The following is a 72,089-nucleotide window of genomic DNA, read 5'->3' on the forward strand; positions in this document are numbered from 1 at the left end:
CAGGCACCAAAAACTAGGGGTCATCTCAGGTGCTCCGGAAGGGTAAGCAGATCTTGCTCAACATTTGGCACCCATCGTGTTGCTTATGGGATAACAAATCCAGTAATTAGTCTTAATTCGGTAGACGTAAGGAACATATCCGATATCATTTGTGAAACGGTTATTCCATTACGTTCAACCAAGTCGTGATGGCGTTCGTAAAATTTACGAAGGAATGATTTCCACTTGCCCATTTGGAACTTTTGGTTTAATAGCTTCCTTGTGAACAGCAACCATCTATCAAGGAAATCATGATAGAAAATGCAAGCACGGGAATATCGTACTAATTGGGGATATATACCCCGTATGCAGGTGCTGCTTGAATGTTGCTACCTAGAAATCGAAAGTTCATGGAAAGCTGAAATCATCTCTTTTGTCGTAGAGTTTTGTTTTCAACCGACCCTCATTGTCAATTTCTAGATTTAAGTCAAGATATGAAGCTAACCTCACAAGTGACTACTTACTATAGATAAAAGTATTTCCACCTCCTTGTCTCAAAAATGCCTTCATTTCAGCCACAGATTTACTTTGTTGATCAATAACCGCCATTTTGAAATGAATCTGCATACAAAACATGTAACGAAGTACAAAATGGCATACAGTCGGTAATAGCATATTACTAAACATGAAAGCAATCATAGAACCAGTATCCTCTAGTCTTCTCAAGCTTTCTTCATATTTTTATATTCTAGCGTCAATCACTGAGGTGTCTTTTATAGACGAAACGGGCGTCTGGCGTAAATATAAAATTCCAATCCTGGTATCTATAATGGGTTTTTTCCACCACTTTTAGTATCACCATGAATACACATGAGGGTTGACAGACTTTCCCAGCTGGTATTCTTGGTAATCATAATGTTAAATTTTCTTCACGGTACTGGCGTTGTATATCATAGTTTATATTGTTCTTATAATTGTCTTTGTATGTTTATTTATGAATATTTGGCTCCTATTTCCTGTGTTAATACCTGTTGACGTGGCTCGATACTTATACATACAACCGTGCTATGGTTAACATACATACACGTATCAAAGAAGCACAAAAATGGCATACAGACTAAGCATATTAGTAAAAATTAATGACGGGATGTATAAGTACACAGCCACGTCATATGTGTAAAGTACACAGCCACGTCATATGTGTAACGAAGAACTAAACAGGCAAGCAATAATGCCATACCGTAGATTGCTTGATCTTATCTTGAATATGAATTAATTTGGATTTGACTCATAGTTTAAGTATCCACTAGTCTTCTCTTTCTGCCTTCACATTTTTTATACGAGCGTCACTGATGAGTCTACAGTAGACGAAACGGGCGTCTGGCGTAAATATTAAATTTTAATCTTGGTATCTGTTGCGAGTTTATTTTCACCACTTTAATTATCATCAAAAATACACCTGATGGTTGACAGACTTTCTTAGCTGATGGTCTTGGTAATCATAATCTTAATTTATTTTAACGGTACTGACGTTGTGTTTCACATTATTCTTATAATTGTCTAGTATATTAAAATTATTATGTACTCCTGTTTTTTTTTAGGTAATATATCCATTGACGCGATTTGGTACGTATTTTCCAACCGTGATGTGGGTAACATTCTAACACGTAACAAAGAAGCACTAAATGGCATACATACTAAGCACATAAATAAATATTAAAGACAAGAATATACAAATTTACCATAGTATAATAACAAAATGCCGGGATGTATGTAACGAAGAACTAAACTGGCAAACAGTAATGCAAAACCAGGGGTTGACAATAACTTTTGTAGGTTCTAGCCCTAGACTTTCAAATAGCCCGGTGAGTGGGCCAACGGTCCTCGAGTGAGCAGGCCATCGGCACGCGAACCTCAAAAGGGGGGGGGGGGGTAGGGGGCATGCACCCCTCAGAATTGCTATGAAATTTAGATGCAAAATCCCGCTTTCTGAGGCGCTTTAAGAAGATGTTTTCAGTCTGAAAAATAAGCATACTTTTTGATATCTTCATAACAAAAATATTTAAGACCAATTTCAGGAATTTGTTTATCAACAGTGCAGTATAACCTTGATTGCTCACCTGCTATAAATATGTGCTGCAGCTCAAAATAAGTTATTATATATGCATAATAATACATAATGTCAGTGGGAGCACTATGACATATAAGTATTAAATAGGAAAGTGAATGGAAATAAACTCATCATAGATACCAGGACTAAATTAAGTATAAACCAGACGCGCGTTTCGTCTACAAAAGATTCATCAAAAAGTGGGGAATGCGTCAAAGAAAAAACACACCCCTACCAGCGAGTAAAATTATGTTTCAGGACGACCAAACAGTCTTTTGTATATAGTGAGAAACCACATAACACCATGGTTATGTAAAAATTTCTTTCATCAATTTATCTTACAGGTGTACAGATGATTCAAATAAATATGCTGAAGATACCCAAGTTGACCTGGCAGCTGTGTGAAGTCTTAAAAAAAACCAACTTTTGCTTCTGTGGACGATAAATCTGTTGAATCATTAGATATAAACAGAAATTTATGGAACGCTGTTGATGATGGTGTCCTGCTCCTCCCTTCGACATCAGCTATAGGTAATTGTTGTTACAATTTGGACAATTTTTGTCATTCATGTAGGTCTCCCCTTTGGATTTATCCAATAGGGCTCTTCACGGTTAGTTCGGCCATTTTGGATAGGGGCAGATTTTTTTAAAAAGAAGTGGAAATAGATTGAAAGTATGGGAAATCCTATGCATGTTTCCAAGCAACTGCTCTGTGGTATTGATGTTTTCTCGTATTTATCACACCATTTTTACCTCAATTATGAAAATCTGCCCCTATCCAATATGGCCGAACTAACCGTGGAGAGCCTTATTGACAAAGGGGAACATAGTCTGTATATTGTCTTCCTGACTTTGCAATATAGTGTGCATTTTTAAATAACATTTTCAACTTAGATATTGCTGCCCTGTTCAAAAGCATTAGAGATTTAGCACCCTCTGATGCTTCCTTTGGCCCACTCTGGAAAGTTTTTTTTTATATGGCCATCAGCTTTGTCATGTAACAAAAGGGTGTCCAAACGAACATTTGTACACCCCTTCACAAATGGGCAACCCTTCTGAACATCAAATTCAGAACAAATTTTACAAAACATCTTAATTTGACTGTCATCGTAATTCAGCCAAGGAAACTTGGCTAACCGACTGTGCTGAAAAAAAACCTCTTTTCTTTTTGTAGTTTCTTATTCCGAAACGGTAGTCGAAAAAGATCGACTTTTATAATCGAAATTACCCTGCATACTGTAAATAAGTTCTTATGAATTAATTTGAATTTGACTCATAGTATCAATATCCATTATTCTTCTCAATTTACCTTCACATTTTTTATTCTAGCGTTAGTCACTGATGCGTCTTTTATAGACGAAACGTGCGTCTGGCGTTAATATAAAATTTCAATCCTGGTATCTATTATGAGTTTATTTCCTTCACTTATATTATCACCTTGAAAAACTGCTGATATTCTTGGTAATCATCATCTTAAATTTTCTTCACGGTACTGGCATTGTATATCATATTTCATAGTTTTCTTATAACTGTCTTTGCTTTTAACTTTTTTTATTGTTTGTGGTAATATCCATTTGACGTGGCTCGGTACTTATATATCCCATCATTGTGTTGTGCTATGATTAAGTTTGGTATAATTATCTTTTGTATTAAATGTTGTGCTTTCTCTACATACCTTTTCGTGTTTCATTGTTGATTAAACACAATGGCGTCTGCTGTACTCTTCTTTTTGACATTTTCACCTATTTAATTTAAACAGATTTATTTATAGTGGATTGGGAAACAAGTTTTGCAACTTATATTAATCCCTTTCCACTTTTTACCTGTTATGTCGTTGATTGGTATACACTTCATTGTTAAGGATCCATTAGACTGTTATGCGCCTGTCATACAAGTGCGAGGTTTACTTAGTTATAAACCAGGTTTGATCCACTAGTTTATACACAAGAAAACGGCTATACACAGTCGGGAATATGTTATTTGTTATCCATTCGTTTGATCTTTTTATTTTGTCCTTTGATTAGGGACTTTTAGTCTCGAATTTTCATAGGATGTCAGTAGGTGTGTTATTGTCCTTATTAAATCCTTAATTTTCCAATGCCTGATCAGCTTCTACAACGGCCTCATCCACTGGTATAGCATTCTACAAGATTTAATATCAGAAAATCCCAAAATCCCTATCCCGATAAATTTGTTCCCCAACTTTAAAGTTTCAATGCTTACGATTTAAACGTCTTGAGTAGGATTGATGTTCAAAGTCTTTTAGCGTATTAAAGCAATCCGAATATGTATTATCAATATTACCGTGACGTCAAGCTGCATATAAACATACTTGTTTACATATATCTTCAGTAGCCAGTTAGAAAATTTGCCAAATTCCAGTTCAAGTAATACAAGAATTTGGCCCGATTAGAAACTGGATGCACACGTTTGGGGGTAAACAGGGGTGTAAGGTTTTGTATATATACAACTTTTATAAAAAAAAAATCAAACGATATTTTCAAGTTGAAATTGAATGAATAAGTATTAGTACTTTAACAGAAAGAAATAATTTTCTACATGTACCTATCAAATTTGATCTTTTAGTTTGAATGAATGTTTTCTCGTGATCCCATTTATGCTGTGTATATATGGAAAAGTTTATTACTTTTCCTTGTCATCTTTGTATTGCCGTCCTATCTTTGTATTAACATTTCTCCCCATCCCTTTTTCACAGGCCGATACATTAATTCCCTAATAAAAAACATATTTTTTAAATTTGTTTAAGTCAGTGAGGCTTTCGCTGTCCTTAAGCACAATGTTTGTTTTTTTTCTGAAGGAAAGGCAAATAATGTTCGTCTTTGTGGAACTACAAAAGGGTTCTAATTGATATAATTTAAGAATTTTCTGTCATGAGGACTTTAAAAAAATCGTCTGCTATAGGAAGTTTATATATGTAATTAAATCAAAATGATCGTTTAATTAACGGTATAATTGAAGATCTGATCCGAGCTCAAAGCTTATCTCTAACTTACTGTTACATGTACTCTTATTGGTTTAATTGATTGTTGGTTGCTTAACCAGTGGCAAATACTTAATGCATATTAAGGGCTAGAACAAGTTCACAATAAATATAATAGGTAGGTCTTGTCATAATAGAGGTCATTTGGGATGATGGTCGGAGAAAAAAAAGTGACCTTAGTCACCTTTTGGGTTTGCTTGTACTCTGAACTGGATCTACTCTGTTTCTAGGTGCGATTCGGATTCAAGTAAAATGAAAATTGCATTTATGTCCAAGGTACAGTTTTTTGTCAAACCCGTTACATTTCAACAAAAATAATCCCGATTTCTTGAAGCGAAAAACGTAACTTTCCCGTATCCCAATATTTTTCTATCCCGAATACCCGATCTTTAAACAAGACAATCCAAATTTCCCGTTGCTAAAATCGGCCGATCCCGGCGTCCCGAAAATGGTATAGCCCCTCTCCCCCTCAGTACTTTCTTGTTGTTTAAATCTGCGTCATGACACTGATGAAATAATTAAGTGGGCAACATCTTCACTTTAACCTACTACCACTGTTGACCTATAACTTCAACCTTCCTATTGTATTTATTGTGAATAGGATGTCGTCTATATCTAGAACATGAATGATATTTATCAATCGTCATTAGAAAAACATTCATATTTGATACTTAAATTTATAAATCATAAAAAATCAGGCTATTGTTTCACAAAAAAATCGTAGAAATGTTACTAAGCGAGTTTATGAGTTTTCCAATACTAATAAGTGATTTATAATAGAATTTTTTTTTTAGTATTCAGGAATCAACTTTTAGAGATCCTTATTAAAATCTCTGCCACTAAAGAGTTTTGACTAATCACTTGCTTATTTATATGAAGAAATCAATTTTCAATATTAAATAATGATGATCTTGTACCAAATAAAACCTTTGTTAGAATATGATTTCGTATTATTCAAATGTACTATTATATAACTATTTATGTATTTCTCTGTCCTGAGTGGTTTTGGAAGTTGTATCAATGTGTACTGTATTTCTGTCTTTTTTGTAATTTTTGCGGTATGAATAGCCATAAAACCAGGTTTAACCCACTGTTTTTTCTTAAATGTCCTGAACTTAGTCAATAATATGACAGTTATCTAACAGCTTGTTTTTATGTTTGTTGCATTTTGGTGCAACAGTTTTAAAACAATCAATCTAAGGTAACGAGAGCCATGGTGTAGTGGTTAGTGCATCGGACTACTAACACAAATGTTCCTGGTTCGATTCCCATTCGGGATGAAAATTTCAGGAGCTCAATTTTCGGCTCTCCAATGACACCATTTGCGAATATGGTCTTAAGGAAGCGATGATAGTCCGTCCATTATATCGTGCCGAATTCTGTCAAAAAAGCTCACATAAGTTCGGCCTTAAAAGTAAAAGTAATAATACTATAACACATTATTAAGATGATAAGCACAAAATACTTAATCTGAAAGGAATTATTTTACATTTATCTTATTTTCAAACATTAAAAAATACAATAATTGAGTAACTGTCAGAAAATACTGACCCTAACAATTATTTTAATATATAATGCATTGACAAACTGCATCCACAGTGACTCAGTGATACCAGTATAAACAACTAGATCTACAGTTAAAAATAATGACGACTATCCCTTCGTTTAAATTGGTTTGTTTATAAAAACCGGTATATATTATGACATTGAATTAACATAAAGTATATAATATTAATATTTGTAGGCATCAAATTATTATTTTAATGATAATGCGAACAAATATTTATCAGCTCATCAGAAGACATAAGTAAATAAGGTAATTCAAAACCACCTTAAATCTTTTCATGTTAAAAAAGCGGGACGAAAGATACCAAAGGGACAGTCAAACTCATAAATCTAAAACAAACTGACAACGCCATGGCTAAAAATGAAAAAGACAAATAGAAAAACAATAGTATACATGACACAACATAGAAAACTAAAGAATAAACAACACGAACCCCACCAAAAACTAGGGGTGATCTCGGGTGCTCCGGAAGGGTTAGCAGATTCTGCTCCACATGTGGCACCCGTCGTGTTGCTTATGTGATTACAAATCCGGTAAATAGTATAATTCGGTAGGTCACATTCATGAAAGGGATTCAACCTTTCTAATCCTTTTAGATTTACCCTCCCCCTTTTGATAGGGCCTTAAGTTGTCATGGTTGACAACTGTACAATTTCCAGTGCTATCCAGCGGATTTTTTTCTGCAAAGAAATAAATAGAGTTGGTGCCTTTTTGTTGTTGTTGAGTACATAATTTTAAAGCAATATCATTTGTATTCAATGTACATTTTTGTGCAAATTAAAACATTCATAGCCTGTAGAGAGTCAATTAAATTAAGGGCCGGCTCCAAGTCTTCATCCTCAATTGTTTGTGGGTTTTTATTACGGGTCATAACACAGAGGCGGTAGAAAAATAAGCAATCTGACTAGGTTGATGGCATTCCTCTAGTTGACACATTGTGTACCCATTTTCATTCCGACACACACACACGCATGTTCCTATATACATCATCAGCATTTGATTTTCTGCCACTTTGTTCACCTGCGTTAATATACTCGATGGTATGTTTTGACATTTTCTATCAATCTCTGATTTTTCTTCATTTTTATTACCCAAGCCATATCTGATGAAGGTGTACCCGAAGTCAATTTAGAATCTCTCGAAAATGTGGCATGTACGGCAATATTTAAGCAAGACTACTTCCACTTTATTCTGATCTTGCCATAATTTGATTATTTATTTTACTTGATCTGGTAGTTTCCCAGAAAAATATGGGACTCGAGACCAGGGGTTGAAGTCATAAAACTTCATTTTGGCATTTTGATTGGTTGCTTTTTGAGTATGAGTAAAAAAAACTGACTCGAAAGTTTAATGACTTCAAGGCCAGAGCAAGTCTGGAACACTCTTGAACATGAGAATACATCAAAAGATTTTTGCATAGGTTCATTGATGTTGCTTTCTACATGAACATTCTTTATAAAAATGCTTCCTGCTTCCTTTTTTGGAACAACAAAACTTTGGCATACCGGCAATATCCTCTTTGAAATATACTTAAAGGCCACTTAGATATTGCTTCTTGAAGCCAACGTACAGAAGCCTTCCGCACTTTGTATTGTACATTTTTTTCTGTTTAATAGCCAGGTCATCACACCGTTTTATCGTTCCACCTATGCCATCACACACACTTTTTTCCGCTACCCTCCTCAAAGTAATTCCATGTTCAATCAACTCTGAAATGATCTTTGAGCTTTTTATAAGAGAAGATATGTTTATTTTGGTACTGAGATGTTGGGCTATCTGTGAAAAGTGAATGCTTTTAAGCCTGTAAAATTTAAAATTCTTCATACATCATACCATGTGCTTTCTTCACTAAAAAACACTACATTGTACATCTTGATTGAGTGTTACTTATATTGATTGGTCAATACTTTTTAAGGGGTCGACCTTAGAAATAGATGCTGTAACTGCTTAATATTATAATCGATGTATTTGCTTAAATATGAAGACATTGATAAATAAACGAGGACATGTATTTATTCAATGCTGTCACAAATAACAATAGAAAACAAAAACGTAAAAAAAAAAGTTAGTGAAAACAAGTTCAATATAAACATCAATATTTTTGTAAATTTTCGAAAGTGTGCTGAACGGAATATATCAAAATTAAAGCCATATATAGCAGGTGAATAAATCTTTAATTATATCAACCACAGCTTCTTCACTCACAGAGTAAATAAGCAAGGACGAGGACAAGTATCTTTTCAGACTATTGTCATTCTTTATTAGTTAAATACTGAAAAGTAATTGCAGTATCTATAATGAGTTTATTTACAACCACTGGGTCGATGCCACTGCTGGTGGAGATATATTTCCCCGAGGATATCACAAGCCCGGTGTGTTGACATGCATTAATTGTCATTGATATGGTAATATTTATAAATTTACTGTTTACAAATTTTTGAATTTTATTTAGATACTTAGGTTTTTCTACCTCAGGCATAGATTACCTTAGCTGTATTTGGCAAAACTTCTAGGAATTTTGGTCCTCAATGCTCTTCAACTTCGTACTTTATTTGGCCTTTTTTTTTTTTTTTTTTTTTTTTTAACATTTTTGGATTTGAGCGTCACTGATGAGTCTGTTGTAGACGAAACGCGCGTCTGGCGTATAAACTAAATTTGGTCCTGGTATCTATGAGGAGTTTATTTACAACCACTGGGTCGATGCCACTGCTGGTGGAGATTTATTTCCCCGAGGGTATCACAAGCCCAGTAGTCAGCACATTTTCATTGATATGGTAATATTTATAAATTTACTGTTTCCAAATTTTTTGAAATACTTTAGAATTTTGGTTCTCAACTTCTTACTTTATTTGGCTTTTATTTAAAAGTGGGAACAGCATGGCTGTAATAGGGTTGTTCCTGATGATGTCCACTATTTCCATTATTTTCACTTGGCCATGCTCCGAACAATCATACATATATGTGCGAACACATGGGTATAGTGTTACAGAAATGTTTGCCCAATGGGCACCCTGTATTTCATTTTGTGAAAAGCATGAAATTTTCTCTACAGGGTCAATAACCAAGATTTATTATTCATGTTATATAAATGTTTCATTGTGAGTTTTTTTCGAAGACTCAGAAAACTGTTCATATTGCAACAAAGATGTGTTTTCTTCATTCCACTGTCTCCATAGTCCTAGTCATATGTTTATCTTCTATAGTCGCCGTCACGTAACATTGGTACCATAAAAGGGGGACGAAAGATACCAGAGGGACAGTTAAACTCACAAATCCACAATAAACTTACATCGCCCTTATTTTGGTTGAAAAATTTTAAACAAACAGCCGCATTCATTCAATATAACGTTTTTCAATTAGCGGAATCAAATATCATTCCAAAAATCAAATGCTGTCCTACCTTTTATTGTGTTTGCACTGTATAATCCTGATCTTCACGTAATCCAAGATTATTTTGTATGGTTGAATCCGACATTGTTATTACCGTAAGTGATGCTGTGAAGTTCCACGTGCTGTCTATTTTCTTGGGTCTCCCGGAGCTTTTCATCATCTTAATTGTTTAAATTGAAAGGAAAGAAAAGGACTGTAATTTGTGTTCCGACATGAAAATCGGCAGACGACGAAGAAGAAAAAATCGAGTGTTCACGTTGCGCGAAGTGACTGCAAAAGTTTGTGTTCGTAGACAAGAATATCAACTTTTGCAGTATGACTTTTTTATAATTGTTTTGTAAATTATGATAAAGAAAAATAGTATTGGCACTTTTATTTCATATATTAGTTCAATATATTTTTACACAACAACACATCATTTAATAAAAAAAAAAAGAATTAATTAATAATTGTTTATTTTAAGTACCATGGTGCAAAAATGGTATACCAAATAATGTGTCATTAACCACGGGTTGCAAGCTAACATTACTTATCATTTATATTAATAGAATTATGACGACTGGATCTCATCAGCTGTCTTGCAATTACATATTTTGGAAAATTCATCTGCGCGATCATAAGATTTCGAGGGAGATTAGCCGTAAGACATTGTAATGCATGATACTGGTTTCTGATTGGTTTATTGACATGTTCTTCAAACTCATAAAGTTGTGGTTTACAAGACTAAGTGTGTTTTTTTTTATTATTTAAAACTGGCTCTACCACTGGATTTTGAAACAAAGTTCATTCTTTGTCCATCGTCGGTATTTACTCAATACCATTCATCATATTGTAAAGGGCCATTGTCAACAGGAAATAACAAGTTTACGTCAAAGTGGTCATTAACATCTTTCACAAAAGCATTCGGACTTTCAAAATTAATTATACCGATTTTATGTAGACCGCATACTTTTATAGCCATGTTTTAGTGCTTAATGCATTAGCATAAGTTACGATTAGCATATGAAACTAATAAGATATTGGTTGGACGATATATACAAAATCTTGAATAAAAAAGTTTGATAATAAATTTTTTTGACATAAACATTTTATGTGATCTGATAAAATTCTCTTGTTTCTGCTGAACGCTTCCAGTTCTATAATCTGCTTGTGTTGGCATTACGAAATTGTAAACTTTAGATACAACTTCCTATTTGAGCAATGTGGCTTGCATTGACAGTCATGCATGTGTTACATGTATTATATAACGTTAACAAGCACAAATTGCCACCATAATAGGGCCAAAGGCATAAGAAATAAATTAAAGCAGTAAGAAGTATTTTTACATTGGGTTATGTTTAAAGAATATTCACAATCAATGTTCAGAAAAATTGAAAGAATAAGATTAATTTAATAGATGTGTATCTATTTTAGTACTATATTTCAGCTTTTTTCTCTTAATGTCAAGGACTATTATTACGGTATTCTCCTTTTTTCTCAAATTATAACCTATGTGTGCTGATATGGATGGTGGTATACCACTCTTTCTTCTAGCCAAAGTCAGACAATTTTTTAAAATAGTTCAAATGATGTTCACTAATGATATACTTCTCTGTTTACCACTACGCTATTAAATAATAATGACGTTTGAGGTTGAACGTATATATCAGATACACTCACTATAGATACTAGTATTCACAAAACTATCGTAACGTTACAACTTTGCGATATCGTAAGTTGTAACTTGTAGTCATGAAAGAAACTTGCGATTCGAGATGTTGTAAATAAAGGCAACAGTAGTATACCGCTGTTCAAAACTCATAGACTTACGACTGCTTGAGGCCTGTCATAAGTTGCAAAGTTACTATTGCAAATATGGCGGCAGCGCTAATATTGAGAAAAAAACGATAGATTCTTGTGTAAATTCACATTGCGATAAGACGTGTCACGGTACTTGTTCATCCCAAATTCATGTATTTGGTTTTGATGTTATATTTGTTATTCTCGTGGGATTTTGTCTGATGCTTGGTCTGTTTGTGTTACATTTTAGTGTTGTGTCGTTGTTCTCCTCTTGTATTTAATGCGTTTCCCGCAGTTTTAGTTTGTTACATCGATTTAGTTTTTTATCCATGGATTTGTGAGTTTTGAACAGCGGTATACTACTGTTGCCTTTATTTAGAATATGTCCACTTTCTTTTTATTTCTTCTTTTGATCTTTTAACTTGTGACCCCGCGTTTACCTCCTCAACAATCCATGTCCGTGTTGTTCAAACTGGAAAATAGCAATTTTTGTCTTTGGTGTATACCGTCCGTTAATGCCTTCAGTTCATCCTTCATAAAATTTGGCCTTCTTGGCGTTGACATGTTGGGTTTTGACGGTTCGACCAGGTCAACTAGCATATATATAGTCAAAGCGGTTCACGAATGTATTTTTTTCCGGAAAATAATTTCTGTAGTAATCTGTATAATCTGTATACACAATATTGTAACATGTAAATCTAACCATTTATTATTATTATTAATTTACTGAACAATCTCCCTGTTTATTCAGTAAAACTAACGCTTCAGGGATGCCCTGTCAAATGCTGTAGACATGGTATTAATTATAACAGCAATAGTGCAATAAATCAGATTTTAGATAAAAAAAAAAATAAAAAAAAAAATGACGTCATACATTATTTTCTTTTGACGTCGACATTTTTTTTATAGATGTCGGTGGGTCACTCCAATTCAACCCTCCTAAGTGTTGCAAGTTGATTGGGGCTTGTTTTAGACTACACAAGGCATGTAGTGATGGTCTGCCAGTGCCTGAGGATGAGGATATCATAACATTATAAATGATGACCAAACAAATACTGAGGCAATTGCTATAAGGAGAAGATTAATACAGCGATTTTGAGTCAATATAAATTTTGGATAACACTGATTATACAGGGATAAATTTTTCAAAATACCAAAAAAAAAAAAAAAAAAATTCAGAAAATTTAATGACTGGAGACAATCACTGGAGATCTATCCCGTACTGCTTTTCTCTGTGCTGTGACGCTCTTATGGCTTCTAGGGCCACAGTAGACCTCTGCATTTCCATCATCTGCTCCATAATCTTTAGTTTTTGGGCTCTATACTCCTCTACTTTTTGGATTTTACTTGCTTTAAGTATGAAATACCTCTCAGAGGAAGCATTTTCTTTACTGATGGCAGCTGTTAAAAAAACCAAATATATAGTTAAAGCATTAATAGTGAAAAGAAAAATACTTAAAGTTTAAACATTTTTGTTACATTTTATAATTTTTTGTTTTGTAAACTGTCATTTCTGCCAACAAAGTTGTATTGATTAACACTAAAATTATACCGATTTTTAAATGCTATATTCAAAGTTTTGTTTTGGGTGCCATGTGTGAGATCATATAATTACCAGCAACAGATCAAATTTGAGTTGCATGTTGATAAAGTTAAATTAGTGATATTCATGGCCCTTAATATATTAAGATTGCAAAAAATGTTTATTTTTGACAGCCAATAGGGGATACTGTATTGCACAAGAAATACTCTCAGAATTATTGATGATTTTATTTATTTTTATGGCAAAAGCACAATATGATTACCTCTTTTCTTCACATTTGATGCAAAAGATAAATTAGCACTAATACTACTGGTTTCTGACTGTGAACCAACATCTGTAAATATAAAAAATTAAGACACAATTAACCATCATATAAGTATAAGATTATTATTTTAAAATATGAAACAGTTTGCTGATTTCACTCCTTTTTTGGTGGAATTTTGTTGCATTTATCTTATAAATTAAATTTACTATTTTTTTATAACATGGTTCTGGTAGTTGTTGTCTCTTAAATACATATATCAACTTTGATAAGTGAGCAACTAAAAATATTCAATGATTGGATCTTCATTTGGGACATACTTACATAATATATCAAAAAGAAGATGTGGTATAATAGCCAATGAGACAACTATCCACAAAAGACCAAAATGACACACATATTAACAACTATAGGTCACCGTACGGTCTTCAACTATGAGCAAAGCCCATACCGCATAGTCAGCTATAAAAAGCTCTGATAAGACAATGTAAAACAATTCAAACGAGAAAACTAACGGCCTTATTTATCCAAAAAAAATAAACGAAAAACAAATATGTAACACATAAACAAACGACAACCACTGAATTACAGGCTCCTGACTTGGGATAGGCACATACATAAATAATGTGGCGGTGTTAAAGTTATTGGAAAACTGGTCATTATCGTGATATATGGACTGCCCACAGGACAGTGGTATAGACTAAGACACCGATATAGTCTAATAACTATAATAGACTGTGCAATATTTTGGAATAGCTTAAAGATTTGATACAGAAAAAAACAGGGCCAATACAGAAAAAAGTGTGAAAAATGCTGTATTGTCCAATCAAATGCTATAAAAAATGAGAATTGTGGTGGTCTTTATATATAAATGACCCTAAACAAAAATACCTTCATTAAAATCATCTGTTGGGGTTCTATCTACTAGCATTTCATCCACTGACTGTATCAGGTATCCTGTTGAGCTACACATAGAAAAAAGCATTCTCTGAAATTGAGTCTGAATATGAATAAAGAACATTTAAAACAATAAAAAATTTGTATAATAGATTCATTTACCCTTAGAATATATATTCCCCAATATTTTATAGTGACTTGGAATTAAATGTTCCAGAAATTTCTTAGTCTCAAGGTGCATCTTTTTGCTTGGTCAAGGACCGTACATGTATTAGTCTTATAACCTAAATGAAATAGAAGGGGTTAAACTATTTAGATTTGTAGACCTATAAAGAAGAAGATGTGGTATGATTGACACAAGGAGACTGTCTATTAACAGTTTACAGGATGGAAAGTTGAAGCTATTACTACTTCTATATCAAGTAACCATAATTTAAATAGTGGCTGTCATGAATAGAATGGAAATAAATCTAGTCCTTGATCTTTAACTGGTCAGGTTATATGGCGTTGTCAGTTTATTTTCGATTGATGAGTTTGACTATCCCTTTGTTTTTTTTTTCCTCCATCTTTTTTAACTATGTAACAAATATGATATCAAATTAATGTCTTTGGCCAGCATGACAGTGGAAAATGTGGAAAACTGAAAAATAGCGGTACAAAAGTGTAAAAATATGTTATTTTTTCACGCTTGACATCTGCAATCTTAGGACATAATACATTAGTCATGTTAATATAATATTAGTCTAATTATCAAAGCAAATTTCATATATTCATATAGTGGGCTATATGTGGAGAGTTGTCTGATTGGCAATCATACCACAGCTTGTTTTTTTATTTATCTTTAGGAAGTTTAAATCTATTCACAGGTTAAAAAAAAGTTGCACTTTCGAAAAAATGAACAGACAAGTTGATTTCCTTACACTGCAGTATTATAACTAGATACATTGTGTACCTATCATATCGCCTATAAAAAAAACCTTCAAAATATATAACTATGTTAAACATACTGAAATATCTTTAAGTTACACTGGGTGCATTTCTTCAACCTAAATCTGTAACATGTTATAGTATAATGTTTTGAAATCAGAAACATAATTTAAGGTAATATAAAAACAAAATGTTTTTTAAAAACAAAACAGCTTTTACCTCTAATCTTTAACTGTAGCCCCCTACCCTAGTCCTTACACAACCTCGTACTCTTACCCTTAACCAACCTTTAAACCTAACCTTCCCTGTTATCCTATCCATACCTCTAACCTGAACCCTGCATAGAAAAAACAACATTTATTACATTTTATGTAATTTTCCTAGAACAGGTTTTGAACAAACAAAGCTCTCAAAATTGGGACACCAATCTATCAACAAATTAAACAAATTTGGATTGATATCATTGATGGCATCTTTTCCAGAATGTGTTAGGTTATCAGTTATTTGTGAATAAACTTAGTTGCTGTTTTTTGTTTGTTATTACTGGTATATCACTAGGTCCAACTTTCTGTTTAAATATTTGGGCATCTCTTTCGTTGGAGGCCACATAGTATTTAAGTGTTTGACCATCAATAAACTGGTGGTACCTTGCTGGTATTAATGTTGCTATTGGACCATCAACTCTCTCTAAATAGCCATTATCATCTGAAATGACCCATAAAAAAATTGATAAATTATACAGGGACTTTTTGTTTCATTTAATTTTGAAATATTTTCATGATTAATATATTATTGCACAGCTACAAATCAAAGTGTGACAGAAAGAAAGACAGAAGTACAGACAAGAGTAATGTAGATAAAATTGAACAAAGATTTTCTTAACGTGTTAAGTAAAAATTGATCACCCCCACTTGGTTAGTACCTATATCCGCTGCACCGATAATACACAGTGAAATAATATAAGATACATTGTTAACTAGAAAGTTTCTTTTAAGATATGACAATGTATGAGATGCGCTGGTCATTGTTCATAGTGATGGTGTTAATTCTAATGACGTATGTTTCGCATGTTTCGGTATCATGTTTTTGATTCACTTAAAAGAAACGGTGGAACATAAAAATGGTTTTGGAAACATGTTTCTTATTCCCGTAAAAGAAATGCGCCCCAGGATTACATGCAGACATAAAGAGTTGTGTAAAGGCTGGTTTATCAGTGTTTTCCCATTGATGACATTCACCTATCACAAATTAACGTATTAATGATTGTTGTTTTTTTAGTTAATCCCCTCGGTTTACATGTCCAATGACCTCTAACATGTGTTCAATTCTATAGTAATAACAAACCATTTGATTTTGGTTGTCCTCCAACTGCACCACTACCACAACTTATTTCAACAGATGTGTCTGAGGTGTCAAAACCACCCTCAATTCCTTCAACCATTGTTTTTGTGAAGGTTGCTATAATCTAATTCAATAATTAAATTTCAAAATTTATAGTTAGATGATTCTTATACAATTTGCATACATAGATATATTTATTAGGGAGTAAGCAATATGATTGGTAAAAAAAATCACTGTCATGTAACATTCATCATCAAAACATACAAAATAAACAGTTGCACTGATAAACCAGTATTGGACAATCATATACATGATATAGAAATTGTTTTTTATAAGTAAAATTTGCAAAAGAAAGCATAAAATATTGCCTTCAAATTGAATTGTTAAATTCCATTAACTCTGAAACAACAAATAAATCAAAAGTGAGCTTCTTACATCATACCCACAATAATGTAAAGTTTCAAGGAAATAAATTTAGGCATACTATAAGTAACTTGCAAATTGTGAAAGTGTTTTTGAGGTATTATCCAAAAAAATGATGACGGACTGACAGAAAGACGACGGACTGACAGAAAGACAATGGTAAACCATAATTAGCTTAGTCTCATGGGCAATTATACCTAATCTTCTTATATATGTGTGTACTCACATTTTTTCCCCATGATATTAAGGTATCCTCTGGTGGTGGTCCTCGTCCTGTTTTGTTGACTACCTGGGGTCTAAAAGCCTCCTTCTTCTTTGCCAGGCTTTGTATGTCATATAAGCATATCACTATAGTCGACAGGTTAACATTAGAGAGAATCCAGTGTGTCATTTATAATTCTAATAAATTGGCACAATTTTCGAAGTTAAGATTTCTGTTTTTGGTTGAAAATAGCATTACAGTTCGTTAGGTATTTCTTGTCAATAAGTAGTGTTCTATCTGTCAAGAGACTGCTGCATTCCATTATATAATGGTATTCGTCACCTATAGCAACTCTGCACAACGGACACTTTCTCTGTTCTCGGGGAACGTTTTGCCATCTACCATTTTCAATCGGCAGTTTATGGTTCATTGTTCTAAACCGCGACATTGTTATTACATCTTTATCATCAAGCACGTTAAGGTAGTGTTCGAAATTGTGTGATGTCTTGTATAGGTGATAACTCAGGGTTTTAGGCGAATCCTTTACCTATCCTGACCATGTTTTTGTAAATTGATCTTCTAGTCTTTGTTTAATTATCGATTTAATGTTAGGTGATGTGTTTTGGAATGACCATAAGCAAGAGAATCCACAATTGTCTAGAATACTTTTCATCTTGTCTATCGATCGCGATCGAAATGTTGTTTCTTGTGCCAACTTGAAAAGGTATCTAAACATTACAGCAGCGAGCCTACTTTCTTTACCGGTAATCAACTTTGTCCAATAAGATACAATTCTAGTTTTTATATCTATTTCTAGGGGATACCGACCCAGTTGTCCATAATAAAGAAAACATATGACTAAGACTTATGCTGGGAACAACAAAGGAAAAATCTTTCCGTCGGAAAAAAATGAAGTAAAACAAGTTAAAAAAACCGAACATAAATGACAGGAAACCTGTCAACCACCGTCTTACATGCAGTTGACAATTAAACAACAACTATCTATACAATATATAGTGCATAATGGAATTTACAGACGTGCGCATTGCTGCATCACTCGTTTTTGATGGCTGCTTAGAGAGTTTTCACAAAAATGCGTCGGACTAAAACATGCTCCCAAAACAACATGTATACGGGACTTATATAATCTGTTATAGTAAAGTAAAAAGTTTAAAATTGTATACAATATTGTAAACTTAAAGAAAAGTTTTCAAGTTTTATTTTAATACATATAAATATAAGTCCCAGCGTACTTTGAATTGCATAAATATAATCAACAATAACGCAATGTAACCGTATAGACACCTTAAATTATTATACTTCACGTTAAAATGCAATACTTTGATTGGCTAATATGAGGGTGTTAATTTACTCTATCACATTACATGAAGTAATTAGATACGATGCTTACGTTTTGGCTCTGATTTTATTATTTGACTATCAAAATATTTTTTTTTAAACATCTTGCCTTTTTTTATATATATAATATCCTTAACGTTGTTATGTACGTGACGTCATAGAAAATGCTTTTAAAATATAATTAATCTGTAAAAGACTGAAAGTATAGGACATTAAGTATAATAAATTAAATAACACATAGCTGAGAGGGTACCCCTCGAAAAAGCAATGTCAACCTTGGCTTCGCCGCGGCTATATATATGTGTTATTTATATATTCGTAATTAATCGGTTCCTTACCCATTCTGGAAATTAGTTTCCAATGTAACAATAATTTTGGTATCGTAGTTACATTTCCATGTACAATAACCATAGCCAGTGCCTTTTACAAAAGGCTACAATGAAATGGTTTGAACTGCGTTGGCGTATTAAATTATAATCCTGGTACCTTTGATAACTATATTCATATCTGCTAGATACTAAATCATGTAAAAATGCAAAGCCAAACATGTAATATAGGATGTATGTCTTATAGAAAGCTGACAATTTGAATCAAAATTTATTTATGCTCTTTTACCTGAGTACTGACTATAAAGTCCCACCTAGCAACAATTTTTCATTGTGGATTGAATTAGATACTAACTTTCCGTCGATATTTCATTAATACTAGGTCTTTCCATTTTTCTGTGGAAAGACATATTGATTGTGTTCTGAATATTATTATTATCGGTTTTTTTCTTTTCTTCCGCCCCTTTATTTTTCTTACAGGGTGCCTTAGAAGAAACTTCCCCAAATATATTAATAAAATTATGTCTGTCCAATTTGCAGACAATAGTAGACGATATTTTTTCTAATAAAGTTTTCATTCGAATAGCCTAAATAGTAACAATACTTCAATACCCGAACATTTCCGAAGTTTTCCCGAATCTGAATCACCACTATCACATACATCGTCATCACCATCACTGATCATCACCTTCATCAACAAACACGTATAATATTGTGACCATTGCATATAATGTTGTGACTACTGCATATAATGTTCCGACAACTGCATATAATGCTATCACGACTGCATATAATGTTGAGACCACTGCACATAGGTTGTGTCCATTGCATTAAATGTTGTGACCACTGCATATATTGTTATGACCACTGCATATAATGTTGTGACCACTGCATATAGTGGTGTGATCACTGTATATAATAATGATCATCAACATAAGGCAGTCATGGTGTTCCATATTACTTCTAATTTGTTAGTTTGGCTGTTCACCTAAATGGTTGGCCGCTAAATATTAAGCAAGTGAAGTCCGGCAAAAGTTTAGAACAAATAGTTATAAAATTAGAGTAAACTATCCAACATAGAATAAATTTTGCCCGTTACGACTAGTAAAATTGCAATTCGCTATTGTGTAAACCAAATACTAGTAGTTCTTAATAGATTATTTTTTGTCCATCTGATGAGTTAAGCCTTTTCCAACTGATTTTTATAGTTCGATCTTATGTTGTACTGTTAAACCACTGTCCCAGGTTAGGACGAGGGTTGGGATCCCGCTAAGATGTTTAACTCCGCCACATTATTCATGTATGAGCCTGTCCAAGTCAGGAGCCTGTAATTCAGTGGTTGTCGTTTGTTTATGTGTTACATATTTGTTTTTCGTTTATTTTTTTAACATAAATAAGGCCGTTAGTTTTCCCATTTGAATTGTTTACATTGTCTTATCGGGGCCTTTTATAGCTGACTATGCGGTATGGGCTTATCTCATTGTTAAAGGCCGTACGGTGACCTATAGTTGTTAATGTCTGCGTCATTTTGGTCTTTTGTGGATAGTTTTCTCATTGGCTATCATACCACATCTTCTTTTTTATATTAGCCCTTGTTAGAGATCTTTTACTGTAAGAATAATAATAATTATGTTTAATATAGATTTAGGTAGGTTAAGATTTTTTTAAGATGGAAAACCTTACACCTTATGTAATGTCCGATTTGATAAAAGAAATAAGGCATCTTTTCAAATATTTTTTTTCAATTTAAAATGATTCAATTCGTTTTGTTCTTACTGAAGAAGGGTCATAAGCAAAGTGTTCCTATTTATAAATTAAGTATCAGCTTTTCATGATATATTAACTATTTTATTAAGTTTTTCTCCGCATTGATCCCGTCTGCCTCTGGTTTTCTATTCTTCATAGATTAAAAATGTTCATTTTGTTCTGTTTCGTATGATTTCGTTTTGTTTTCGATTCAAGGTTTTTACATATTTCGTTTGGTTCTATTGTGTTTGGTTTTGTTTTTGTTTAGTTTCGTTTATGGTCTCTCCGTTTTATTGCGTTCCACACTTTACATGCAGGTACCTCAAACGCGATAGTGAAACAAATTTTCCCTTTTCTATTCTAAAAATGGAAAAAAAATTGAAGCTTCAAAAAGAGATATAATCAAAACTGCTCGTCAAGTCTAGTTTCAAAGTTTGGTTAAATATCTAAACCTGTTGATTTTGAAACGAATGTTAGAATTTAAGTTTTTGATGAAATTTTCGAAAAAATCATAAAGTTACTAGAATACTTGATATCTTTCAATACTTTGATAAAACAAGTGAAACTGCGAGCTACTGCTCACTGATGATAACCCCGCCGCAAGTGGATAATATTAATAGTGTAAAATTATGCAAGTGTTCGGTAAACAGGAAGTTGTCGAGTGATGAATGTGAAAACGCATCACACGGTATAGCTGACTTATATAAATCCTGAAACCAAATTTCAGAAATCCTTGTATTGTAGTTCCTGGGAAAAATGTGACGAAAATTTTCAACTTGGCTATCATGTGTAAAATCATACAAGTGTTCGGTAAACAGGAAGTTGTCGAGTGATGAATCTGAAAATGCATCACACGGTATAACTGACTTATATAAATCCTGAAACCAAATTTCAGAAATCCTTGTATTGTAGTTCCTGAGAAAAATGTGACGAAAGTTTCATGGGACGGACTGACTGACGGACGGACTGACGGACGGACGGACAGACAGAGGTAAAACAGTATACCCCCCCCCCCTTTTTCAAAGCGGGGGTATAAAAAATCCCGGTCCAAAAACTTAAATTTGAAAACATTTTTAATTTTGAGTTTAACACGGATTGCTCTAGTGCATTTAATATGACATCATATATTGAAAGTGTTTGAATTAAGATTAAAATTGGATTTCAGATCGGGCACTTGCTGAACAAAATTCTCCTCTGTTACGTAAAATGATTGTTCTGTAGATTTACGACATTAGCAACTGCGAGAAACTTGCAACAGTACTACGACAACGTTGGGGAATTCAAATTACGACATATCGTATGCATGTCGTATATTTACGATAAATAATTACGATACGACATGTTGTATCTTATCTTTAGTGAATACAGGGCCAGGAATACATTTTGTATATACACCAGACGCGCGTTTTGTCTATAAAAGACTCATCAGTTACGCTCGAACCCTAAAACGTATTTGTACTAATCGACACGCTGGACCAGAATTTTTATGTCCAACTTTGACTATGACGTAGGGTTAAAACCGAAGACCCTTCAACAAAGACAAATTTAGTAAGTACAACATTTATACGTCGTATCAAAAATATTTCCGACTTTGTAAGGTTTCAGAGGGGATGCGGATCAATGCATTCGGTCTTTTTTTTTTTAAAGTATAGATGATTGTATTAGTCTTGATATCAGTTGGAATTGTTGAGTCTAAAACTAACACGTACAGTTAATAAAACCTGTACCTGTATATACTAACGTATATCCACAACAACTACAAATTATATAAACTTGATAAACATGTTTCTCCATTTGAGCTATGTTTTATCTTTTCAATTTTAGCATATAATTAGGACGTGTTATGACTTCCAATAAGGCGACTAACAACTACAGTTCAAATGAAATGGATGTATTATAGTTATATTTTTGACCATTCTTTGTCGTCAGTTTGATTTGATATTTGTTTACCGGATTCATAGTAACCTTTTAAAAATACAACTTTTGTAACTACTTTGTACACTACCGATGTATATGATTGCTGCCATTTTGTGTATTTAACCAAGTTTTTGATTTCGACCATTTTGTTTTAGTTTTGAATGATGAGTTAAGCCAGAAAGCTCTCATACTTGGTTGCATTGTTACAAATGTAGCCATTGTGTTTATGTGACCATAATGTGCCGTTCATTTTGACTGACGGAGTTTTTGTTGTTGGCAGTTGTATTCCAAGTATAAAGCAAAAGAAGAAAGACACTTCAGTACGTAGTAGCAATCTTGTATAAGTCATATTTATTTGTGGATAATTTTTTTGATAACTGTATATCAAGAATCGGCAAAATAGAAATGATAACTCATTTTATAAATAGCACAGAATAACATTTACACCAATATAAAACAACACAATTCTGTATTAAGAATGTATATGAAACTGTTTACAATATAACTTCTAAAACGAGATATTTAAAAAAATATATATATACGAGGTATATGCATATGCTGCTTCATACACAGTTTGTGAGTTCTTGACAAAGCCATTTGCTAATTACATCTTGATAATTTCTCATCCATGCTATATTTCCTCTTATGCTTTCCAATGCTTGTTCTCGTGCTCTTTCTCCCGCACCAGCATCCGGATAAAGTTTGAAAAATGCCTCAACCTAAAACACAAGACCGTATCAGGTTTACATGAAAATGGACTGATGCAGTTGTATGTCCTATATAAGCAAAACATTTGAAGTTGCAAATATATAGACAATTAAAATCAAAACATGTTGACTGACAATTGCTGATTTACTCATTTATTTCGAGAGATCAAGTGTATATCCCTTTTAAAGGTTAAGAGAACAAACGGTAAAGTTATATAAAAGCCATTTTAATAAAAGTGGATATATTAGAAGAAGTTTGATAAAGAAGTCAAGTGAATACTGGTAAATAAATTAGATGGTGTCGGATGGTGTGACACTTAGTTTGTTGTTTCAAAATAATGTATATTCGATTCGTTATCCCTTTCAATGTTGCATGCAACGGTATGAAACAATGATCAAAATTTATCATTTTATTAAATAAAAGCAACAGAAGTATACCGAAAGTCATTATTCGATTGAGAGAAAAAACAAATCAGGGTTACAAACTAAAACTTGAGATAAGTACATCAACTATAAGATTAAAAACAACAGAAACACTGAAGTGCAACAAAAACCAAAAACGACAATTTAACACACACACACGCACACAGAGAAATGAACTTTAAGATAATAATCATTTTCCTGACTTCGTATAGTTAATAGTTAAAACGCTACACTCGCAGTGCAACATATTTCGCTGGTTCAATCAAATATTTGGAACCTTTATCAACTACTGGTGTCGTTATTTATTAATTACGTTGATTTAAAAAAAAAGTTGTTTCTAGCTTAAAGTTTAAATATAAATTTACCTCTTTCAGATGAAACTCTGTATTAAAATATATAATAATTGATGGTATCAACCTTCCTAGAGACCTTGAGAACACTGTAAATCTGAAATAAATAATGGCAGTTCAAAATGACAACAGTCAATTGAGATAGATACTTTTTTTTGAAAAAAGTTGTGGTATCATATACATAAGAGTTGACAAGAAAGGGTTTAAAATAAATAAATAAAAACAAAATGAATCATGACTTTTAGTTCAGTAAAATGTGGTAAAATTTTAATAAAAACTCAAATACTCGTTAGAACATTTTTTATGTAAAATTTCTTAGAAATCATTAATGAAACGCTAAGTCTTGATTTTTTTTTTATTTTGAAGCAAGTTTACAGTATGCATTCAACTAGAATAATCCAAGTCACATTTAGTGTATCCATCTAAGTAAATCCCTACTGATTAATAAATGAGTACAACGAAGTATCAAGTTACCCTTCCGGAGCACCTGAGATCACCCCTAGTTTTTGGTGGGGTTCGTGTTGTTTATTCTTTAGTTTTCTATGTTGTGTCATGTGTACTATTGCTTTTCTGTTTGTTTTTTTTCATTTTTAGCCATGGCGTTGTCAGTTTGTTTTAGATTTACGAGTTTGACTGTCCCTTTGGCATCTTTGGTCCCTCTCTTTTTTTAATCTTATTAGAAAGAAGTAAAAATCACAAAAAACTTAACTTCGAGGAAAATCCCTAGTCAAATGGCAAAATCAAAAATTCAAACGAATACACTACAACTGTCATATTCTTGATTATTCATGCGATCCCTGGTTTCAAAATCATTTGTTAAACTAAACAGCCTTAAACCATGTAAATGAATCTCTGCAAATGTTTGTTTTGTTAAAATGAAGCATTATTCATGTTCATACCGTTACTAGAGCTTAAATATGCATATCCATGCTTTACTATATCTATTTACTCGAGTTTCTTAAATATGTTCGGTCTTAAATAATAACATAATTATGATATGCCTGGTGACTTGTTGGCTATCCACAGATATTTTGAGTAAAAAGACAAAACTAACGGTCACATTGTATTCGATTACAGCATATCTTCCTCGATGTATCTTCATGAATCAACGTATATATGTTATATTAAATGCCGTTGTAGTTTAGTTTTAATGGGTTTATCATATTCCTGTAATATAAATGCGAAAATGAGACTTAATCGCATATTTCAGTGTTTTAAAATCACTATTGTTTGTTTCTTCTGTAAATGAAAACTTTTGAATTACCTTTGTACCAAATATTCCCAGTTTGATCTCACCCAGTCCCAAGCTAAACTTCTTCCAATGGGATTACGTGATATATAGGTTATAACATTAAAAAAATCTTGCGCTTTTACTTTCGTTTCATCTTTAGCATATTCCAGATATCTATAATAATGACAAAATAATCGATTATATATTCAGGTTTTCATGGAGGTATTTAAATGCATTACACATAAGATTTATCCTATTATAAATTTGATGCAACATAAAAGTAAGTCATAGTTGTATTTGATGCTGAGTTGTAACTTGTAATCGATTATTGTAAAAAAAAAATACACATTTAATTTTTAATACGTTTGTTATATTAGTCCTACCAAGGAGGTTATGTGTTCATCATATAACCTCCTTGGTCCTATTTTATAAACACATGAATGTTGTAGTCAAATTGCAATTGGAAATCGAAAATCAACCACTGTTTTCGTTTGGAGTCGTGTTTCTAAATCTTTATTTCTTCTATGTAGTGCTTTATATATGGTGTTTTATGTTCATGAACTATTTGCTACTAGACGGCAAGCATCCAACAGTAATTAATTGAATCATATATTTTTTTACTCTTCTTTCTGTATCTACTTTTTACTGAAATGTATTCTGTTTTGAAATACAGAATAAAAGGATATCAAACTGATATCAAAAATTGTAATCGACAAATCTATGTAGGCATATGTTCAATGTGTCATTGCTCCGATTAAATTTATCATTTTGTTATTTTGCAAGTTCCTATAACAGTTTAATAAATTTGAGAAAGGAAATGGTGAACTTTCATCCTATTAAAATACAGGGTTTTTTTTCCGTCTCCGTGATCGTTTAGTTGTCTGCTGGATACGATTGTAAAATTGATGACGGAAGAAAATAAATAAAAACAAAAACTGTCAAAATTTTGGACAGTACTAGACCTCATTTAACCATCTAATCCCTCAGGGTATATATCAGACGCTCAATCAAGGACAAAAATAACCCAAAGAAAAACATAATTTCCAACAAACCCTTTCTAAAAAAATATTAATTATTATATATAAGTAGCTTGTGAAATTCCATTTCACGTACATTGGATTGAGACTTGGTTTACAAATGTGAATACATGAACTTCTAATTTATAAATGAAGGCAACAGTAGTATACTGCTGTTAGAAAATCATAAATCGATCGAGAAAAAAAACCGAACTAAAACTGAGGGAAACACATCAAATATAAGTGAAGAACTACGACACAACAGAAACGAACAAAAAAATAACAATTGCCATTTTCCAGACTTGGTACAGGACATTTTAAGAAGAAAAAAAATGGTGGTGTGAACCTGGTTTTGTGGCTAGTCAAACCTACCGTTTATATGGCAATGTTAAATATAACATTTAAATAAAACATGACAGAAATCAAATCAAATTAATAAGAGAACAAATAGGACAGAGAAACAGACGATTGATAGCTAACAAAAGGTACCATGTTTCAAATTCAATACGCTATGAATAAACTCTTACATATGTGTATTTGTATGCATCATATTTTTTTTTGGGACGGGTAGCCTTATTTTTTTTTTTTTTGATGATTTTCCAAACTAAAAAACAAAATAATAACGATTGAATGTTCTTGGTAAACCAGAACATGGTTTACCTTCTTAGTAGCCAAACAGAGCGGGTACGAGACAACCCATACAGTAACTTAATCTTTTCTTGTGGAACAGTTTCTCTGGTGTATTTATCCCACATAAAATTCCAATCTTCTTCTGAATCACTGCCTTGTATTCCATAATTATACACTAGAGAGCGCAGATTTGGTGGAACACTGAAAATAAAATAGTTATTTAGTTGCAATTAATATAAAATGGTATAAAAATATTTCTGACATAATATAACAGTACCATTATCATTACAAGTGACATGATAAATCAATAATGATAAAGATACATATGTAATATCATAATTATTTTGTGAATACATTTAAATTGATAATATATCACACTTTTGCCTACCTTACTCCGTTTTCTATCCAGTTTCTAAACTTTTCAGTTGCATTCCGTAAACAATGCTGGTCACCCAATCTGCATGCTAATTCAATTATATTAGATCTCATTAATCTGAAATAAACAGTTAATATTAGAGTTGAAGTTATTTATTAATTCCTATTTGTTACATATTTTGTTATATTTGATATTTTTTTTTAATAATTTTTCTTCATAATTATGTTCATAATATTATGTTCTCCTCAACATAGAAAATTTAGACAAAAAATAAGTAGGAATAATTTTGTTTTGACTTACTTTTCTAAATGGTTTCCATCGTCCTGCCATCCAATGGCGTCCATGACTGGTTTGACTTTTCTCAAAATATATATCTGAAATCGAGTAATTTTGAAAAAATAAGATTTTTTTTAATTCTGTTATTCGGCAGATATAGAAATAACCAATATTAAAGATTTAAATCAGAATATCAAACAAAAAAAATATCAGTTTAATATATCATATGCAATGTACTAAATACTAAATATGGAAACCAAACATGTTCCATCTGCAATACAGCCTGAATAAAATAGGAATACGTGGTACCATACACAGGTTTTGCTTTACGTGAATATTTACGCATGAACTTTTACATCGTGTTTTCATTTTTTGCATATTCAAATATCGTAATTTGGGAATTACTGATACTTAGTAGGGTTACACAAACATTAAGCAGTATATTAAAGTATGAAGCATGTACAACGTTGCTTAAACTTTGAAAATACATACAAAAATTGTATATACGTTCATTATTCTTTTTTTATGTGTTTTCGTCATTTGATTTTGCCATGTAATATGGAATTTCTGATTGGATTTTCCTCTGAGTTCAGTATTTTTGTGATTTTACTTTTTTTTTTTTATAACATACCCTCATATTAGAATAGTCACCGCCTAACTCAAACATATGAGTGATATAACTCAGGACTGAGTATGCACTTTCCCAAGGTAGATGTCCCATTTCTTTATTTAAAAACCGTGTTAGACCTAAGGCCAAATCATAATTGAGGTATCCTCCACGTGCTAAATTGAAGGCATCGTTGATTAATCCTGATTTTTCCACATCCCGCATAATCTAAAACACAAATACAAAACATCTTCAAAGTCAAACTACCAAAAACACAAATGATTGCAAACAAATAAAAGGACGGAAAAAAAAAGTTTTTTGGGGGGTCTAAATGAACAGTATATACATAAAATTACCTTATGTCATATGAGATGGAAAACAAAATTACAAAGAATATTTTTTCTTCAAAAAATATTTGATGTGTAATTTAACTTGTGTTTGACAATATATTTAGTCTTTTTAATTGTCCCTTGAACTAACTGTCAGTTATTTGTTTTAAATTAGAAAGTCCCAGACGACAAGGTATAGAAATAGAAAATGGTAAATAATTACACTAGGATTCATTTCGAGTTGATTTGCTATAGATTTCCAAATGTTGTCAGGATACAATACTCTGTAAAATCCAGTTTGATTAACATTGAACTTGATCCAACCATTTGTCAAGTTCGCTGGAACATCGAATGTTTTCTCTGAAACAAAGAAAAAAAAAACTTTATTTTATTTTAATTTTTTTATGCGCTGTTTTAATCAACATATTTACTGAGGAAACAAAATTTAAATATATGGGCTGTTATGTCAGTAAAACCCATGACGAAGGCGCAATTCTGTACACATCAAAGTTTTTCAGTATTTTGCATTTTCAAATATTCATGCATCGGCTGATATCTTATAAAAAAGAAGATGTGATATGATTGCCGATGAGACAACTATCCACAAAAGACCAAAATGACAGACATTAAAAACTATAGGTAACCGTACGGCCTTCAACAATGAGAAAAGCCCATACCGCATAGTCAGCTATAAAAGAGGGACGAAAGATACCAAAGGGACAGCCAAACTTTGTAATCTAAAACAAACTGACAACTCCTGGCTACAAATGAAAAAGACAAACAGACAAACAATAGTACATATAACACAACATAGAAAACGAAAGAATAAACAACACGAACTCCACCAAAAACTAGGGGTGACCTTAGGTGCTCCGGAAGGGTAAGCTGATCTGGTAAATAGTCCGGTAGGTCACATTCATGAAGAGGAAGGGGATTGTAGTTACGACGTAAGGAACATATCCGATATCATTTGTGAAACGGTTTTTCCATAACGGTCAACCAACTCGTGATGGCGTCCGTAAAATTAACGAGGGGATAATTTCATCTTAACCAGTCGTAACTCTTAGTTTAATAGCTTCCTTGGGAGTAGCAACCCTCTATCAAGAAAATCATGATAGCGAATGTAAGCACGGGAATATCGTATCAATTGGGAGATAAATACCCTTTATGGAGTTTCTGCTGGAATGTTGCTACTTAGAAATGGAAAGTTCACAATTGGAAAATTGAACTCCGCTCTTTTGTCGTAAAGTTTTGTTTTCAACCAACTCTATCAATTTGTCTTTTAGTTTGGAATGTGGAATACTTGTGTAAAGAGTAGAAAAGTCAAATGTTTTAATACTGTTACAAGATGAAAGAGAGTTAGATTGTATGAACTCTAAAAGATCTTTGGAATTTTTAAGTATCCACATCTGATTCACGCCACCTCTAGAATAGGTGGTTTCACAATAAATTTGAAGCCCATCTTTGATTGCGGATAAAATAGATGTTTATAATTTAGAAAGATGGTTCGTGGAGCACTTGGAAGACCCAGCAGTATACCGTTGTTTGTAGTTTAGGTATCCAAAACAGTGATGGAAGATTCAGTTCTTCATCTTTGGTTGAAATTCAAAAGGAACATAGAACAGACCTATGATTATCCAGGATTTCCTCTTTGGTAAGTGTCATGAGGGTATATGTTGATCATAAGTTTATGACAATGTAAAACAATTCAAACGAGAAAACTTACGGCCTCACTTATATGAAAAAAATGAACGAAAAACAAATATGTAACACATAAACAAACGACAACCACTGAATTACAGGCTCCTGACTTGGAACAGGCACATACATACATAATGTGGCGGTTTAAGCATGTTAGTGTGATCCAAACCCTCTCCCTAACCTGGGACAGCGGTATTATAGTAAAATTATAAAACGAGCTTTAAAAATCAGTTGAAAAATGCTTAACTCATCATATGGATTCATTTTTCGTTTTCACTGCTCTTCAACTTTGTACAAATGTATTTTAATAAATATGACAGATGTTGTTTGGCCAATGTTAATTAATCAACTAATCGCTTGAATATTTGCTTAATATCCAGTGGCAAATACATTATAAAGACATGAAGACGTGATGAAATTAACAATTAGTCTAGTTGATCTGCATTAGGTTAACTGCAATCAGCTTTGCATTCTCATAACATGCAGTTTCAGATTGTACGCCTACAAACCAACCAAAACGTCTACTTTTTTTAAACATCCTGCCTTTTCGACCCCCCTCCTTCCTTTTTTTATAACGGCAGGTCAAACGCAAGATTTGAGACCTCATTGAGACTACGATTTCCTTATTCCTTCAGTCAGTTTTCTTTCTAACTCTAAAAAGTAAAATCACAAAAATACTGAACCCTGAGGAAAATCAATTAGGAAAGTCCATAATCACATGGCAAAATCAAATAACAAAACGCATCAAAAACGAATGGACAAGAACTGTCATATTCCTGACTTGGTACAGGCATTTTCAAATGTAGAAAATGGTGGATTAAACCTGGTTCTATTGCGCTAACCCTCTCACTTTAATAACAGTCTCATCAAATTCCGTTATATTTACATGATGCGTTAAATAAACAGTCACAATTAATAAAATAGTCAAAATAGTATCATATTCAAAACAGTGTGGTCCTGGCCATTGAATGACGACCTAAATTATCCCATTGACTGGGACAGATTAGGTGAACGTTTGTCTGTAACGACCATTGATCACTTCTTACCTATTATAGAATTTAAACTGTGGGGTCACCAAATGTTCTAAACGCCTTTAATAATAAAATAATTCGAAAAATTATTCAAGAATAACCTTTATGTTTTGATTTATATTATTGATATAAATCAACACATCGTATTATTCCGGATTCGTTTTTCGAATTGCTTTATTTTAGGTGTTGAGAACCTTTGGTGACCCCACAGATTCAGTGTCTTAAACAAGTACATAGTGAGCAGTGATTGTTACCGACAAACATTCACCTAATCTGTCCCAGTCAATGGGATAATTTAGGTCGTCAATCAATGGCTAGGACCACACTGTTTTGAATATGATTCTATGGGTACATCAGTCATCATCGTATAACAATTTTAAAAGGGGACAATTTAACCCAACACAGAAACATCTTCTATCTACGAACACATTAATTGATTTGAGTGTCTGACGTCAGAATTGTATACGTCACATAACTTTGTCGTTCAATGTACATACAAACAGTTTTAAAATTTACATAGGGAATGTAAGCATACAGGGTTAAAAAAATCAAAAGTATGTAAGAATAAATTACAGAAATAGACCGATATTAAAACTAGTCCAAAAGATATAGGTAGAATTTATGAGAATCCAAAAATAGTTCATACCACTACGTGATTGAATGATTTTGACGTTTGTGGTTCAACGTTTATAGTAATTCATAATAGAAATATATCATAATGACATAAAATAGACCAATATAATACTGACGGGATCTTTTAAATTACAGAGCCACGTAGTAAGAAGAAAAGAAATACAAAAAGTCGCATATACAAAACAAACCACAAAAAAATGAAAGCCAATACAAACACATTGACGAGATGTATAAGTACCGAGCCACGTCAAACTAATATCACATAAAACCATTCAACAGTAAAAGTAATATTAATACTAGAACAAAGACAAATGAAAGAACAATAAAACATGTTGTTAAGATGATAAACAACATCAGTACGCAGAACCTATACATCAAGACCATCGTGTAATATTTGAGAAGTTGAAACGGAATATTTATCAACAAGGTCTTGATACCTTCCGATGAACTTTTTTTAGAAAAAGGACGAGACGTTCTTTGACATATCCCTGGTTCATCAACTTTCTTCTCAGACACTGATGACGTTTTACAAAGTCTGAGTAGGAGCTGCAAGCTCTTGAAAATCGAATAAGTTGGGAAATATATATCCCATATGCAGGTGAAGTTGGTATATTGCTACTAAGGTGGGGGAAATTTATTATTTCAAAATTAAAATCGACTCGTTTGTCGTAGATTCTGGTACTGAGATGACTGTGTAAGTCAAATTCGAGATATAAGTCTAAAAATGAGGCGGAGGAAGCTGTGTCTGTTGTCTCTTTAATCTCTAGTTCTGGGGGATATATCAATGGAACCCAATCAGAAAAGTTCGGATTGTTTATGGAAAGAACATCATCAATATATCTTAAAGTGAAATTAAATAATCTGGCTTCTTTGATCCTCTTGTTTTTGACAAGTGTCTGGAGGAACTCCGATTCATAAGAAAATAAGAAGAGGTCGGCAAGAGGCGCAGTTTGTTCCCATAGGAGTGCCGACAATTTGTTAGAAAAGTCTACCTCCAAACTCAACAAATATATTGTCGATAAGAAACTCCAGCATACTGACAACTTGTTCTTCTGTGTAGCATGTACGGTAAAGTTTAGTCATCACTAAACATTTATACATTTAGATTATCTTATATCAACACAACCATTTAATCATACTTGATGAACTTAAATAACTTTCACTATAAAAGGGGATGTGAGGCATATGTCAGTTAATCTGTTAGCACTTGTATACAAGTACACATGTAGTACTGGTCATTGGCCTTTTATTTGAATACACGTTTTATGACATAATTAACAGATGTACTCTTACCGTCTTCTCTGTTCATCCACACATTACCGCTATGTCCATCACTGGTCACGTAATCTAAGAAGACATGCCACCTATATCTGTTAGAAATAGATCGAGATGTGTTAAACGTTAAAAAGCAGCTAATGGTCAGATAGTGAATCAAGTTTTGATATATTGTAACTTTTGAATGTTTAAATATTACAGCCGATCGATTGAGTGTGGAGGTAACGGTAATACCTTATGGTTAGCTTGCTTGTTAGCTAAACCATGAAATCATTATTAGATAAGGTATACTTCCCATCTTTCGAAGTAGCCTACAGGCATATAGATTGGTTATCTGTTGGGCTCGTTAACTCTTAAAGGAGGGTAATTTATTTAACCTAATAATGACTTCACTGTTCAGCTAGCAAGCAAGCTAACCAAAGATATAACCTTTACCTACACACTCTATACAATCGGATGTAAACAAATTGTACTAAAAGTCGAATGTCTGTATAATTAAAAATATGCAGAACACGATACGTGCTGAACGGAGGGATAAGAATATTATGAACATAGTCTTGTGTACCAATTATCATTATAATTACTGATTATTTAGAAGATTACTGCTGTTGAACGTCCAGTTGCCGTTGAAAATAGAAATTGCAAGCCTAGAAGAAAAATGTTCATGTGATATACTGGGAACATAATTTCGATCCATATGAGGATACAATACATGACCGCCAGCACTCGGCGAAAGCATGCTACGATTAGACCACAGAAGACGTAACTGGATACTGTCTATTGAGATAAAATTTGTTAAGTTTGCAGCTAAATTGAAAATTACTTGTAAACCACCGTTTACTAATTATACAAACACATACTACTAGTTGTATTTGATATACAATAATTAGCTAAAATCATGCAGTTCAGCGTCATGCAACTACTACACAAGCTTTCTCCAAAACAATGAATTACAAAAGTTAAGTTATTTTTATCATAAAGGTTGTTTTTTCTGCAGTCGGCAAGCGCAAACCTTACATATTATTTTTATTCTCAAGTCCTTTGATATTCATGTTCCTATATATTTTAGTGTTTGCTTTGTTTTGTCAAAGGTTTTACAAATAGCATACCAGCATACAAGATGTTGTTATTTCAAAAACAAGCAGGGCAGTAATTAATGTCACACGTGTATTATAAACTTTTATACTGAACTAAAACGTAAGCCTTTAGTCTGTCAGACCAAGGATGAGCACATTTATTTTTGATTCTCCAAAATGAAGCTTGACATGTATGTTTGTTTGTCTCTGTCACTTTACATCCCCCTCTCGCAACAAACACACACTTCTGATAATTTGTGAATATAGTATCCACTGTTACAAATAAATAATTAATAATGAAGTATAATAACTACCTATATTCCGATTCATTTTCATCATAAATAGTATTTATATCTGCGAGAAATCTTTTCTGTACAGCCTTCACAGTAGTTTTACTTTCAGTGCTAGTTATGGTTATATTTATGTACGGGAAACCCATCTGTCTAGTCCATGTGTCCATCATAGCTTTAACCGTAAGATTAGGTTCTACCTGTTATAACACTTATAGTATCAGAATAGCAAAGATAGTTGAATTGTACTGAATACAAGATTGAGTTTTTCACGATTCAGTGAGGATCCAGAAACTTTCACAAGTTGGGGCCAACTGACTGTCTAAGAGGGGGCACACTCCCGTCACGTTTGAGTGATTCCCATATAACCAAATTTTTTTTCCACAGAAGAGGGGGTCCAGGGCCCTGGCCCCCTCTAAATCCACCACTGCACTTTTAAAATAACTGTCAGAATTTCTTTAACAATATACAATTATGATGAAGGATGTTAAAAAATCACTAAGATTTTTATTTTGATGGTAAAACGAGAAATACGAAACAAGTCTTAAATGAGATCGATTTGGGAAAACAGTTTTTTAAATTGATTACAACGACTTATTATACATCAACTTACGTTACCGAGCTTTGCCCATAAGTCGTTGGTTTTAGCGTTTGACCACTCAAATCCTTTTAAATATTTCTAAAAAAAAAAAGAAAAAATTGTATAAACCATAATGCTTTGCATAAAACAGAGTTAAAACATACACCAACAATTAATAGATGAAAATTCTGATGCCTAGCTTTTTTCAACACATTTCTGTATTTATGGCTTGTGAAGTAAAAAAAACAAAAACCTCAAAGTTAGTGAAAATACTATAGTGCCAATAACAACTCTGATAAAGAACAAATAGTTTAGTTAATATAAAAAAGATGTGGTATGATTGACAACGAGACAACTGTCCACAAGAACATTATTACCTTGAAATTGGTGTTCACCATTTTTTCATCGTCATTTTTTTTTATTGAAATGTTTACATAAAAATAAGCATACCCCGACGCCTTCAAAGAATCGTTCTCGTCCCATGACAGACTCCAACATCCGAATAACAGATGATCCCTGATAAAAGATAAGGAGAAATAAACCAATAAAAACCAAATTTTTAGTATAAACATAAAGATGATGAAAAGAACAAAATTTATAAATATTACTGGATTAATTGCTTCTTACTCATAGCATCCATATATTTGCTTTTAAATAACTCAAATATATCATGTATATACTTCGCACTATGACTATGTGTTCACCACTGACAGACTTTTTTACGAGCTTTCATGTCATTTAAAATATAATCGTTTTTTACGAGCTTTTATGTCATTTAAAATATAATCGCTGTAGACCTAAATAAGGATGTGCGAGTGAACAAATGCATACATGCCTTTTAAAATAGGACACACCTTAAGCTAGCGTGTTTATTGCATATCAAATATAAATTCAACTTATTCATTGTTGTAAAATTGCTCAGGTGTCATTCTTTTAATCTAAAGTTGCTTGCAGAAATCCATGAGTCAAGTATAGAATAAACGGTAGTTCTATCGGAAGAACAGATGAGTAAAACATCAACCCTGATTTATATATTGTTTATTATTTGTTTGGTGATTTTTTTTACCCGAAGCAGTTTATACCATTATTAAGTCAAAATTGACTACAACTTTGTAATGTGCGCTTCGGGGTTTGTTGAATACAATTTTAACAGAACACTTTGTGTTTTAAACAATAAGTTTTTTAGGTGTTACATATTTGTTTTTCGTTCATTATTTTATATAAATAAGGCCATTAGTTTTCTCGTTTGAATTGTTTTACATTGTCATAGCGGGGCATTTTATAGCTGATATACGGTATGGGCTCTGCTCATTGTTGAAGGCTGTACGGAGAACATCGGCCTTTCTGACTAAGATAATATTGATAAGCGATACAGACTCTAAGGTCAAATATGCGCATCACTTGGCATCCGTCGATAAGTACACGGATGGATCAAGTAAGCAAATCAATTACCTTACTGTATGATATACTATCAAACACTTCATTTATCTGGTTAGGATTTTGTACGTTAACAATAATTGGATGAGATGATACTTTAGAATCTGTTGTCATTACTGGTAAGGCATCCTCAGTTGTAAATTGTTCCATCTGCAAAGGATTGACTTTTATTTGGATAAAATAATTGAGTGATAAAAAGAATAAAGTGAGAAGAAATAATACTTTTAAATGAATAAGTAGTAATACAATATATCAAACAAAAAATCTGTTACTGCATACAATGTATAAAATTGAGAATGGAAATTGGGAATGTGTCAAAGAGACAACAACCCGACCATAGAAAAAAACAACAGCAGGTCACCAACAGGTCTTCAATATCATGTGCAAATATTATGGTATATTCTTGATCATGAACTACTTGTATAATTTAATAATGAATTGTGTCGTAAATCGTTAACAAGTATTATCTGTCAGATGTAATTATGTTGGTTTTTTTTTCGGAAACGAGCTAGTCATTTGCTCCAATGACCTTAGTAGTACATGTAGTTCTCTGGATAAATAAATGCGTAAGTCATCTTAAACTGCATGTTGTTTGATTCATAAGACTTTGTTGTACTCTTACCATATCCCATGATGGTCTGAATGAATCCACGCCTATGTACTCTATAAAGCTGGCAAACCCTTCATTTAGCCAGAGATCATCCCACCAGTCCATCGTCACAATATTTCCAAACCACTGAAAAGGAATAAAAGACAATGCATGTACTATTGATACATATATGTATATAATGTTTTTTTTCTTTTATTGTTTTTAATGATGTATTGTAAAATTATTATGTTGATTTTCGTATGCCTTCAACCCCATTGCGGTATAAATGTGCATTTATCCAATAAACATATAACTAGCAAACCGACATTAAAAACACAAGTTCTAATGCACCAGATGCTTATTTCGATAACTTATGTCTCTTCAGTGGCGCCAAAATATTTGAAAGTCGAAAATTCATTCGCGTAAAATAAAACTTTTTGAAAACCAACCTGATGAGATATTTCATGGGCAATAACGACAGCTACTCTCTGTAAATTTGCTGACGATGCTTCATTCGGATCGTACAACATATTAACTTCTCTGTATGTTATAAGTCCCCAATGTTCCATGGCCCCAGATACAAAGTTTGGTATACCAATCATATCTGCAAATAAAAGAAAGCGCCATTTAGAAAGTTAACTATGAAAGATAGATCCTCCTTTCTTGTTTATAAAAAAAAACAAAACAATAAAACATTTTAAACAATCAAAAAGTGCACTTATTGATTGATAGATATAGGAAGATGTGGTGTGAGTGCCAATGAGACAACTCTCCATCCAAATAATAATTTAAAAATTAAACCATTATAGGTTAAAGTACGGCCTTCAACACGGAGCCTTGGCTCACACCGAACAACAAGCTATAAAGGGCCCCAAAATTACTAGTGTAAAACCATTCAAACGGGAAAACCAACGGTCTAACTTATTGATTGATGACTATTTAAGATACGTTTTATTCGAAATCAATTTTGAATTGCAATACAAGCTAAGACTATGTACGCACTCTCTTCGTGAGATATAACACGTAACAATATTTGGTTAAATAACGAATAAACAAAGATACTGGAAACTAAAAATATTTAATAATGAAAAGTATTTTACAGTTAGTTGGAAGATACTGTTTTGATATCACCAATTAGCTAGGAAAATTAACGGTTAATGTATTGTGCCGTTAAATCTTGTTGGGACGAGAATGTCTTTTCTAACATCCCTTTTTATTTATCATGTCCTTACGATACAGAGACATTGACGTTAGTTTAAAAGTTGGAAATTCAAAATTAAGAATGGCAAGACGCGGTGAATTAAAATAATTCTATATCTTTTAATTTAATCAGTTTTTGTTGATTTTTTTCTTCATTTTCTTTACTTTATGCCAATAAACGAAATGAAACTGGAAAACAGACATAATGAACTCATTATTTATCAAACTGAACTTTCATTCATAAGATAAGTACCACCACTGATTAATAATAGAAAACTTCTAATTAGTCTTACTAGTTCGTTCTGAATATGTTATAGATAATGCATATTTGAAGGTTTTTCTTGTCGTAGAACTCACCGAGGGGTGTCAGGATTGGTCAAATGAAAGACCGACCGGAGGGAGGTCTTTCTTTGGCCAATCATGACATCCCGAGGTGTGTTCTACGACAAGAAAAACCTTCAAATATGCATTATCTGACTTATATACCGTCACAAATTATTAATTTTATAAAGATTTGTAAAATTTAGTATCCTTTTTTACCGACAACACTAAAGTGGGATATTCCTTTCTAATGCGTTCAGGTTTTAATACGCCCTGTGGCTCATTTAAAATGTGAAATAAAACTCACTAAATTATTTAGATATAAACCTTTTAAAAAATTGTTATCCATACACAATAAAAATATAACTGCAACTGCATGAAGTAAGACACAAATGTATTGTTACCATCCGATAACGGTGTATGACAAATACAAGACACATTGTAAGTTATTTATTGTACCACTTAGCTTATGGAAAAGGGGGAGGGGGTATGTTTTTTCTATTTGTTATGTTATTTCAATCGCGGAAAAGTTGTTATTTATTTAACCATTTTACTTGAATCGGATGAAAACTTCAGAAAGATTGTCTTTCGAATATCGAATAGCAATACATTTCATTAAAAGATAATCAGGATAAAATTATATACCCTCCTGTAACACAATATTGTGTTTCATATCATTAATTATCAAGGAATATTAATAAGCAAATTTATTAAAAAGGAACCAAACAATTCAATGACAATCATGTACGCTTTGGAACTTAATAACGATCTGTTCAAATATTATAGACATATATCCTGCAGCCAATAAATGACCATGTCTACTGTGAAATAACATGTATCCTTCAGGGGTTAATTGCATAGTTTGACAATTAACCATAGACTAGAATTATTTAACATTCAGACTAATACGTAACCGGACATTAGCTATGGGCCAATGTTTATGGACAACCGGACTATATAAGATCCAGCTTTGGACTTTAAGAGGACAGATTGGTACAAGCTATTGGTACCGGAGATTCCGTCAAGGTCTTCCCCCTCGTGGGTAGGCTGGAACTCATGCGCTTAATATCCGAACGTATTCTATCAGGACTGAACATTTATAAAACTATACGATCACGTGCCCTTGTGAGATATTGAACATTCGAACAATTGAACTTTAAAAACAGTTTGTGAACATTTCAACATTTGAACTTTAGTATCTTTCTTGACTTTGTAATTACTTAATAAAATATATTTATTCTTAATGACTTCGTCACATAAGTCACGTTTTGATGCCGTTTGACCACGATCGACTTGGATTGTTTAAAATAACGCGAAGGAATATTAAAGGTAAGAACTCAGTTACTTTCATTTTTCTTAATGGAAAATCAAGATATTTCTATGTCAGTACAAAAAAAGAAAAGGCTTTTCAAGGGATGGCACACATATTAAGTAAAGTTTTTAATTTTAAAGGGATTGAGTCTGTACTTTTAAAAGGCTTAAATCTGATGTTTTTTTCACGAAATGTGGTTGGCACGATTTTTTTTATTAGGTATTTTTAGGTACTATATATATATAGGTCAATTTAAACATTATGAATACATATTTTTTTTTCATGATATGAATGAAAGGTTATTTTTTTTTGTGTTATTTTTCATGCTGTACGTGTTTTAAAAGGGTTAGGATAGATTAAAATTATGATTCTTCAAAATAAATCGTTTTTTGTGAAGTTTAGAGAAGCTAGTTTTTCGTTTAAAGTAAATATGTAAAAAGGTAAAATGTCTGATACATTAGCATTTTTTCCGTATTTAATGGTGGTTTTTGGTCATATTATGGGTTATTTTTGTGAAGATACATTCAATTATTCTAGAAAATATGTATTTAACGTAAAATAAGTAGAGCACCGGTGTAAATTAAGGTTGATTTAGAACCTTTGGTAGATGAAGTTAAGGGTACATTGAGGATACATTGTTTGCGTATTCTAGCCATTTGATGATTAATGGGTTTATGCAGTTGGGTAGTGTGTATGCACATTTGTTTAGAGAAAACAAATAGTCTATAATTTTAGATTCCAACCCCTTCTTCGGTTGATTAACATAAGTGATGTTAGTAATTAAATGGTGCAAGTTGTTTATGGTGTTAGATTACGCCATATTTACATATTGTTAATAGATTAAGAGAAGTATCTTCATAAAGTAGCACATTAAAGAAAAACATGGATATGTTTGCCCTTAGGGATTTACTAGTTTTGTTGTAATAGACTGATATTTGTAAAGACAAAATAAGAGATATATGAACTGCAGAACTTAATGACAAAATTTAAGTGAAATAGATAATTGATATAAAAGGAAAGCTAGCATTGAAGTAAAATTGAAATTGAAAAGTAAACAACGATGAGTATATAATCATGAAATAAGAATAAGGAAATAATTAATTAAGGTGTTGAAAAAAGAATCTTAACGATGTGTTTTGTTCATAAGTAGTTATAGATTTTTTTTAATTGTTTTAGTTTTTAAGATTTAAATGTATATAATATTTTTAAACTCAGATCTCAACATATACCCTAATACTAAGTCGTATTGAAATGTATAAAAGGGATAGGCAGTAGGTTTGAAATTTTAAAACAAATGAAAAATAGATATATAAAAAAGAAAGGAAATAGTGTGATTAAGAAACTATATACTAATTTTAGAAAAATGTAATGCATTACAGAGACGACATTTTTTTCGCAATAAGGTGTTTTTGTTGTCAAATATGAAATGTAGAGTCAGTAACAAATTGCGCAAGAGGTAGTTTAAATTTTATTAATGGAATCTTAAAAGTTGTTAATTTTTTGGTCTATATTTAACGTTAAGATTAATTAATGAAGAAAACAAAAAATTAAAACTGTAAAAGTATTACAATTGGGAACAAAGTAACCCATATAATATTTAGTATATATTATTTGTTATAGGTATTATGTCGGTGTAGGGGTTATAGAAAAGGATCAAATTATATATTTTTTTTAATTTGTATATTTTTAAATCTATTTTTCATGTCTTGTGTTAATAAACATATTTTTGTTTTTATTTTGTAGGATTTTTAAAACTTGTAAAAGTTGTATACGACAGTTTTCCCATTTTATTTTTTTTGTTTTAAATAGATAATTTGATATAAAAAAGAACGTATTTATTTTAAATAGATAATTTGATATAAAAAAAAAGAACGCGTATTTGTTTTAAATAGATAATTTGATATAAAAAAAAAAAGAACGCGTATTTGTTTTAAATAGATAATTTGATATAAAAAAAAGAACGTATTGATTTATATACGTAGAAATTGTGAAAACTTAGTTTTGCTAGGCTTAGATAACTTTTGGAACTTAAGGCGAGCTAACAAACTGTCAATTATCTGATTGATAAAAAAAAAAGAAATAATGGGGAAGTAAACAAGTTTTAGTTTTTCAAATTGAGATAAGGATTATCAGTGGGGTTTAGGTGCGATCTTCATTGGAATAGCCATATTTTTGTACTGTTAATTAATTCAGAATATATCTTGGTTAGCCAAAAAGAATGTTGTGAGTTCTGGTTCTAATGCCACGAACAATTGGGTAAAAACAAATGGTGTCTTCGCAATTGGTTGGAATAGATGCTACTGATAACAGAGAGATGTCTTCCTCCGCGCCATTGGTCAAGGACAAAACTTAACCGAATGCCGATGTTAACAGCCTCTTAAGAAGGACGAACCAACCAGCTAGATGCGTCAAATACTACGTAATAAAGATGATGATGACGACACTTGTACAAAGATGTGCGCCCTTTCCAGCAGTTGATGAACTTTATACTATGATGGTGACGGAAATAAAACATGAACTATGTATGTCGAACTATTTAACTGATGATTCAAATGAACTATGTGTAAATATATCCAGCTATTGGACTTGGAGAATGTAATGAACTTATCATATCCAGATATGGGACTTTATAAACTTTAGATGTGTGGTGATGGTTACCGGAAACTTTGCAATGAACTATCACAATAACCTACAGGAAGAAAAACTACCGTATTTTATTGAACTTTTGTTTTATTTTGGAGGAAAGGCATTTGTAACACAATATTGTGTTTCATATCATTAATTATCAAGGAATATTAATAAGCAAATTTATTAAAAAGGAACCAAACAATTCAATGACAATCATGTACGCTTTGGAACTTAATAACGATCTGTTCAAATATTATAGACATATATCCTGCAGCCAATAAATGACCATGTCTACTGTGAAATAACATGTATCCTTCAGGGGTTAATTGCATAGTTTGACAATTAACCATAGACTAGAATTATTTAACATTCAGACTAATACGTAACCGGACATTAGCTATGGGCCAATGTTTATGGACAACCGGACTATATAAGATCCAGCTTTGGACTTTAAGAGGACAGATTGGTACAAGCTATTGGTACCGGAGATTCCGTCAAGGTCTTCCCCCTCGTGGGTAGGCTGGAACTCATGCGCTTAATATCCGAACGTATTCTATCAGGACTGAACATTTATAAAACTATACGATCACGTGCCCTTGTGAGATATTGAACATTCGAACAATTGAACTTTAAAAACAGTTTGTGAACATTTCAACATTTGAACTTTAGTATCTTTCTTGACTTTGTAATTACTTAATAAAATATATTTATTCTTAATGACTTCGTCACACTCCCACCCGACCCTCTCGTGAGTTACGTTAATGTTATTCAATAGAATATAAGATTATTTTATTAGTTAATCATTTGATAGAGTAAAAGGTATACATAAATTTTAAAAAGTTAAGAAAAGAGGGATGAAAGATACCAAAGGAACAGTCACGAAGAACTGACACGAAGACGAATATAAATACATGTAGGTCACAGTATGATTTCCTATTCAGTGTGTATCGTTCTAAACATGCATGAAATATTTGCCACGGGACGTTAAACAAGCAACCAACAATCAACCTATTTTGTTTGACTCAATAAGATTTTCAAAATCTTACACACGAATATGTTAAATCTGGATTTATTTTATGAAAGTCTACATTAAAATTCATCTGACCTATATGATAATGTTTTTTTATTATAGCGATAAAACAACAAAACTTCACGTTGTTTGTTTCTAAAATTAAATTGGGGGTCTACAATGACGGGCGGTTTCTTTTACATCTATCATCGGTTGAACTTTAGAAAATAAATTTCCAAATCGGCAACAAAAAACTATTAGACGAATAAATTTTTGAAAGTAAATCATAGATTGCATGTTTATCAAGGAAAATAATGACCTTACACAGGTCATTATTTTATGCCTTTGAGCATATACCATTGAAACATGGTATCGTCCGGGTTGATTCTGAAAAAGAATGACCTGACGTTCTGAAAGAAAATAACTCCATATAGGTATATAAGCATAAACTATTTGACACTGGAAATAAGTAAGCAAAAATCAATCCATTCATGTTTGTTGAAATCAGAATATACAATATAATTACAAATGTAGTTACAAACCTTGTTTTGGTAAAGGATAAGGAACTCCGAACAGATCTTCGTAAAGTTCCATTGTATGTACAGCAATATCTAATGCAAACCTAGTCTGGTTGACTCTATCAGGAGTAGCATATGTCCGTACCTAAAGTAAAATAGAATTATCTCGCTTTGATATATAGTAGACTGGAGAAATTTTAATCTGACAAAGCAGTGTTAACTTTTGCGATCTCTAATTGAGCATTTATATTGCACCTTTGATTAAAATAAAAAAAAATGAGATATTATCATGGTTAACTTTCTTGAAACTTAAGCTATAAAATAAAAAAGATGTGGTATTATTGCCAATGAGACATATCTCCACATGAGACCAAATGACACAGAAATTATGTACAACTATAGTTCACCATGCTACCTTCAACAGTTAGCAAAGCCCATACTGCATAGTCCGCTATAACAGGCATCGAAGTGAAAAATTTAAAACAATTCAAACGAGAAAACTCTATTTATATTATCATATATTTCAATTTATGTCAGAACAAGGACGCGTACACATTAAATGGTAAAATTTAGATATTCAGTGCTTATTTAGAACGATTATAGGCTCTTAAGTAATACAACATGGTATATAAAAACTACTTTCTTAGAAGAATTAGTGTGCTATGTGCACTTATGAAGTCTAGAAACATCCGCTATTTTCAAAGAATTTAGAATTGAACGTCGTTTGTTATTATGCTCACAAATCAAATATTCATCTGTAGATGCAAAGCAGTTACAACAATAATTGGACAAGTAATGGTCTCCAATGTGTTGCAGCGCGGGAAATATATTATACAGCCATGTGTCCGAATGAAGCGTTTTGCATCGAACAGGCAGACTTCCACGCCCTCCTGTACATGTATATGTATGTTTATTGACATTGACGGCTCTGTTAAATGCAAATTTCTCTCCCATCTTAACGTAGAAGACGAAATTTACATTCCGATCTATCAAATCCGCAAAACATTACTAGCAAATTAATTTATTCAAGCTCGTCCTAATTGTCCAGCTGCTTACTGTAAGCTCCTTAACCAAGGCTAAATTATAATTTAACTTTTGAAATCATCACTTAATTATTACGTAGTGAACCGTTACAGAAATTCTAAAAAATAAATTGACCATGTGTTGCAGTTATAATTTTCGTAAATGACTACCAGTGACTGCGACTTATCACTTGGACTATTGGACTAGATCGGACTATGCTCTTCACAAAATGGACCAATTCTAGCCAGATATACCATAAAGTTATAAAAAGGTATGTGCAACTACCGTTTAGAATCGGACGTAGTTGGTTCAGACTGTCGAAAATGTTTTAGTAACAAATAAATACGGGTCAGTCTTTTTTTTTACCATGCCTTAAAACTGATAAGGTTCATACTTTAGCAGTGGGAAAATATAAGATATGTGGTGTAAATGGACAATTTGGAAAACGTAGGATGTTTCGTGTTTAACATTCTACTGTTCAAGAGTAGTTTAGACTACAAGTCTTCGTTTTTTATATGCAGACTTTGACAAATTCCACTAAAAATAATGTAACTGAATTATAAATATTAAATATTCCTTCTGACATCTTTTGCATACTAAGTATTTGTTAAATCTGCAACTTGTATAGTATATACACATACTCTGAATTTGACATCAAATTCACTTGATGAAGGCTATTAAATTGTTGTCCTGTTAGTTTCTCCAAGTTCTTGAGGAAATTATAATAATTACCTTGACGCCATGTTTGGTTGTGTTTTCGAGATGATCAAAATCACACACAATAAAGCACACTAAATATGTACTCATTTTCACAGAGACTTCGAAATCTGTTTTCATTAACGAGTTGTCCTCGGACCATGGAGCAGTAGTCTACAAAAAAGTCATGAAATAACACATTGTGTTGAAGATGTAAAGTAAGTGTTTATCTGTACTAATCACGATTTTATTTTAAACAAGTCTAAGTTATATTAGTGTTTGAGCGCATGATTTGTGTATTAGAAGATTAAGAACTCTGACACTTTACTATTAGGTATATATTTTTTTACCTAGCCGAACAATATAAAACGTATATGTAACTATGTCCTCTGCAATATTTGATAATATCAAATGAATTCGGTTTTCTGCAATGACTTTATTATTGTGCATTTGTTCATGTGCCTTCTGTACCACTTGTTAAGATAATTATTATGAACACTGTATTTTAGAGAACGCATTTTTTTTTTCGCTGTTGACCCTGGCGCTTTTGTAATACATTTTTTGTGTAAATGTTTTATAAATAACAGTCAAGCATGAATATTATGTCAGGGAATTGTGCCGACGAAATAACACCAGAGACTTTCAGTAATAAGTTATTATAAAGGTTAATATATGTTTTACAAACTGTGACTTAGATTGAGAGTTGTCTCATTGGCACTCATACTACATCTTCTTATATTTATTGAAAAGAAATTATCTACAGAGCCTACCTCTCTTCTGAGTGGTCAAGTTATACTATTGTCATAAGTTCAAGAAACACTTGTAAGATTAAATTCGTACCTTTTTAGGTTTTTAGACTGATTTATCAATTTTAATTAGTCTTTTCCGTTAACCAACTGCACTATAAAATTGTCTCGTTACAGCACAAAGTGTTTTTTTCGGTAATTAGACACGAACTGCAATTATGTTATAAAGAGGAGAAAAGATACCAAAGGGACATTCAAAATCATGAATTGAAAATACATAACGATGCCATGGCTAAAAATGAAAAAGACAAACAGACAAATAAAAATACACAAGACACAACATAGAAAACTAAAGACTTAAGCATGGTGCTGATAAAAGTCAGTACTATTAATACGAGAAACGCATAAAGAACATGGTATTTTAATGACTTACCTTATCCGGCATGTTTGATAAAGCTATGTATTCATTCTTGTGAACCAGATGGACTGTAAAATTGGCTTTTATGTTAGGTTCATCAAAGCATGGGAATGCTCTACGGGCATTGACTGGTTCAAACTTAGATGATACCATATATCTACAAAACGAAATATCAATAGATTAAAACATACAAGGTTGAGCGATCAGTTTAAATCAGTTTCAAATGATTGACAGCCAGTTCTTTTCATAGTAACATACAAAAGCATGCGCAAAAATGAAATTAAAAAAAATATATATAACTTTACAGAAACCACATAGTCTAGCTAAATGAGCATTGCTTTCCGCACAAATATATGTGTCTTTTTTTAAAGAGGATCGTAACAGAGGTTTCATGTGCATGATACAGTCATGAATGACAAGCAGCATAGGTCAGCGTATTAATGCTTGCATTTCCTATCATGATTTTCTTGATAGAGGGTTACTGCTCACAAGGAAGCTATTAAACCAAGAGTTCCAAATGGTGAAGTTGAAATCATCCCTTCGTAAATTTTACGGACGCCATCACGAGTTGGTTGACCGTTATGGAATAACCGTTTCACAAATGATATCGGATATGTTCCTTACGTCGTAACTACAATCCCCTTCCCTTTCATGAATGTGACCTACCGAATTAGACTATTTACCGTTTTTGTAATCACATAAGCAACACGACGGGTGCCACATGTGGAGCAGGATATTTCTGCTTACCCTTCCGGAGCACCTGAGATCACCCCTAGTTTTTGATGGGGTTCGTGTTGTTTAATCTTTAGTTTTCTATGTTGTGTCGTGTGTACTATTGTTTTTCTGTTTTTCTTTTTCATTTTTAGCCTTGGCGTTGTCAGTTGGTTTTAGATTTATGAGTTTGACTGTCCCTTTGGTATATTTCGTCCCTCTTTTAATAATGTGTAGCATTTAGTTCCTATTGGTGCACATGTTAGACATGGCTTCTATTAATATTTGATTACGTATTGTGTTTATATATGTACTATTAATAACTATTGATTTTCTTGCACCTCAGTGTGACTGTCTTTCCTCAAAATGACATATAACAAAAAAATTTTCCTTTCATATAAGTCTTACATTGTGTCAAATTAAATTCAAGGGATGGAAAAAATATATTTAGTTAGGCATGGCTGGTAAAGTAGATATATCAAGAAGTTTTGATTTTATCAAAGATTCAGGATTAAGTTCTTATTGTGTTACGTTAAAAGTTAAACAAGTTCACAAATTCGGTTAGCATGAGTTAGAGACACGAAAAACAAAAATAATATTGGGCGTATAAAGTGGGAACTATAAACATTTACACGACTTACGCCAGAAATTACGGAAACTATGATTATTCAAAAGAACTTTGATTTCATAAAACAAAAGTATCGAAATTATAAAACTTTATTTGATGACTTAACAAGTTTACCGAACTTGAATATTTACCACAAATTCACTCTTTGATAATATTTTGGTGTTTGTTTTATTTTAGTTAAGTGACTGTCAAGTTTGATTTTCTTTATGTGTGCAAAGAACACAACAGTGTAACAAAGTTCATATTAAATGCACTGTAATGAAAACGTTTAAACGAATTTTGATCGTGCTAAATAATATAAGTCAAGTTTTAATAGAAAAATTTGAATAACAAATATATTCATGTGTCATTTATCAATAAAAAGACTGATAGGAAGATGAATATATAACATACTATAATCTTTCAACAACAATTCAACAGTTTATTTCTATTCTCATTAATGCGGACTGAAGGGTTATTGAAAGCGATAAATCTACAAAAATGCAATTCTCTTAACAGTAGTATATCATGTGTACGACAAATCCACCCAACACAAAAACTATGTACCTTCAAATATGACAAATACTAGGTACACAGGTCAAGGCAGACGAACGATTTATGTTTTCAATGGTTGGCAACATGATTATGCTTGTTGTACGTCTAACTGCCGAGCAATCTAGATCGAGACAATTTGATAAACCAGGAAGTTAAATGGTTCAGGTCAAGTTAGGACCCTTTGCCTGTAGTACTTTTGTTTGTTTTAAAATATTATAAATACGATTGTATAGTTTGTTTCAACGTATTTTTTCGTTCACATCATTACATTTTTAAACATTTCTCAATGGACAAAATTGACTGCAAATGGTGTGAGTCAAATATAAACTTCGACCTCACAGCAATATATTGACAAAATAATCATTCTGAAACAACTGTAACCCCACGGTTTCATGGTCTCACATTATCTGTTTATCTACTAAGGTAGTGTAATTAAAGACCTTAATTATCAGTTTATTTATGTTCTTTTTTATTCGCTTCATCGTGTGTATGTACATTGTACCTGTCTCAAGTCAAGAGCCTGTAAGTCAGTGGTTGGCGTTAGTCTCTGTCTGTGATATTTGTATTTAAATTCATTTGACGGTACGCACAGTATTGGTGAACCCTACTAGTTCCGCGTTTTTTCTTCCTAATTTGAGCATGTCTTTTAGAATAAATCAAAACTGGTATGATATGTAATGTCGAAAAGACTATAGTTTTATAGTAATATCTTTGAAATAATAAAATTATAACATAAAATTAAATCAAATAACCCTAAAGGGAAAAAAACGTCAAAAAATATGAGCGTAACTTGTAACAGGGAAATCGAGTTTTTTTAGTAATTTGATCAGAAAATCTGATTTTTGCACGCAAATTAGCGGGAAAAGCTATGCGAAATTTTAGCATAATTCGCTATGACGTCATCCGACGTTTTGGGCATTTTTTTCAAATATGCGAGTTAGAACAGATGCATTGAAATGTTCAAAAGAGGATGTAACAAGACATATGAAATTGGGGAAAAAATTACAATGGATTCTACGGTAAGAAATTTTATAGAATGCAATAATATATAAACGAAAAAAAAAACATATATTCTTAATGTGCTTTTCGTCCCGTTTACAAATAGTACAAAATTATGGTTTGGAAGTGGAATATTCTAATCGAATTTAAACTTTTTGCTTGTCTAGTCCATTTTGTTACCGTGTGCTAAATGCACAAATTATGTACGTTTTCGTAAAGATGTTGTACATTCGAACGTAAATATAAATCAATTGTGTATCTTATTCTTTAATTTATGTATTGTTTTCGTAATGTGTTTTTAAAAGTCTTTCTCATATAAAAGGAATTTTGAATAAATAATGAAAGACAAAAAAATAATAAGAAAATCGAAATGTCTAGTCTGATTTGTTACCGTGCAATCTTGTAACGTTTTTCCGTGATTTTCAACGTAACGTTTATTTTGTCATTTTACGTTTTTATACATAAAATACGTTCTTGTAGGCCAAAACAAATTTAACCACCACTGAAAGAATAAGATTAAACAAAGAAAGAAAGGAAAAAAGAAGAAGAGAACAAAAAACGGAATGCTACAGAAAAAACCGTTACAAAAAAAAAAAATTACCAAAGACTAAAGCACCCAGTGAAACACAGAGCGCAATTAAACAAAGACTTTATAATGAAAGAAGAAAACAGCAAAACCTGCAAAAAGACAACAAGAAGGAGAACAGAAGGAATTACATGAATAATTACAGAAAAAGAATACGTGCTGATATAACAAGTACACCATCGAGTGACGAGAGAATCCCATTTTCTAACAGAATGGATAAAGCGAGGTATTTTTTTTTAAATTAAAATAGAATGACATAAAAAAATTTGTTAACAATTAAACAATTAAATATTCAAAATCTTAAGACTCATTCTTTTACCCGTGTACTGTGGGACTTAGACATATATTACCGTATTTATTTGAATTGGGATTTATGAAATAAAAATAACTACATGTACCAAATAATTGGATGCAATCTATCTTAACCAAACCCGAACATTAAAAAGGATCTGACAGTATGCCATTTCTTGAAATAAAAAAAAACAATAAAAATAAAGACACTTTAAATAGTTTTTTGTATGAAAAATTATAAATTAGTATATCGAAGCTAGAAGCAATAACTAGTCCTAATACACATGAATGTGGATTAAGACAAGGAAAGAAATTGCTCCCCTTTTCATGGGAAGAGTTTTGTTATCAATAGACACAAGGATTCGTTTTTGCAGGTTAAATATAAGCACATACAAACCGAGCATTCCTTTTTCGTAACATATTTAAGCGGAAGTCAAACTTACGACAGCTACATTAATTTAAATCAGACCCCCCTCCTAATGCATTCTATAATTATAAATACAAAAAAGCTTCGTAAATGTCTCGTAAAAATCATCATGGGTTTCTTCAAATGAAATTACCTGTCTTCTTTTTTTTCAGGTCAATCAAAAAATTGAAACAAGCACTTCCAATAACTCCAAATAAACGAGCGGCTGTACTTTCTGCATACGTCGACTGTAATCGGATTTTAAAATCACCAGGAGTTAAAAAATTTCATGATTCGTTTGAAGAAAGCGTAGAAAAAATGGCGATTCGTAATATGCAAGATGTAATTACATCGGTAAAACACAAGAGAAATGGAGAAGCAAAAGCTGCATTAAATATTCTAACTTCGTCTGTTAGCGGTGAAAATATATCCGATAGAAAGAGAGCAACGAAAAGTTTGGCAAATATATTAGGCGTAAATAGTAGAACTTTACAGAAAGGGAAAACAAATAGAACCAAAGTCTTGCATTCAGAACACTCGTCATTTCTTTACACGACTCGGAAAACCAGATCCGATGCCCTGACAGAACGAACCAAAAGAATTGTTCATGATTTCTGGCTTCAATCAAATGTCAGCAGACCAACAAATAACAAAAATGATATCAAACGAGTAAGAATTAGCCCAAATGTATATTCCTCTCATTCGTATTATATTTTAGAAAAAACACAGACCGAAGTATTTCTTCAGTTCAGGAATGAATATCCTAATGAAAAGATGGGACAAAGGTCGTTTGAAAAATGCAAGCCGTATTTTGTAAGAACAGCACAGTTTAAGGACAAAGTTACATGCTGTTGTCGACAGCATGTTGAGATGAGGTCGCTATTTAAATCATGTATGCAATTTCGTAAAAGATTACTGTCCAGGGAAGGAAACAGTGAGGTAAAATTGTATGAATCTTTGAGTGAGCTTGTAGATGGTACTTTATGTACTCGTTCAGCAAATACACATCAACATAAGATATCGTGCTTAGATAGGCAGTGCTCTGAATGTGGCGTCTGTAAATTTTCAATGTTGCCAGGAGAATCAGACGAAAGTGATGTCCAAATTTCTTGGGAACGATACGAATACAAAAATGTTAAAGTTAAAGGTGATAAAATGATAAGGAAATTGGTTCTTGTGAGAAAAAGTTCTTCCCCTGCTGAAATGTTTCAATACTTAAAAAAAACTTTTAGAGACATTTCCTGCACATCAATTCCGTGCATACTGGCAATCTAAGCAAATGAAATCATTGGTTGAAAATCTTCCAATAGGTAATTGTGTGACAGTTCACGATTTTTCTGAGAATTATAAGTGTACCGCACAGAATGAAATTCAATCCTCTTATTTTCAGAAATTAGAGGTTTCACTACATGTTACAATATTACATAGACATTCAGTTCTCGAATATGACGGAAAAGATAGCACCGCGGAAGAACCAAATATTGTCACTGAACAGTTTTTTGTGATAAGCCCAGACCAAAAACATGATCACCATTATACACATTGTGTGCAAAACTTGGTCTCGGAATATTTGAAATCAATTAACTGTGAAATATCGGTAATGCATGAGTTTACTGACGGGTGTAGCTCACAATATAAAAGTCGACATTGTATGGGGGATGTAAGTTATTCCTGCTCCGATTTTGGATATGCAAAGATTCACCGAAACTATTTTGAAACATCTCATGCGCGTGGTCCACAAGATGCAGCAGGCGGGTTTATAAAGAAACAAGCTGACCTAGCAGTTATTCGTGGTACACATGTGATACAAAGTTCAAGCGACCTATTTGATTACGCGCAGAGTAATTTGTCCACCACGGCAGACTCTTCTAAATGTTCTCGACGAATTTTTCGATATGTAGACTCCGTTAATCGAGATCGGGATCGGAACTTTCTTCCCGTTAAAGAAAACCGAAAAATTCACCAAGTTCGATCATTCGATGACGGAGAGATTTTTATAAGAAAATTATCTTGTCATTCTTGTCAAAGTTGTATTGTTGGAAATTATAGCACCTGTATGAACGATGCACAATTGGGAACATATAATAAAATAAAAATGGTGAAAGAATCGGAACATAATGACTCTGATGCCGTTTCCGATAACGACGAAGGGGTTGATGACGAGACTAACATTTGTGACTTTGTTTCAAATGGAACAATTTTTGCAGTTAAGGCTGATGACTCTGAAAGCCCATATTACATTTTAAGAGCAAGCAAAGACCCAGTAATTTTAAGAAAAACAGCTACCGACAAATGGGGTGCCTCGTATCATCAGGGAAATAAAGTTATACATGGTTACTACTTTGACACTATTGATAATAACCCATTCAAATTGAAGTTATTAAAACGAATTCCGGCAATCGTTCCCGCACTTTCAGTTATATACATTTGTTCAGAGGTTGATATTGATGATAATGGTCTAATCAATTTAAATGAGTCTCTGCATGGCCGAATTCTGCGGTGCTTAGATCACGAATAAAATGTATTTATAAATTATGTTTCTTTTTTTTTGTTGATCGCCATTATGGAAATTATCCTTCCAATCATTCAAATATTTATTAAACTTCAAACCTTCAACAATTAATATACTTAAACAATAACACGTACATACAAAATCTAAAATTTGTAAACTGCAATTTTATTGACTCACAGTAGACACAAAAGAAAAAAATATTAAGATGCAAACGTTGACACAGGCTTAAATAACTTTTTCTCAACGTTCCGTCGATGAACGTTTTCTGACGTTACAAACGTAGCACCAATACTGTGCGTAACGTCTTTACTGTTCTGTACATAAATCAGGCAGGATTTTTTTATTGTAAAATTGGTTCACAAACTGTCATATCGGGTCTTCTATAGCTTACTATACAGTTGAAGGTTTGCTCGTTATTTGAGGCCGTATGCTGATCTGGTGACCTATAATTACTTACATATAAAACGTCATTTGGTCTCTGTTGATAGACTTTTTTTTTTTTTTAGCAAAAAGGGAATTCACTCTTTGGTTTAACATTTCCACAACTGCTTGGCATTTGATGTGTTGCCGTTTTTTAAGCGTTCAGTATTTTTTTTCAAACAGGACACAACCAAACGATTATTAATTGCATGTATCGGAAGGTTTATTACATGTGATATATGTAAAGGCATGTCATGTTAAAGTGCATTTACAAATTCAATATAGCTTTACATGAGAAAACTTGCAAACTGGTAGGTTAATATTCAAATGGTTTAAAGAATAACTGCATGCATTTTGTTGCATTTTATATTTGCTTCCTTTACATGTCAATGATTTTCACTGCGTAGTAAAATATCGATTTGTTATCCAAAACAGTTGAAATATGACTTCAAGAAGCGCAATTGAAATGTGATGAAGTTAAACGACGTTTTATTTAAAAGTCAAGGGCACCAAACTAAGAGTTGTTTGTTATAAAATAAAACTTATTTTTAACTATATTTGTTACAAATTTAAATAGACATAAACAAGTATTAAGTTTATCAAGTGCGGTTTGTGGAAATGTACTTCATTCTAAATAGTCAAAAATATGAAGCAAGACTATTTGAGCTCTTGTTCCATTAGATAGTTGTGCTACTCTTGTATTATAATGACCAGGCCTGGCAATTGCTAATTGACAACTCACGTAACGATTTTCGAGATTCTTATCGTATTTTTATTTGCTACTTGCTTTTAATGGTTTAAACTGAATCAGAAGACATTTCTATTATGCTTTTTGTGTTAAATGAACAAACTATTTCCAACCATCAAACTTTCCTATAAATGACTGCAGTTCGAATTGTTATATTTCAGTAAAAAAAGAGAAGTTTATAAACGCATTATTTAACAGGAAATTCTCCATATTATAAAGTCAATCGTAGTTGTAGTTAATCCAAAACAATAATGTTACGATTTTCATTTTAAAAAAAGATGTTGGACATTTGTATAATTACCAAAGAGACATCTATCCACTAGAGACTATGTTACGTAGATGTAAGCGACCAAGGGCTACTATCAGACATTCAACAATGAACAAAACCAACACTGTATAGTAAGTAATGCAGTGGCATCGACAAGCCAAACTGTGAATCAATTCAAACTAGAAAATGTACAGCCCTGATGTATAAACAAAAAAACAAGTAATGTAAAAACAAACAAGACCGATGTAAACCAAAGACGATCCAAAATCTTCAACAGCTCTTCATAGTATGCATTTATATTTTAAAAATATGGTTATTTATACATGTGCAAGATCATTTTTAGTGTTTCGAACAATTCAACTTTATATGAACATTTAATACTATCGATGATTAAAAAAACGTAAGTCAAAATGAATTAAATATTGTAAAAAATAATCAACCACAATGTATTTATTTTGTAATTTATCAAATGAGTATCGATTCCTTAACAGTTACTTCGGAATTTGGTAAATTTCTAAAAAATCTTGTTCGAATTTTTAGCTGAAGGGCACGAAATAGACCGGTGCCTGGATTTTTCTGTGTTATCCACACTACGTTGCGTTGATGGGATGTCACAGTGGATGTCCCTTTTGTATCTTTTGTATCTTTTGCTACTTTTTATTGTTTTGTTTCTCTACTATAGCGTCTTCATAAACAACATTTGTAACAATGAAACAATAAATCTAGATTTAATTTGCACCTTTTCCAAGTCAGGAACCTTTGATCTCCGCAAACAATTTCCAAAAGAAATCGTAGAACAACGAAAATCTTTATACCCAGTCGCAAAACAAGCAAGAAAAGAAAAACGAAAAGTACGTATGACAAGAGACAAATTGTACATTGATGGTGATTTGTACAAACCAAACACGTTTCAAACATGTTTAACCCCGCCGCAATTTTGCGCCTGTCCCAAGTCAGGAGCCTCTGGCCTTTGTTAGTCTTGTATGATTTTAAATTTTAGTTTCTTGTTTATAATTCGGAGTTTAGTATGACGTCCATTATCACTGTACTATTATGCATATTTTTAGGGGCCAGTTGAAGGACACCTACGGGTGCGGGAATTCTCGCTACATTGAAGACCCATTGGTTGCCTTCGGCTGTTGTCTGCTCTATGGTCGGGTGGTTGTCATTTTGACATATTCACTATTTCCTTTCTCAATTTTATTTTACTGAAGGAGTTGGAAACGAAAAATGTACATGTTGCATTTTTTTTGAGTTTTATACAGTGGAAAAATATAGCACAAAAATACGAAAGATCAACAAATATACCTCAGTTATCGCAGCTTGAAGGTTTCCGCGTGTTCAAACAATTGCAGAATTTGACTACCAAACAATAAAGAACGCAGACGATTCTGGAAAAATATCCAATAATTGACAGTGTTTTAAACATGAAACCAAGTTATTCTACTTTGAAGAGAAAAGTGAAAATTTTTTCGTTAAATTATTGTTTTTCTATAAATCATTTTTATAGACAATCCGGTACATGTTTAAAAGCTTCTATGAAAACCTCCTGTTTCACCATCGCTGTGACGGAGGGTTTAACTAACTATGTTGTTATGTTTTTGTGTATCCACAAAGGTTTTCGAAATAAACTAAAGCTAGGTGTTAGTCTTGTATGATTTTAAATTTTAGTTTCAATTATATATTTCGGAATTAAGTATGACGTCCATTAAATGAAACGGCTGATTTCTGCTCTTTGGTCAGATTGTTGTTTCTTTGACACATTCCCCATTTCCATTTCCAATTGTATTCCCATTAGTTATATTTTTTATGAAAATAATGGTAATACAATGCTTATTGTCATTTATATAATAAAAGATGTTTTGTTTGCTATAAGACAGTGCAAAAATGCCATAGTATATAATCAGAGGCATGCAAGTACTAATTGTTGATGACTTTACTGAATAAGATGTATGTTAATTAAACATGCACACAACCATGCAAACGTAATTATTATACTTGAATATAATGGGTAAAACGTTAACGATTATTAACTACAGGGTAAATGAGGTGTTACAGAGAGAAAGAGAGTTCAACCTGGTTTTATATACAATTGTGTCTATATCTATATATTATTAGAGTTATTTTGGTAAACAATAACTCATATTACATATTGACAATATCAGACATCTCAATTATACAATTAGAAAATAAGTACCGGTATACTGCCAGAATTTAGGATTACATATCAACACGCATTCCTTCTATACTTTAAGAAAGGATATGGGAAGCATTTGTATTGTATGGACAAATTCGATAGTACTAACCATTTATTATACGATTATTGCACACAAATGATTGACCCTAATCTACGATTGACCATAACACGTTAGGGTATTATCGGTCAAAGTTAGAGCCACTTATGGAGCATTGAGAAAATCTGAAGAATCGTATCAGCCACAGTTCAGATAACTTTCATTAAAATTTGATAGTAGACTGACATATGTTTGAACTGTACTTGATAAACACAAATAAGAAGGGGCAATTTCCGTCATCATTTCTCTCCAGCTTCAAACTCTAAAAATTGGCATATTACAGGTACATGTAAATTGAACTTGAGTCTTTATCATAATTTTTTATATTTATATGTAATTAAAAAATAAATCAACATTTATCAAAATTCCGTAAAAAAATCCCAACGTTATTTGGCTCTAAATATTTCTTTTAAATATAAAAAAGAAGATATGGTAGGATTGCCAATGAGACAACTATCCACAAAAGACCAAAATGACACAAACATTAACAATTATAGGTCACCGTAAAGGCTGTTATAAAATTGAGAATAGAAACATGGAATAGGGAATGGGCCAAGGGTACAACAACCTACACAACAAAATATCCAATGCCACAAATTGGTCATCTTCACAGCGAGAAAATCCCGCTAACCCGAAGGTATTATTTATTTATATGTATACAGGTTCATAGAAAATAGATAAATGAACAAACATGCATGCCCCTCACCGCTAGCCAAAGGGAAAAAGTTTGCCCCGAAACCTAACCTTACAATTTTTTTTTTTATCTGAAACACAATAAATAATTTTAAAGGCTTTACTTCAAATCAAGTTAAATTGTGGTAATTTTTAGGAATAGACCCTTGTATATTTTATACATGTGTCAAATTAGCTCGAAACCCTGATGCTGGAAACAACATATTATTTATTGTTACTTGGATACTTATTTGACTTTGACGATTTCTTTACCAATAATATATGATATTTAGGGTTTTATTTGAAAGAATTCATGGCTCTTTAAAATTAAAAGACAAGTCATGATTAGTTAACATTTTCTATTCTCAATTTTCAGAACACAGCAGTTGATAACATTGAATGTAATGATTAACGAATTTCAGATGGCTGACGAACCTGATCAAAATGATATTTTTATTGAACCAGATCGTGCAGATGTGTAAATGTGTGCAGATCTAAAGAAACTATAAAATAAGGATGAGGAACAGGATGAGATGTATTACAGCAACAGAGATATATCTTCTCTTCAGATGAAGTCTGAATAGTGTTATTGAACGTGGAGATTGAAAGATTTTTTATTTGAAAAAAAATAGGATAAAAAGGCACTGTCTTTTAACATTAATTGTTTTACGAATCAGTTTCTTTAATAATCTGTATAAATTAATAAAGAGTAGCATACCTTGTTAGGTTTGTTATAGAATTAACGTAACTGCTTTTGTAGAATCCAACAATAGCACGTGTCAAAGATCCATCAAATTGAAGATCAAGAAAAACAGTTATTCCTGCTTGGAGTGGCGATTCAGTTTCAATGATCCAAAACTGATTCTCTTCATAATTACGGAGTGGTTTTATTTTGATCTCCTTATTATTTGAATCTCTTAACATTGTTTTTGTCATATTTAAATATAAATAGTGTATAAGAATATATGACGTTGTTCTATGTACCATTATTTCTATTGTTTCGTTTCCATAGAATGAACTTTGGTTATCATAAAAATCCGGATATAGTGTGATATCATAATGGATTGGAAGAACATCCCGTGAAAGTCGTAGATTTTTCCAAGGTTCCGTTAACGATAGTGTTGTTATTGGTGTTGGTACCACTGTTGTTAAAGCAGATCCAGTGCTTGTGGATATTTTATCTCCTTGATTTCCACCAGAATCTCCGATTATATTGTTGTTCTCATCACATTTAGGCATAAAATGCCAAACAAGTACTCCTACTGCAATTGGAATAGCTATAAACAAAAAACCAACAAAATAAACCATCCGTTTGTTCACTGCATATTTTTTATACGATTTTGCCTCCATTTTCACACAAAATTAATAAAAGATACTTTTAAAAGTTGTAAAATAGCATTAATTCGGACTACAACATTTACATTATGTGATAAAGATGAAATTTCGACAGATCCCGGATATAAGTAATATACTATTACAAACGAAGCATGTCTAGATTATGAAAACGGTCATTAACAATCATCCTGACGATCTACTGTAACAGCTATATACAATGATAAGTACACTGGATAACTATGTTGTAGTGATATACAGGTAGAGGTGCCCTGGATAATTATCAGGTAATTCAGTGTGACGTCAACTTATGTTCACAGTACTATATAACATGCGTTATATTTTTAAATATTAAATTTTACAACAGCAAAATAACAGGCGTTATATTTTTAAACACGAACTTTTAAAAAAAATAAAAAAACAGGCGTTATATTTTTAAATACTGACTTTAAACAAATATATCTGCATATTTCATAGCGTATGTGAACTGGTATACACTCAAGTTTTAAAGGATGTTATGGTTAACGTTTACCGAATAATGTAAAAAGTGAAAAAGTATCTGGGCGAAGATGAGATGATCTCCAAAACTTATCGAAACTGACTGCTGCTTTAAATGAATTGAGTGGTGGTCAACGATGAACGTAAACTGAAAACATTTGGAGAGCTAAGAAGAAACTATAAAGTCATGTGCAATGAAAGTTGACATGCATACGATATTTTCTTTATAAGAATGGAAAATTTATACTACAATCCCCTTCCCTTTCATGAATGTGACCTACCGAATTAGACTATTTACCGGATGAGTTTTCACATAAGCAACGCGACGGGTGCCAATTGTGGAGCAGGATCTGCTTACCCTTCCGGAGCACCTGAGATAACTTCTAGTTTTTGGTGGAGTTCGTGTTGTTTATTCTTTAGTTTTCTATGTTGTGTCATGTGTACTATTTTTCGTCTGTTTATCTTTTTCATTTTTAGCCATGACGTTGTCAGTTTATTTTAGATTTATGAGTTTGACTGTCTCTTTGGTATCTTTTGTTCCTCTTTTATATATTGCTCTTCTTCCTCCCGAAATTGCTGGTTGTTGGTAGTGATGAGACATCAAAAGCACCTAAATAAATTGAAGTGTTACACACTTTTTTTCTTTCTAAAAAGTGTGTAACACTTAAATTTAATTAGTAATGCATATTTATGACATAAATCAAGAAATATTGATGGCAAAAAGACACACTATAAAAAATAACCGTATATTTGACAGTAGCGTGCTAATTATAGTTGCGTAATGTGAAATAATTTCATGAATCCGAACTTCCCGTCCTTCATACCAAATTTGAATATGCGAGGAATATCTTCCACTTTTTGTCAAGCAAACAAAATCAATCTAGACGGGTTTTTTAAATATTATTTTTTTAAACTCATAGAAAAATTTAAAAAAAAAGTTTATAAAATATTTAGAAGGAGACATCGTTTACGGCAGTTTGTCAATAATTAATTAAAGCTCACCTTACATAATCGTTGTCAAATGTGTTACTTTGTCGTCTGTTTGTCACAATTAAAGCATTACGTATAACTTTTTCTAACATAAATAACAAGTCGGGATATAACAGGTTGTAACAAAGTGAATTGTATAAACTGTAGAAGAAACGGTACAAAGGACGATTCCTGGAAATAAAAATGTGGGCAGCCAAAACTTTTAAGACATATAATATCTAACAATTATACCAGCGGCTACAAGCATATTTCAGACGAATTGTGCACATCCTGCTACATGAACAAGCATAACATTTTGGCATAGATCTTCCTTATCTATACTGACCGACTTTAGAAACGCAACACTTGATTATTTTAGTGTTATTTTTTAATGAATGTGTCACCGTCATAAGCGATGACTGCCTGTTGCAAATACCAAAATGATTGTCAGAAAGGTCAACAAATTCTGTCTGACATGTTTTTGGGTTCTGTTTTACAACCTCTAATTTAACATATTTGTTCAACCACTTAATTGGTTTTGGCAACTATGCGGTTGGAACTTGAGGGCTTTAAAGGTTTTCATTCAGTCGACTCTTTGGCAATTCAGTTGATTTGAATAAAGGCAACAGTAGTATACCGCTGTTCAAAACTCATAAATCCATGGACAAAAAGCAAAATCGGGGTATCAAATTAAAACCGAGGGAAACATATAAGAGGAGAACAACGACACAACACTAAAATGTAACCCACACACAGGAATGGACCGAACATCAGACAAAATCCTACGAGAATAACAAACATAACATCAAAACCAAATACATGAATTTGGGATAGACAAGTACCGTGACACGTCTTATCGCAATGTGAAATTACACTAAAAAATAAGACAAAACAAACGACACAGCCTTAAAATGTAATACACACAGAAACATTTGAAACATTTATGACATGAATCGGTACTCAATGGCACTTGACAATTTGATAAGCAGTAGACGTTGCGGCCGTAAACATGTCTGGCAAATGACGTTGCGTAATCAAATTCTGTTGACGTTTCATTGTCACAACACGTTGATCTGTTCATTGATGGCCAGCAAAAATTCTTGTCTACTTGTATCGTTGCCGGAAGGGCAGTAAGACGAGTTTCTGAAGTCATACAGTATGGTTGCAGCACGTTTATGTTTTCATGTTTGCAGTTATCATAAGGGCTAATTCAGTTTTTTTTTTATTTCTCAGTCTTGGCAAAATTGAGATGCAACATTTTTAAACTGATTTAAGTGCGGCAAAGGATTGAAAGAACTGTTTATACAAAAACCAAAAAAAACCTGAAACAGTCTTTCATGGGTCCAAATTTTCGCTTTAAGTAATTCGTACGGCTTCAAAATTTCGGAATGTTCAATAACCACAGGTAAGTCAGATTTTGGTTTTTTGTAAGGAGAAAGAAGTATGATAAGCACGAAAAGTAGTTGTAAGAGAATCAAACAAGATTCGGTAAAAAAAAAATCAACAACAAAAAAATGAGTGTTACGTTTCTAAAGTCGGTCAGTATATTCCTCTTTAAATTCAGAAATGCCACTACAAATAACGAGTACAACGAAAAGGCAAACAAGTGAACAAAACGATACATAGAAAACTAAAAACTGAGCAACACGAACCCCACAAAAAAGGGGTGATCTTTAATAATTTAACAGGTACATTGTAAATATAACCTAATCCCGAAAGATATATTATGTCATTCGAAGTAATATCACTGCATTTCTCGGTAACGATTGTCAAACGAGTGATTGAAACCCTTGTTTACTACCTATCTACAAGCTTGAAAGAAAAAAAAGACATCATTTACAACTTCCAAAGTTTGTATTTACATTTTAATAAGTAATTCTATATTGTGATTTGTCAAATTTATTGAACAAAAAAAAATGTACAGACATGTCATATGTGATCTGTCTATATCAAAAGTAAAAACGATTAACATGCAGATATAAGTTGTAACCAGATTACAACATGTACTTCATGTATATCATCTTATCGAAGCTATCATTATTACTATCATTATTACAGTCAATTAAAATCAATATCAAAAGCAAAATTTGTATCTTCTATGTGCTCGGATGACCTAGCCTCTTTCATTATCTGTACGAAATTCAATCACATCTTACGCACTACTAAAGACAAACCTTTAAGAGGAGATTGGACACAATGCTATCTTTGTTTATATTGATAAGAATAAAAGTAATTCGTGTGTCCAGTTCTCAAATGTCATAATAATGTAAATAGATAAAAATACGCTGATATATAATGGTCTGTTTGTATTCATTAACGATTGTAGGTCTATTTCTAGTATCAACTTGAAATATACAAATTGGCTTATCAAAGTATCAAAAAACATTTGTTCGACTATATGAAGCTTAAATTATTCTTGTAAAGCAAACCATTCACATATCAGTCTATATAATGATATATTAATAATTTGTATATTTTAACAAATTTGATTCGTTTAGGAATAGTCACATGTTTAACTATATTTTCGAAGGTAGAGAGAAAACGGCGGATAGCAAAAAGCATATTATTGCACGGCAAAAAGCATATTGCACGGTTATTTTTAGAAAATTTAAAAACCGATATACTTTGTCACGTCATGTAATGAATTTCAGGATATTGTTAAACGATCTTAACGTTTTGAAACAGATGATATCTGTGATCGATTATTTGACGGAAAAAATGTTCAAATACACAAGATGACAAACAAACAGAAAAAAAGCAATTGAAATAACAACTAATATTTTGTATTGTTGAGGAGACAATATATATGATATCTATAAAATTCCAACAAAATCAAATGACGATTTTGATACAAATATGGTCGGAAATTAATAATATAACAAATATAGCTTTTGTATGAGGTCAATACAGGATATATCGACCCAAAGAAGTATATCGACCTCGGACTTCGTCCTCAGTCAATATACTTCTTTCAGGTCAATATATCCTTGTATCGACCTCATACAAAGGGCTATATTTGTATAATATTTGTTAAAAATCATTGATTCACAAGTATATCGACTAAATCGATACCGAAAAGATACCCTTACTCAATGTAAATCGTTTAACGAAAACACAAACAAATAAGCACACATTAAGTTAAACCATTTTGTTATCCAATATACTTGTAATTATTCAGACAGAAAAAAAACATACAATGCAAGCTAAGGATAAGGATGAAAAAGAGGGACGAAAGATACCAAAGGGACAGTCAAACTCATAAATCGAAAATAAACTGACAACGCCATGGGTAAAAATGAAAAAGACAAACAATAATGATACACATGACACAACTGAAAAAACTAAGGGATAAACATCACGAACCCCACCAAAAACTTGGGGTAATCTAGGATGCTCTGGAAGAGCAAGCAGATCCTGCTCCACATGTGGCACGCGTCGTGTTGCTTATGTGATAACAAATCCGGATGATACTGTCAAAAAATTAAAATTTCCAAAACTGCAGAAGTATTCACACAAATATTTGGTAGAACATATTTATTAAATAAAGTTATAATGCACACAATGCATTTGATATGTTTAAACTTATACTACAATTCTATACTACCCCCACTTTTGACTTCGAATTGACCACTATACTTGTGCTTATTTCATGGTTACATTCCCAGTTATAGCTCTTATAGATGAAACATAGCAATAATATCTGGGAAGTAGCACGTAATCAAAAATAAATATCTGAATATTATATATCTCCACAACAGAGGCGTGGTGGGTGAAACAGCTGTATTTACAAAGTGCAATCTATATGTAATCGCCAGGTTTCAACTCTGAGCAAGAGTTAACACAAAGCAAACTAAATCAAAAGCCCTAAAAATTACAAATGTTAAATATAAAAATGAAGATGTGGTATGATTGCCAATGAGACAACTGTCCACAAAAGACCAAAATGACACAGACATTAACAACTATAGGTCACCGTACGATCAGACTTAAAATTCTTATTTATTTATTTAAATGCGTTTTTATAATAGGAATGACATAATAAATAAACTCATCATAGATACCAGAATACGCCCGTATATTCTTTAAGCATGCTAAAGACTGCATAACCAGTCGGGATAGGATAAGAAGATTATCAAGACTAATCACTTGGACTTAAAGTTGGAGAAACAACACTGAATGAAAAAACGAGGTTTTTTGTCGTCATTCTCAACATAGAGTTGATTAGGAAAGGTGATAGCAGAATATTGAAACAGTAAATTGCCAATTCAAGAAACAAAAAGGTTTTAGAGCATGTTCAGTCGCAACTAATTTTATCTCATTTTGTAAAACAAAAGCACACCCGGCAGAAATGATCCAAACTACAGCCCGACAGCATAACTTCGGTGCCTTATTTGTTTATTCAACTGTCAATCGAAACTTTAATTTAAAAACCAGAACAAAACTTATGTATAGACGAAAGTTTAATAGGGACTTGCGAACGAACAAGCCTATTGCAATACACTTCGTTAAAACAGTTCTAAGTTGGGGGTAAAAGTGTTGATGCTGTTAGTATCAACGTCCTTAACGACAATGGCGAACACAGACGGTTCTCGTTTCATTGCAGTGGAGGGAAGCGATATGGCAGACTTTGTAAAGCAAATAAAAAACGCTAACACAAGGGAAAAAACCTGAGAATGAGATTTAAACTCCATAGGAGTGGTTACTAAGTGTTGGATGACTCCGTTATCCAGAAAATATTTCAGTTGAAGAGATGAACACGGAATATATATATGGCAAGATTCTATATAGCCGTTCGTTACATAAGATAAGAAAGAATATGAGCCAGATTCTTTAAAGTGCATTCAATAATCCATAATTAGAATGAAAAAGCAACATCAATTTAAGAATGTACTTTAATATGTGATAAATAGGTTATTACATGTCTTTTCCATAATTGCCCTGGTATCATCCCTCGGCTAAAGCGGCCCAATATGGAAAAGGGCATGTTATAATCTATAAAAAGTATTAGTTCGATTGGGGTTTAAATGCCTTTTCAATGATCTTCATTTGATATTTTATATTGTGACTTTTTATGTTATAATAAAACACAACGGTCTCAGGTTGGGGTGAAGGTTTGCGCCTGTTAAAACTCCAGGCACCTGTTGGTCTATTGTCGTTCATTTGTGTTGTTCATAGGTGATTCTCATTTCTTGCATATATTGAACCGCTGTTTTCCGGTTTGAAATGTTTTACACTAGTCATTTCGGGGCCCTTTGTGGCGTGCTGTTCGGTTTTTGACAAGGACCAGTGTCACTGAGTGAAACTGAAATAAAGCTTACTCAAAGATTGCATTAGAGTATTGAAGAATAGCTTTAGCATGTCAAATCTACAGTTTAATATATACTGTAAACCACCCGAGAGCATCCTGTCCTTTACTCGGTAGTGTACTTTAATAACACTTAAATACAGTATGTGACTCATGTAGCAACTCTACATTTGTATTAAACTTCCTAAATTACTTGTCAGGTATGGTTTTCGGAATGTTTAATATGTATGTATTGAGCGATCCATTGTATTCGAGTGTTACTGAGATAATTTTGTTCCTAACGGCTTTCCATAGTTTTTATGTTTGAACGAGCGTCCTCCAGCATCTATTGTTTTCATCAGTGTAAATTTATGTGCTTTTTGTATGTGTCCAAGTTCAATAAAATAAAGTTATCTTTCCAATGTTAACAGTTTTTATTTGTTCACTGTTAATAATATGTAACATTATAACATCGTAAAACTATATAAATAAACAGTTGCGTTCAAGTGTACTGAATCATAAATCCTTAAATACATATTTGTGGTGTCCGGCGTGGTGGGAGATAGCTTGCTGTACAAAAGACGGCTAATTAAATATCATTTAACTTCAGTATGTTATCCTTTAAGTTAGTCTCACCTAAAGGTTATTGTTGCTTTATTTGTTTGTCAAGGTTTGAACATGCCGCCAGCAAAAATTTGGGCTACATGTATCTGCCATTGCTGAGTGCTCGCGCGTTTATATACTAAACTAGAACACACCCGTGATATCGCGGGTCCGTGACTGAATTAAAGTATATAACTATGCTTAAGCCTTATTTAAGTATTGGTATTGTCATCTGATAAAGTCGTGCCGATTATAAAATACACAGATTTTTCTGCTTTCAATTTTTTTCTGTTTGAACCCGTCTACCTGGAACTTTTCAAAGGAGATGTAATTCCAATATTAGAATACCATAGCTTTATAAATACGATTGAAAAAGGACTCAACTTAAATTACAACCATCGATAAATTATTACACCATCTATTTTTGGTGCTGCTTCAGAGATTTGGAGAAATCTGGTGACAGTTCGCTTGCACTTGCAAATCGAGATTGATCTTAAATTAAATGTATGACCCCTAAATTTTGGGTGAAATATATTCCTAACTAAATTACAAGTTCCGTACCATCTCTGTCTGGTTCATCACTTGTCTCTGTGTCATTTGGTGCTCTGAACAATCTTAGGAGACGTAGGCTCCACTACAATGTTATGGCGTAAAAAGCCTGGATTCTGCACCAGATTTTGTTTATATAGCAACGATCACAACGCTCCCTATATTAAGCACGAGGAATACGGCGGCAAGTAAAGAAATAACACGATGACAGGAGAATAATATGGGGAAATGCACCATCTAGAAATGAATTGTAACTGTTAAACATACATACACAAGTTAATTAGACTACATGTAATAGCACCACAGTTGATTTACCGATTCACATCATGAAATAAGTAATCTGCATGCCAAAAATAGCGATCAAAACAACCCGAGAAAGTAACAGTAAAATCATAGATTTAACTTCCTTGTTTGCACGGCACAACACTGCACCCTCCCCATTAAAACAATATTTGTCCTCAAATACAATGTTTCATTTGGCATGAAGATACATATATACCTGTATTGTTATCCTGAACATAAAACCAACAATTATTAGTATTAATAACAATATGAAATATTACAATTAGTCTTTAACATTAATAAATAACAATGTTCATTCACAAAAATAAAGGTGTTCATAGCACATATGTTGAATGTCAGCTGTGTTCAGATTTTCCAATCAACAATGCTTGTCTCTCATCCAATCCACGCGGTTAAATACATGTAAGAAAAGTTCATCATCCATCCAATAAAGTTCATCGAAAATGTTCATCTTACGTCTATATACGGTCAAGGTAAATACATGTAAGAAAAGTTCATCCTCCGTCCAATAGTATTCATTGAAAATGTTCATATCACATTCATATAATATTATATAAAGTAAAGTTCATCCTCCATCCAATAGTATTCATTGAAAATGTTCATATCATATCCATATAATATTAGATAAGTAAAGTTCACCACCCCTCCAATATTCAATCATTTGTATTCAGTTTAAATACAATTATAGTACAACTTTAAAATATCTCTAACATTTGTTATCTCTATCAACTGTTCCTTGAAGAATTTCTAAGCATCTATTTTCCAGTAACGTACACAAATGTGTACTGAATCATAAATCCTGAAATACATATTTGTGGTGTCCGACGTGGTGGGAGATAGCTTACTGTACAAAAGACGGCTAATTAAATTTCATTAAACTTCATTATGTTATCCTAAAGGTTATTGTTGCTTTATTTGTTTTTCAAGGTTTGAACTTGCCCCCAGCAAAACTTTGGGCTATCTCCCATTGCTGAGTGCTCGCGCGTTCATATACTAAATTGTAATTGTCACGTGACATACTAATCCAATGGAAACTTGTCCTTTCCGGGAAGCCGGAACTAAAAAAAATTCAGATAATGAAAAACATAATATACATATCATCTTAAGTTGTTCGATCATTGTCCTTATACATAAAATATCAAAACAAATCAATAGCATCTACAATATCGATAAAGAAGCTTGAAATAAACAATCGGACACCACTGCTGGCGCATTGATTTAAGAGACGATCTGCGTTATTACATAATAAGTAAATAACATACAACATAGTTCATTACAACCATCTAAATATTTACAATATATTTGTGTCCGGCAGGGTGTACTCATTAAATATCTTATCAGTGGTTTTAAAAATACAATATTAGATCAAATGTCCAGGGGACGAATTGGTATTTAAAGATATCAAAACACATGTTTCGGTCCCCACAACACGGCAGAAGACAAGGTCTCCGTAAATAAACAATTGCTGTTTAAAGTATTTCCCTATGTATATCAGGCATATCAGACGTTTAAATAGGCAATAATAGTGCATTGACTTGACATATCAACGATATAAGGATGAGGCTTAGAAACGGGGAAATGCGAGGCTGTGTCGAGCATTTTCCCCGTTTCGGGCCGAATCCGTATATCGTTGATATGTCAAGTCAATGCACTATTATTGTCTTTATACTGCAATCTAAAAAAAACATTTTCAATTGTTGTTTAGTGTGTTAATGTTATTTATTTGATTTAAATATTGGAAAAAAATCCCCCTTTAAAAAGGTCTCATTTCACAAAGGTGGAGAAATATACAACACGATGAAATGTACATCACTACGCAATCAATGGTGAACGAATTCTTTTGTTTACAGACTAAAATATCAACAATAAACATAAAACATAATGATTTATAGGTTGCAAACAAAAAATATTAATAAGTGAAATATGTTTTCCCAAAAATTGTAAACGAAACAAGTTTGAGTCGTTAAACACATCGTTGCTTACATTGGAAAAAAGAACAGGTCGAAGAGGTCGTATGAATAATTGAATATAATTTCGACAATTTCTATTTAAATATTCATGAGGAAAAGGGATATCAGGTCAGTGACTGTATATGACATAGAAATATACGGTCAACACATCTTGACTGCTCAAATAGAACGAGTGCAGTATAAATGTGAATATTTGGTTACTAGAAATGATCCTTAATTCGAGAATTACATGATATATAGCATGTAGAAGGTAAGCCATGAGTAATTACATACATTCCCGGGGGAGGGGGGCAAGGGGGCCCCAATAACAGTAAAATAGCAAATTGATTTGGCTTACAACAGATAACAAGGAATTAAAATGGACAAAAACAGATAACAGTAAATGAAATATTAAAATAAGGCAGGTCCCTGACAAATCCAGTATTTCTTATAACGGGTATAATCCTTTGTAATGAATCCTATTTTCTATGAACATGGGTTTTAGAATTATGTATCTAGATATATTGTAACGAACTTGGTTGGGCGCTCGATACAATTTAGAATGTGGGTTTAGGCTAAAACACATTGGAGATGATTCTCAAATAGATAACTTTAATAAATATAGTCAGGCAATAAATATCAACAATAGAATAAATTATTCCAATGAAATGAATATCACATTATAACAATAACAATAAATATAAATATTATTTTGGTGCATATCCTAATTTGATAATAGGAGATTTGGTGATTTGGAGAATTTCCCAAATATGCAAATATTTAGTCCCTTTAAAAACTTCCAAAGGAGATGTAATTCCAATATTAGAATACCATTGCTTTATAAATACGATTGAAAAAGGACTCAACTTAAATTACAACTATCGATAAATTATTGCACCATCTATTTTTGTTGCTACTTCCGAGATTTGTAGATATCTGGTGACAGACCGCTTGCACTTGCAAGTCGAGATTTATCTTAAATTAAATGTATGACCCCCGAATTTTGGGTGAAATATATTCCTAACTAAATTACAAGTTCCGTACCATCTCTGTCTGGTTCATCACTTGTCTCTGTGTCATTTGGTGCTCTAAACAATCTTAGGAGACGTAGGCTCCACTACAATGTTATGGCGTAAAAAGCCCGGATTCTTCACCAGATTTTGTTTATATAGCAACGATTACAACGCCCCCTATATTTAGCACGAGGAATATGGGGACAAGTAAAGAAATAATACGATGTCAGGAGAATAATATGCGGAAATGCACCATCTAGAAATGAATTATAACTGGTAAACATACATACACAAGTTAATTAGACTACAGGTAATATCAGTAATAGTTATACACCGAGGGAAAGGTATATCTGGATAAGAAACCGCGTCGGCCGGAGGCCGTAGAGGTTTCTTATCCAGAAATGCCGTATCCCGAGGTGTAACTAACTTACACCCCTTTTCAAACTCTATATTGTTAACATTGATTATCAAATGAAAAAAACAACGATAGCATATATTTTATTGACAATATCAAACCATGATTTATAAGATTTTTTTTGATATTACATGAAAACCCACTAGTAGCCTTTTTTTTTATTATTTTCGTTCACACTTTGACAAGTGAGTATGTTTTACCAATGTCAAGGTTGTTTTGTATATTCCAAATAAATCCTTGGGTTGATATGAATCAGCAGGTCAAGGTTTACCGTATCGTGTATTCATATTAAAAACAAAAAATACGTCATGCTCCTTGTATGCAGTTGTCAATATGGAAGGGTACGAGACGGACGACATTTCTTAGCAAGCGTTGGATTTGGTAGATGAGACTAATTTAAAAGATAAAGAAAATTTTATAACCCAAAAGTACTTACCTGTATCAGTTAAATAAAGGTAATCATAACTATATTTTCTATTTTACGGTTTTATGGGGGGGGGGGGGGGAAAGCCCCCCTCTACTCGAGAATGAATAAACATTCATAATCGGACCTACAAAGGGATAAGTGGGTCTGCAATAAAACCCGACTTCCAGCCACGCTCAGCATACAAAGATACAGATTTAATATTTCGTAACTCTCTCTTCTGTGGAAGAGGGGATGATCCAGCTGGCTTATTCTCATTTCGCCTTAGCTGTCAAAATTTATATATAAAATTAATCCCAGTTTGCCTTAGTACAATTTTTCAGGTACACAAGAATTAACTAAGGCGAAATGGGAGCTTCTGTAAACAATAAAATTAAGTTATGTTTTGTTTGTATTGCAATTAGTTGATATTTGTTATTTTGATGTCAAATTCTACCATTGAATACTTTTTTTTAAAAAGGAATGATATATTTTTTCATTTTTT

The 72,089-nt window shown here is 32.4% G+C and overlaps 1 protein-coding gene across 1 annotated transcript; it reads right to left on the reverse strand.

Annotated features, from left to right (window-relative positions):
• Positions 1-23,169: 23,169 nt before the first annotated feature.
• Positions 23,170-59,884, reverse strand: LOC134725483 (glutamyl aminopeptidase-like). Its single transcript, XM_063589331.1, has 19 exons — positions 58,985-59,884; positions 47,213-47,354; positions 46,070-46,207; positions 44,339-44,459; positions 37,776-37,930; positions 37,360-37,473; positions 36,753-36,887; positions 35,751-35,816; positions 35,334-35,399; positions 34,745-34,920; positions 33,373-33,449; positions 28,938-29,074; positions 28,410-28,613; positions 27,803-27,876; positions 27,515-27,619; positions 27,157-27,327; positions 25,514-25,654; positions 24,265-24,346; positions 23,170-23,488 (listed from the first exon to the last, which is right to left on the reverse strand). Exons 1-19 carry the CDS (start codon positions 59,614-59,616, stop codon positions 23,333-23,335), a joined length of 2,892 nt encoding a protein of 963 aa, XP_063445401.1. The 5' UTR covers positions 59,617-59,884; the 3' UTR covers positions 23,170-23,332.
• Between the last annotated feature and the right edge of the window lie 12,205 nt (positions 59,885-72,089).

The sequence above is a fragment of the Mytilus trossulus genome, chromosome 7 (assembly GCF_036588685.1).
Source record: "Mytilus trossulus isolate FHL-02 chromosome 7, PNRI_Mtr1.1.1.hap1, whole genome shotgun sequence".
Classification (NCBI taxonomy): domain Eukaryota; kingdom Metazoa; phylum Mollusca; class Bivalvia; order Mytilida; family Mytilidae; genus Mytilus; species Mytilus trossulus.

Bases quoted from the DNA above. Each gene is read 5' to 3' on its own strand.
- LOC134725483 (XM_063589331.1), bottom strand. From the start codon at position 59,616: ATGGAGGCAAAATCGTATAAAAAATATGCAGTGAACAAACGGATGGTT. The intron at 44,460-46,069 runs GTAATTATTATA...ATTTTACTTTAG, and splicing joins CAACCAAACATGGCGTCAAG to GTACGGACATATGCTACTCC. The intron at 33,450-34,744 runs GTAGTTATTATA...TATTTCTAACAG, and splicing joins GAAAATGAATCGGAATATAG to ATATAGGTGGCATGTCTTCT.